Raw genomic sequence first — 72,089 nt, 5'->3', positions numbered from 1 at the left:
GCCCAAATCCAGTTGGGTGATTAGGTTATAAATAGCACATTGTAACCTAGTATTTGTAAGCCTCTTAGAATGAAAATTTAGAGGTGTGTGTGAGGTAAACCTCCCAGTCTGTGGGAAGGTTACCATGTGTTTCTCAGTGGTAAAAGCTGAGAGTATTTGTAACTCAAAGCCTGTAGGCAAGAGTGATTTTGTTCTTGAATGAAGCTGTGAAGCAAGTTCAAGGTGTGGTAACATTACATTGTATTTGTAGTGATAGGAATGGAAACTGGAGGTTTCTATCTAGGAGTTCCTAGGTATAGATTGCATTGGGTAGGGATTAAGTGAAGAGTTGCAAACGGGTGAGTTTAACTCTGAATTAATACTGCTAATAGTGGATCTTCTTCCTGGCTTGGTAGCCCCCAGATGTAGGTCATGTTGGACTGAACTGGGTTCACAATTTCCTGTGCTTGTTTTCCTTCTGCATGTGTTTTTGTTACTGTCATAACTCAGCTGGTATTCCAGTCAGCTTACCAAGATGATAACAGACCTGGTATATAGCCTTCTGTTTGAATGTCAATCAGAATGTTGTAACATTCATCAGTGACAGTGTATACTGAACAATAAGCATGTTAGGTTCTGTTCAGTATTTATTTAAGTCTGTTCTCTTCCAGGATAACAGACCTGGCCGAAGGATCATTGCGAAACTGTTAAACTGGATGTTTGGACAGTTGTTACTGATGGTTGATACTGAAGTAGAGACTAGTTGGTCTCTTACAGTACTGCAAACTTAGCCCAGCATGGTTCCAGGAACATAACAGAATCAACATATGTTCTGACTGTCGAACTGAATGTTGTGACATTCATTCTCAACAGCATGTGCTAAAGTGTAGGATGATTGGTTTTTCTATTTAGGTATTTTTCTCAGGCTATTCTTCAGGGATTCAAAAGCTGAGCTAAAATCCAGGAAACCAACTGCTACCCTACAATTAATAAACCTAGCAAATAACCTAGTTGTTAGCAATCTAATAAGTGGAAATTAGATTAAAGTGCTCAACCATTAATTCAGGAAATACAAGTAAAATACAAACACACAGGAACAGTGTAACAGATGATGTCCAAAATCAACAGTATGACATCATGCTGATAACAGTGTAAGAAAACAACTGAAGTGAGTGCTAGGATTAATCTCTGTTGAGTCCTTCTCCCTGATGCACAAAATCAGGTGTTTATCCATTCTAGGGTGACATAGAATGAGATGTCGTGACATCTGTGAACGTGTGCATATCAGTACAGTGGTTAATAACTATCTTGCTGTATTAGTTACAATGTTGGATCAGATGTCATGACTTGGAGTAGAACATCTGAATTCTGACTACACCAGAATTTCATACCCTCTTTAGCTGGGGAAAACAATACCCGTTGCTTTGATAATCTGTTGGGGAAGCACTGGCACAATGTTCTCAAAAATACCTTGAATGTATAATTCAAAACTGGTAATCAAATGCTGGGGAGTTACTAACTCATTGAGTACTCATTCCACATGATAAGCGACTGTGAGGGGACCAAAGTTCAATCCAGAAACGAGCTGGAGAGAAGGGGTCAAACAAGACTTTGGCTGAGGGAACAAGCTCAACTGGGGAATATTCCTTCCTTATTTTTGGAGAGGAATGAAACAAGACTCAATTAGGGATTAGCCTGGACAGGAGGTTTGACAGAGCATGACTTAGCTGCAGATAAACGAACTCTGTGGGGATGAAAGATTCTACCGAGACTCTTTACGAGACAGACTCCATTGGGGAAATCAAATACTGTGTATGTGAAGATCTACCAGAGTATGACTCGGTGGGGGATGGTTTATTCCTCACTATGAATATGAATATGAGAATGATTTAATTATACAATGATTTCACTGATGCATTATGATTGTTTAATGCATGCAAATGTTATGTAAATGCTTACAAAACTAACACAATAAACAAACAACGATAACTAGAGACAGTAAGGAGTATATTTCGACACGGGAACTTTTCCACTTCAAATATCCATGAAAACCGACTCCAGGGAATTCAATATACCATGCTCTGTATTGGAAGATGAGCTGTAACACTTTCCAATCTGCTCAGTGTAAGACCCCAATTTTGACCCTAAGATCCCTCATGGCATCATAACATTGCATTTGCATTGCCTCAAGGATCTTTAACATCTTGGTTCCCTTTGCCTTTGGGTGGGACTCATTGTGATTGGTTTGAGATCACCAAGCATGCTTGAATTATACATCATTGTTTCTCTTACTTTTGTTTACTAACCAAAAGCACAAAAATGTGTCACTAACATCTTTTGTTTGAAGCTTGAGTATCATCCAAGACACTTTGTGGGTTCTATTTAGATGATCAGTCAACACAAGGGAATGGCTTGAGATATTTCCAACAGGTTCAAATGGGGTCTATTCGTCAGTCAAAACGTTAATCTTGAAGGAGCAAAAGTTTGTTCATGAGCGGTCATGCTCGCTAGGTGAGCAGAATGGGTCGCCTAGCGAGTCCCAAGAAAAGCCACCAGAATCACCTACACTCAAAGGAATTTCTTGAACTGTCATGCTCGCTAGGCGAAGCCCACGTGTTAAAAAAAAAAAAAAGAAGAACGAAAAAAAATAAAATAAATAAATAAATAAATAAATAAATAAATAAATAAATAAATAAATAAATAAATAAATAAATAAATAAATAAATAAATAAATAAATAAATAAATAAATAAATAAATAAATAAATAAATAAATAAATAAATAAATAAATAAATAAATAAATAAATAAATAAATAAATAAATAAATAAATAAATAAATAAATAAATAAATAAATAAATAAATAAATAAATAAATAAATAAATAAATAAAATATAATAGAAATTTTTTGGACTTGGGCCTCTCTCATTTGAGCCCACAGGTCCACAAAAATCAGGTTATAAATTCAGAGTTTCAGTGAAATAAAAGGCCATTCTATTCTTATTACCCTAGCAGGGAAAAAGATAGTGAGAGAAGAGCTAACAGAGTTCAGAGTAACCTCCAGAGACTGAAGGGAACTCATCGGCAAAGAACCAATTCCCTCTCATATAAACCCTAAGAGTGCTTTGCAAACTCAACCGTGCCATTCAATTTCATCGGTCTCTCCAATCAGGTTTGCCCTTATCCCCATTACTCTATGCTTTTAATTTGAATGCTCTGAATGTATTAGGTATTATGGGTGAATTTGATACCCTTTTGATGCATGTGTTTGACAAGAGGTTTAGGCCTCCTACCCTTGGTTGCTTTTTGCGAGCTTTTTGTGAATTTTAATGGCATGATTCATGTGGTTACATTTTTATTTGGGGGCAACTCTTGATTACCCTATCCTGTTTGCTCTAACCTGTTTTGTGTTTGTTATGGCATTGTTTTCTCCTAATTCCGTCATATTACTCTAACCTGTTTGTTGGGTTTTTGTGAGGGCTCACATACTCTTGCAGGGATAGCTTGCTTGGTGTTCCACTTTATTTGTGGGGTACCACCTGGAGGTCTATTCCGATTACCTGTACTGACTCGCTTTCTTTGATGGTGTTTAGCTTGGAAGAGTCTTTGGGTTTCTTATTTATCTAATTGCTGTTATTTCGGATCTTTATCCGTACGGTAGATCTCTCGATCCCTTTACTTTTCCCGCATGTTACCGATTTCTTAGGTTTCGTATAGCCTCTCGTGGCCTGTCATTTAAGGTAGCGCGGTTCCTTCATCTAGGACTTCCCTTTTGCATGAGCATCCCTAAACACCCCAAACTCATTGATTTTTCTTCTCCTATGAACACGTTATCTCCTTCTACTATAGGCGAGTAAGTCTCCAAAGGTCGAGCATCCGGTAGATTGCGTAGTAACGTCGTTCACCCCAAAACACAACCCTTACCCCATAGGTGGTCGAACTACGTTTTGCTCTGATTTTCATCCCAGATGAGATACGTAGGCATAAGACGCGATGTCTTAGCGAGCACACTCCTCTTTATCCCATAGGTATCCGAGCTACGAAGACTCTGATTCTCAGATTCAGATGAGATACGTATGCAGTGGATGCGACGTCCGTGCGAGACATTTTCTTTTGACCCTTCTTTTAGTAAGTAGTACATTAGATAAACATACACGCTTTCCTCATCCTTCAATCATGTTTGCACAAATAAATATTTAAAAAAAAACAACAACCTTTGCAACAAATGTGAAAAGGGCTCCCTAGGAGTACCTAGGATGCTTTGGGTGCCTAATACTTTCCCATTACATAACCAACCCCCTTACCTAGATCTCTGACATTTTTACTAGTTTTTAATTCGATAAAACTCTTAGGTTTTTGTTCGCTTTCTAACCATTCCTTTGGATATATAGAAGTGCGGTGGCGACTCGACTTGTATGATTTACCTTGGATTTAGTCAATATCTCTAATGGTAACGAATACCCCGCTACAGAAAAGTGGCGACTCTGCTAGGGAAAACAATTTGCCTAGTGGGTTTTGCCTACTTTTCATATTTGTTGTATTGTATATTTTTCTTTGTGTGACATATTTTTGTGCAATTTGGGATTACTGTATTGTATGTAATGATTGAATTGTTTGAATATTAATTCCTTGTATGCTTGGTGATCTTTGTGAGATGAGTTCTATTCCCGAACTCGAGTGCACTTAGGATAGGAGAATGGCATAGTCTTGTCGACTTGTGTGGAATTATTCCTTAGCAAGTTGACTTGCAAGCCCATTCACTTGGTGGAGGTCATGTTGGGATCAATAATGTCACACAAGTAAGTTGTGGTTATGTATCTGACTGAGCCTCCGATTCTATCTCCGCCTGTAGAGGGAAGACCTTTGATCATGTATCTGACTGTTCTTGAAGACTCGATGGGTTGTGTCCTTGGTCAGCAAGACGAATCAGGGAAGAAGGAGTATGCTATTTACTACCTGAGTAAGAAGTTCACTGATTGTGAGTCCCGATACTCAATGCTTGAAAAGACATGTTGTGCTTTGGCTTGGGCTGCTAAGCGCTTACGCCAGTATATGATAAATCATATGATTTGGTTGATATCCAGAATGGATCCAATCAAGTACATCTTCGAGAAGCCTGCTTTAACAGGGAGAATTGCCCGTTGGCAGATGTTGTTATCTGAGTATGATATTGAGTATCGAGCTCAGAAGGCTATTAAAGGTAGTATCTTGGTTGACCATTTGGCACATCAGCCTATTGAAGATTATCAGTCAGTTCAGTATGACTTCCCGGATGAGGAGATTCTGTATTTAAAAATGAAAGATTGTGATGAACCCACACTTGATGAAGGGCCAGAGCCTGGTTCCAGATGGAGTATGGTATTTGATGGTGCTGTAAATCAATATGGAAATGGTATTGGGGCGGTAATCATTACGCCTCAGGGCACACATATTCCTTTTACAGCAAGGCTAACTTTCAAATGCACGAATAATATGGCTGAGTATGAGGCCTGTATTATGGGATTGGAGGAATGTATTGATCTAAGGGTCAAGCATCTCGTTGTTAATCAGATTAAGGGTGAATGGGAAACGAATCAGCCTGGCCTCATTCCATACAGAGATTATGCGAGGAGGATTTCAACGTTCTTTACTGAGGTTGATTTCCATCATATTTCTCGAGATGAGAATCGGATGGCAGATGCTCTTGCTACACTTGCTTCAATGATTATGGTCAAACTTTGGAATGAAGTTCCCAATATTACCGTGATGTGCTTGGATAGGCTAGCTCATGTATTTGCAGTAGAAGAAGTAAAAGATGATAAGCCGTGGTATTATGATATCAAGTGTTTCCTTCAGAGCCAGATTTACCCGCCTGGGGCATCTGTAAAAGATAGGAAGACTTTGAGGAGATTGTCAGGCAGTTTCTACCTCAATGGCGAAGTGCTTTACAAAAGAAATTTTGACATGGTTCTGCTCAGATGCGTGGATAGACACGAAGCAGACCTGTTGATGACTGAGGTCCATGAGGGTTCATTTGGTACTCATTCCAATGGACATGCCATGGCTAGAAAGATGTTGAGAGCAGGCTACTATTGGCTGACAATGGAGTCTGACTGCTGCAAATTTGTGAAGAAATGCCACAAGTGTCAGATTTATGCTGATAAGATTCATATTCCCCCGACACTTTTGAATGTGATCTCATCACCATGGCCTTTCTCCATGTGGGGAATTGACATGATTGGCATGATAGAGCCGAAAGCGTCCAATGGACACAGATTTATTCTCGTAGCAATTGATTACTTCACCAAGTGGGTTGAAGCGGCGTCGTATGCAAATGTGACCAAGCAGGTGGTCGTGAAGTTTATCAAGAATCAACTCATATGCCGATATAGTGTGCCAGATAAGATCATTACTGATAATGGATCTAACTTGAACAACAAAATGATGAAAGAGCTATGTAGCGAGTTCAAGATTGCACATCATAATTCTTCTCCTTACAGACTCAAGATGAATGGGGCTGTTGAAGCTGCTAATAAGAACATTAAGAAAATTATCCAAAAGATGGTTGTTACGTACAGAGATTGGCATGAGATGCTACCATTCGCTTTGCATGGCTATCGTACATTTGTCCGCACTTCAACAGGGGCAACCCCTTTCTCTCTTGTTTATGGCATGGAGGCTGTACTCCCAGTAGAGGTGGAGTTCCCATCAATGAGAGTCTTGATAGAGGCCAAGTTGACTGATGCTGAATGGGTTCAGATTCGTTATGACCAGCTAAACTTGATTGAAGAGAAGAGATTGACTGCCATGTGCCATGGTCAGTTATATCAGCAGAGAATGAAGAAAGCTTTTGATAAGAAGGTCAAGCCTCGTGTGTTCCGAGAAGGTGACCTTGTACTCAAGAAAGTCTTGTCTTTCACGCCCGATTCCAGGGGCAAGTGGACTCCAAACTATGAAGGTCCATATGTTGTTAAGAGAGCCTTTTCAGGCGGTGCTTTGATACTTACAACTATGGATGGGGAGGATTTCACTCGTCCTATGAATTCAGATGCAGTCAAGAAATACTTCGCCTAAAAATAAAAACAGAATAGCTCGCTAAGTTGAAAACCCGAAAGGACGGCTTAGGCAAAAATGAGCGTCTCGGTGGATTGAAAACCCGAAAGGGCGATCCAGGCAAAAGTTAGAGACAAAAAAAATATAATAATGATATATGTATCCCGCTAGATTGAGTACCTCATCCTGGGGCAATCTAGGCAAAAATTAGGGATTTGGCAAGTAACTGCATCCTGACAAGACTTTATTCTACAACTGTCATCCGTCAGAGATCCTTGCTCATTATCAGCCAAAGCTTCAAATACATCGGATTCAGAATTGGTGTAGAAATGGTCATTATGTTCAATGTATCCCTTTTCCAATATATATCACTAATTTCAAATTTTTAAAGATCTATGGAGTCTTGCCATTCGTAGACTACCATTCTATCAAATAAATTTGAGCCTTTTATCCAATTATTGGCACTCTTATCTGTTTCTATTCAACAAATGTTTTGCATGTTTTGATTAAGAAAATATCATTGTTTTAAACGATCAAATTTTTTATAATTTTTTTTTAAACAAAGTGAACATTCACAATGACGGAAGGATACTTAGGAGATCCTCAGTGCTCTCCCAAGGGTGGTACGATCCCCAACAGGGTAAGATTTTTGTCCATATTCCTGGCATGACTGTATCTCCTCCCTCCGGAACCCCTTGTGGTTTATCCTACCAAGTGGATTGCTTGTTAAGAGTCACCTCTCTTCCCTTCAGCAGAGTAGCAATATTTCTTCCTCAGCAGCTTGGATCTCTTTGGGCAAGAGCGGTATTTGGTGGTTGATCCCGATAAATCCTTTATCTCCTCGGATAGATTCCCCAGTAGAGTTGTTGGTGTGGTGGACCTTGTCTGTGAGAACTCTCGTCCCCAGCTGGAATGATTGATGATTCATCCCTTGCAGAGTTCTTTGCTTCCTGGTATCTCTGATCCCCAGCAGATTGGATACTTCCCGATGAACTTGGCTTTCTCTCTTGAGATGTAGTACCGGGTGGTTGATTCCTGGACCTGGTTGTGTTAGATATGTCTGTTTGTCAGCATACATCATACATAAACCACGCATATACATGCATAATTATAACATTCAGGTATTCATGTTGCATTCTTTGCCATATATCGTTGTTTGTTGTCTCCTGCTATTTGGTGATATATTTCCCCAAGCAGATGTGTGTGTCTGATCTCTCCATATAGAGTCAGCTCCATAGGCAGAAAGTGTCTATCCTTTCTTCCATATTCCCCACCGGGTTATATCCTCGTGGATGTCGATTGTTTTTGTTCCTTCCCAACACATATACTGGGATGGTTTTCCCCATTGAGTTATATCCTCACCGGGATAAGTCTTGATTTGGTGTGCCTATCTAGTTTGATCCTAGATCGATCTCTTGAGACTCTTTTCCTGTTTCCCCGTGGTAAATGAATAATTTCTCAATAATTAGTAATTATTATCCCCGGCGGAGTCTGTGTTTCTCTACCCTCATACCGGTAGTTGTAAACCCTATTTCTTCTCTTTTTGCAGAGTAACTATTTTTGCTCATCTTTAATTGGTGACAGTTATCTTCATCCAATATTCGGTGATGATATCCCCTCATCTGCTTGGATAATTGCCCTGATTACGCAATTTATCCCCAGCGGTTCATCTCTCGTCTACCTTGTTGTTGTTGGTAACGATTGTTTCTCCCCTGAATTGGTCATCATTATATACCTAGTTTCGGTATCCCAATGCCTTTTCTTTTCGGTCGATTTATCCTTTATTAACCCAGTAACCGGTTGTGGATAATCGCCCATGCGAGTATATTATCTATGTTCTGACGGTAATAGAGAATATATTTCATGCACTCTCGGGTCTGAAGCCTTTTGTCCTTCCCCAGTTGAGTAAGATTCGTATCCCCTTTGTGGAGTCGAATATCCATCCTGTAATCGAGTTTGCTTTTAGCCCTCTTTTGGATGATGAGTGCTTTGGGAATATTCCCCAATTCACGCCTTGGTTGGTCACCTATTATATGCCCAGTAACCGGTATCCCTGGTGTTCCTTCCTCTCTGCTCCATATTATGACTTTTTGACCCCTGTGGAGTCAGAATCCCTGAGTTGAAATATACCTTTTTAGGTTTTCCTTAGACGTTTTGAAGTTTTGATATCTCTCACCCTTATACCGGTCTTGGATATTCATCTCTTCCTGAGCATGTTGTATCTCTCACCCTCATACCTGGCGTTCAGATCACATGTCTCCTTGAGCTTATTACCCAGTAACCGGTAATACCTCGTCCCGCTGCTTCCCCAGGAGTGTCCTTGTGGACATCCCCAGCGAAGTCCCTTAGTGGATTGTTTTCATCCGGATTTTATCCGAAGTATCCGCTGTGGATAGTTTTTTGCTGTATTGGCATATTCCCTAATACATGCATCTTCGAGTCAGCTCGAGTCTTTCCATTGGATCTTTTCCCTTTGGAATTATGTTCCCCACGCTTTGAGTCGTGACCTGCTCGCACATTTTTATCCCTTTTCTATCCCCAGGAGAGTCCCCAGGGTCTTGGTCCCATGGAGTGAATTGCTCATATGGATTATCAGTGGCTTCTAATTTCTTTGCTTTTGTGGACACATATCTCCACAAAGTGCTACCATTTTTCATACCTACATTTGCATCATGAGGTATCTTAGGGACCAAAATTCGTCTCTTTGTTATTATTTAAGCCCATTCTACCCCGTCGAGACGAAGATTTTAACCTTCACTTCTCCGGCTAGAATGACCTTAATAAGGGGCATCTGTAAGACCCCAATTTTGACCCTAAGATCCCTCATGGCATCATAACATTGCATTTGCATTTCCTCAAGGATCTTTAGCATCTTGGTTCCCTTTGCCTTTGGGTGGGACTCCTTGTGATTGGTTTGAGATCACCAAGCATGCTTGAATTATACATCATTGTTTCTCTTACTTTTGTTTACTAATCAAAAGCACAAAAATGTGTCACTAACATCTTTTGTTTGAAGCTTGAGTATCATCCAAGACACTTTGTGGGTTCTATTTAGATGATCAGTCAACACAAGGGAATGGCTTGAGATACTTCCAATAGGTTCAAATGGGGTCTATTCGTCAGTCAAAACGTTAATCTTGAAGGAGCAAAAGTTTGTTCACGAGCGGTCATGCTCGCTAGGCGAGCAGAATGGATCGCCTAGCGAGTCCCAAGAAAAGCCACCAGAATCACCTACGCTCAGAGGAATTTCTTGAGCTGTCATGCTCGCTAGGCGAAGTCCACGTGTTAAAAAAAACGAAGAATGAGAAGAAAAAGAAAAGAAGAACGAAAAAAAATAAAAATAAAAATAAATAAAAAAAATATAACAGAATTTTTTTGGACTTGGGCCTCTCTCATTTGAGCCCACAGGTCCATAAAAATCAGGTTATAAATTCAGAGTTTCAGTGAAATAAAAGGCCATTCTATTCCTATTACCCTGGAAGGGAAAAATATAGTGAGAGAAGAGCTAACACAGTTCAGAGCAACCTCCAGAGACTGAAGGGAACTCATCGGCAAAGAACCAATTTCCTCTCATATAAACCCTAAGAGTGCTTTGCAAACCCAACCGTGCCATTCAATTTCATCGGTCTCTCCAATCAGGTTTGCCCTTATCCCCATTACTCTATGCTTTTAATTTGAATGCTCTGAATGTATGAGGTATTATGGGTGAATTTGATACCCTTTTGATGCATGTGTTTGACAAGAGGTTTAGGCCTCCTACCCTTGGTTGCTTTTTGTGAATTTTAATGGCATGATTCATGTGGTTACATTTTGATTTGGGGGCAACTCTTGATTACCCTATCCTGTTTGCTCTAACCTGTTTTGTGTTTGTTATGGCATTGTTTTCTCCTAATTCCGTCATATTACTCGAACCTGTTTGTTGAGTTTTTGTGAGGGCTCACATACTCTTGCAGGGATAGCTTGCTTGGTGTTCCACTTTATTTATGGGGTACCACCTGGAGGTCTATTCCGATTACCTGTACTGACTCGCTTTCTTTGATGGTGTTTAGCTTGGAAGAGTCTTTGGGTTTCTTATTTATCTAATTGATGTTACTTCGGATCTTTATCCATACGATAGATCTCTCGATCCCTTTATTTTTCCCGCATGTTACCGATTTCTTAGGTTTCGTATATACTCTCGTGGCATATCATTTAAGGTAGCGCGGTTCCTTCATCTAGGACTTCCTTTTTGCATGAGCATCCCTAAACACCCCAAACTCATTGATTTTTCTTCTCATATGAACACGTTATCTCCTTCTACTACAGGCGAGTAAGTCTTCAAAGGTCGAGCATCCGGTAGATTGCGTAGTAACGTCGTTCACCCCAAAACACAACCCTTACCCCATAGGTGGTCGAACTATGTTTTGCTCTGATTTTCATCCCAGATGAGATACATAGGCATAAGACGTGATGTCTTAGCGAGCACACTCCTCTTTAACCCATAGGTAGCCGAGCTACGAAGACTTTGATTCTCAGATTCAGATGAGATACGTATGCAGTGGATGCGACGTCCGTGCGAGACATTTGCTTTTGACCCTTCTTTTAGTAAGTAGTACATTAGATAAACATACATGCTTTTCTCATCCCTTCAATCATGTTTGCACAAATAAATTTTCAAAAAAAAAAACAACAACCTTTGCAACAAATGTGAAAAGGGCTCCCTAGGAGTACCTAGGATGCTTTGGGTGCCTAATACCTTCCCATTGCATAACCAACCCCCTTACCCAGATCTCTGACATTTTTACTAGTTTTTGATTCGATAAAACTCTTAGGTTTTTGTTCTCTTTCTAACCATTCCTTTGGATAAATAGAAGTGCGGTGGCGACTCGACTTGTATGATTTACCTTGGATTTAGTCAATATCTCTAATGGTAACGAATACCCCGCTACACTCAGGAAAACAGTGTGACAAATTCTGCTATGCTTAGGGAAGTAAAGAGAATACACCCCTTTTATTCGGGAATAATGATGGGATATCCTCTACTATGCTTGGGGAAAACATAGATCCAAATTCTAGCCACATGGTTCAAAGGATTTTACGAATTAACTTCCAAGACTACCGCGGATACATCAAAACTAGATCTGATGAGGATTTGGAGACTCTACTGAGGAGTATCTTGAGAGATTTATCAGTGTTGACAAACGTAGAAATATATTAAGTTTGCTGGAGATTCTTTATCAAAAGGTTTCTCTTTACATGCGGGTATTTCTTCTGAGGAAAAAATCCTTTAACATTGGTTCCTTTACAGGGTTATGCAAAACCTGACCACTGTAGGGGGGGGGGGAGATATATCTTATTCCCACTGGGTGATTCCCACTATCATCATCTGCTCTGGGGGAAAGGAAATGATCAAACTTTGAGCAATGAAGCTTGAAGAATTTTTACAGATCAATTTCTATGCTCAAACAATGTAGCTGCTGGGGGAAGAGAGGATAGAACCCTCTGGCGACCTGATAACGAGAAATCGTATCGTATTTTTAGGCTCAGTTCACATGATATCCGTTTATGTTTTGATGCATTTTATCATCTTTTACTTCTGTTTTATTTGTTTTGCAGTTATTATCCGATATCATTGAAGTTTTGGAAGCCTCACGCAAAAAGGAGCAAAATAGGAGCTAAAAGGGAGAAAAAGAGCAAGTTTTATGCATTCTGTCCAGACGGCGCTCGCCATTTACTCCGCTGCCACGTCATTTAAAATATGGAAGAAATATCGTTCTCAATTATCGTGCAGTAACAGAACTGCGTTAGTGGGTAGCTCTGAATTGTTTTTTATCCACTATTTTCCCTCCACTTCCCATGCATGATCCAAGGAAGTTACCATGTCTCAAAACCTCTATAAATAGGATTGTGGGGGACTTTAGAAAATATCTAAGTTGTGCGGAAGATCTGCCAAATCGAGTTTTTAGATTTAAGCATAAATTACCTGTAAAAGTGACAATAACTCACATCGAGGGATTGTCACACTTGTTCTAGTTTCATTTTATTTTCATCTCCATTGTACTCTTGGATCGAAGAACAAGCCAGTCATTATTTTATTTTCAAGTCAATTCAAATTCAAGTTCAAGTTAATTCCAGTTTTATTTTAAGCAATTTCAGGTTCTTTTTACTGCTTTTGATATTTGCATGTTTTACTGCTTCAATTACTTGTATGCCATGTTGTTCTTAATTTTGAATGTGTTAATTATGTTGTTCACAAATAATACCATGTCTTGCTAATTTATTCTGAGTCTGGCGTATGAGGATTGTCGTTACCAATGAGACTCGGTAGTAATAATAGGTGAGAATTTATGATTTAACTATATTATGGCTTTAGTTTCCAATTGTATATTTTACTATATTCGCACGAGAGTGTGAGACAACTTAAGGTTCAACCCAATAGCGCGAGAGTGTGAGAAAGGAACCAAATAGTGATAACCAGGCATCGATCCTAAAAATAGCGAGAGCGCTTTAGGCATCCTTTAGGATCTCATTAACATTCAAAATGCAGTTTATTATTAAAACGGGAGAGCGAGAGCAAAATCCTGTGGTTAGGAGGTGTGATCTTTGTCAATAGAGCGAGAGTGTGAGACGAGATCTTTAAATCGGTATTTTCTACTTAATGCAATATAATCATATTTAGTGCCCAATTCTACCTAATCCCTTAGGTACACGGAATCCATATTTTGGACTCATTTGTCATTATAACTTTTAAATCATTAGGAATTAGTATTTTCGTTCTCGTTCGTAACCTTATACCTTTTAGCCTTAGCTTTGCACTATAACAATAGATAACATTAGTTTGACCATTAGTCCATTTGATTTTGATTATCTTTTAAAACTACACGATAGGCTATGCACTTGCAGTCATAATCCGACAGACACGTGAGTCGCTCGACAAGTTTTTGGCGCCGTTGCCGGGGACTATTTAGTCAACATTGTGATTACTTTGTTGCACAATATAGACTAAGGCAACAAATTTTCTTTCTTTTTCTTTGTCGATTGTATGCCAGACACTCGCTCTCATAACAAGGAGTTAGAGCAACCAATTGACAATATCGAGCGTTACCTTAATCTAAAACGTCGAATCAACAATTTACGTATTAAATACGATCTTCTGGATTCTAACACCCCTATTTTAGAACCAGAACCAATTTTGGCCGACATACCACAAAACCGTTCGTTGAAGTATTATGTTGTTCCATCGCAAGCAAAACCACATAACAACATTACTGCCCCTACCATCAATCGAAACGATCCTAACTTACATTTGTCAGTGTTTGTGTAGTACGCAAACATTGCAAAAACAAATGGTATCTGTAGCAGTAAAGTCATGATCATCAAGCTATGGATAAGCTAGACGTCAAATAACAAGAGTCTCCACTATGCTTTTATTGTTTCCAAGGAAAAGGGAAAAAGTACGAACAAAACCCAAAAGTAAGAAGTTTTCAAATCAAAACTAATAAAATATCAGAGATTATAGGTAAGGGGGTTGATTACACAGAGGGAAGGTGTTAGCACCCAAAGTGTCCTAGGTACTCCTAGGGAGCCCTTTTTTGTGTGCATATGTATTTTGTATAAAATGATGTTTTCAAACAAATAGAATGGGGGGATGAGAAAAGAATTCATCAATTATAATTTTGTATTTGACAAGACCTTAGGACTTGTGCCTACGTACCAACATAAAAATGAGGGATCAAAACCTCGTAGTCCGTGATACAAATTTCAAAGTGGATGCATTGCTTTTAACAAAAATTAAGTTTGAAAGGCACAAAGGCCTAAAAATGATTTGAATGAGTTAGTTCTTTTTGGCTTTTTGAAAGTTTAAGTCAAGTATAATTAAGTATATCTACAAGTTTGATTAAGAAAAGAAGTTTAAAAAAACAATGGCATAAGGCCAAAGTTTCTAGTTTGCAAAGTGGTCAAAGTTTAGAATAAAACTAGTTCAAGTAAAGAAGAATTTTGAAAAGAGGGAGAGACTTTGAAATTAAAGAAGTGGGGAGGAGATGAAGAGACTAATCCTATGCATAAAATTAAAAGTTAATAGTTGAAAAGATCTGACCGATGGGTAGCAATCCAATAGACAAAAATGTCTTATAGAAATCCCAAATTCCCTTGGACATTAGAATCAAGCCACAAACAATGCATACAATATTATCTTGAAGAGCAAGACATCAAATAAAGATAGCCCCATCCAAGCCTTAGCCACTCCATGATCTTCTTCAAATTTGCCTATGTAGCAGATGAGTTCCACAAGTCACAGGTTCAAAATAACAGCTTCACAATGATCATGTTGCAGATGAACTCAAAGGGATCTTCAACGATGTATCAGATGAAGTTTCAAATTGCAAGCACTTGGTTACATGAAGGTTGGCATTGGCCAAGTCCTTTAGCATAGGAATTTTGCCTAAATTCTAAGTCCAATTGTTCAAGATCACACCAACAGTCCACACAATAGTCTTTTAGGGTTTTTTGTATCTTATCATGTACATTAATGGTCAAAGACCACACAGGCAAACAAAATATACACAAGCAAGATATATCACACAATATGGTCCAAATGCACAAAGTGAAAATGGCACTAACATAAAAAATTAGAATGGTATGAATAATGGCAAATGAATAGAACTTGAAATTAAATTGCATTAAAGTAAAGGGCTTGAAAATTGCATTAAAGTAAAGGGCTTGAAAATGGCACTAACATAAACAATTAGTATTGTTTTGCTTTTGCTTTTGTTTTAAGTCATTCTTTGGAGAACACTCAACTCACTTATCACAAGCATCAATCCTTTAACCAAGACATCTTCCAAAGGAAGGAAAAAAGGCCAAGTTTCCATACAATACCATGAAAGAGGGGAGACTTACAATCTTACTAACTAGAATGCTATGCCTTTTGTGTCAAAAATTTAGCGCTATGTTAAGCAATCGTAATTGGACTTATGTAGAAGTCACAACTATTTGAGGCCGGCAATAGAATTTTGGTGTTAATGCATGTTAGAGACATAATATAATGGACTATGCTCATGAAACATACCACACACAAAAATAATATTAAAAAAAGGTGGCCTAATCTCATCCATACTTATGTTGATTTTGCAATCAACTAGCCTTAGGATTTAGAGCCATCATAGGCCAAATGAAATGGATGCATAAAGAAGGGGAATTAGATGAAGAGGGAGGGGAATGAATCATAACTCAAATTGGTCAAAGGAGGACTTTTACCAAATTAATATCATTCATTCATTTTGGGAGATGGAATGTACAATCCATCAATCCCCTAAATCCAATGATATTAACCTAGCAAAGTCAAATCAACCTTGACCAAGGCCCAACAACACAAGTCAAACTTACACAAATCATCACAAGAGGTCAACAAAATTATTTGGCATTTATTCAATTTAAAAATACTAAAATAATGCATTTAAATTAAATATGGTTTGTCAAGTTCCTAAAACCTCATCAAAACACCGAAGAAATGGCCATGAGATTTATCATAGGTCAAACAAGGTCAAAGGACCTTGGAGAAAAAATTTCAGAAGTTTTAAAGACTTAAAAGTATTTTTAAACAATTAAAAATAAACACAAAATCAATTAAATCATGAAAAATATTAATAATGATCCAAAAAATAATTTTAATTCAAAATATGAAAGAGGAAATTATTTGAATTTTTTTGGTGAAACTCTCATATTTTTTGGATCAATATTAAAATTAATATGAATTTATGAAAATCAAATGAATTAAAACAAAAATCAAAAAATCAAAAAAACGTGAGCCACTTGATCTTCCTCATTAATTTAGGTGGCAGATCAAGTGAGCACAAACGCGCGTTCCATGATAGAACCTGGTCAGCGTGCCATACGCGTGGTAATAAAAACCAACGCCTAAGATTAAAACAAAGTGAATGGATCATATGGCTGGGAGACGTACCAAGACACCACCGGAGCCAGAGCTCCGGTCTTCTTCTACGGTGGACCTCATCGGACTGGTCCACCCTCAACCATCACCAAAATAAAAAAAAAAGAGGACATGATCTGAAAGAAAAAATGGCGTAGAGCAAAAATCTGACCTCAATTTCAACTAACCCCAAATATATAAAAAGATATGAGGAGTTGAATTTTGAGGTGTGACAACTGAGTTGCTTCGATTTGATCTCAAAGCAACTCAATCTTCTTGCCTACATTGGTAGGACTTCAGACAACCAAAGATCCAAGAGAATTGATGAGAATTGAGTGAGAATTGAAGAGAAGATGTTTTCTGAAATTTACCTTCAATGTTGGGCAGAAATAGATCTTGTTTGCTTTAACCTTGATCCGATCACACTTGAGAAGCTTGCAGGAGAGGTTTAGCAATGATACAAAGCTTTGGATCATGGAGTTTCTGAATCTCCAAATAGTGAGATTCAAACTCAATTTTCAAGTTGAAAATTCTCAGGTTTTCCTTTGAATGGTGAGGGTTTCAATTGGGGGGCAAAGCTGGCGCGCAGGGTGTGTATGAATTGAGCTCCAAGGGCCTGTATTTACAACAATTGTGATTGCTATTTGCACACTTGAAAAATTGCTAAATTTGGACATTTCATGCACAAGCTTTCATGGGCGTGTACAGGCCCATGAAGCAATCCAACTTGGTCCACTTGCATCTATTTTGAAGTTCAAATCATGCTTGGATGTCAAGGCAAAGTGAAGTGTGATTTTTGGCATTTGATTTCTTTCAATTATGCAACTCTGTTAAAGCCATGCGTAGACCTAGCAAACCTTGTCCAAAATGGATGAAATAGGACTCTTTGGAAACCTGAGATCCAAGGGAACAACTCTTATGTTGAACACTTTTCCATTTCGAATATGGATCAAGGTGAATTTTGAGGTGGAAGTTACGAAATTTCAACATGTTGAAATTTTTTCTAATTGTCAAGTCGTATACCTCAATGTTCCACCTTGCTTATCTTTTCATGTGAGCTCCAAATGAGAAAAGTGTCTTCATCAAAGTTGTATCTCTTTCAAATAAATTCAAAATGGGCACCAATATCATGTCATTTGGATTTAGAATGATAGAGTTATGTATTTTTGAAGTTTGGAAAAATTACTTGTTCAATGGTATAGGTAAAAAATGACCTATAATGTATCCTCATATCACATGCTCATAAAAGTTGAATTAGCTCTTACTCAAAACATAAAAGTTCAATTAGAAATCTTGAATTTTGATTTTGAAACTTCTAAATCTTTCATATCATAAAAATTGAGCAAGTTATGGCCTTGGGAAGTTGATTTTTAAATTAGGGTTTAGACAAAATGACATATAATGTTTCAACATAGAAAATGATTTTCCAAGAAAGACTAGCTCTAGGTCTCAACATGAAAGTTGTTTGGAATGTCATTTAGAGTAATATTTATCTTGGAATAATTTTCATATGGTGAAAATTGTAGGAGATAGGGTCTAGCGAGACCCAATTTTGATCAGATGAATTCATTTGGCCAACCACCATCAACCAACTTGCTAACCTTCAATTATCTTGACTTTCTAGGATCATGGTAGATCATATATGCATAAGATGAGGAGTTTTGAAGTATCCCTTTAGAAATTTGATCAATTGGTAATATAGCTTGTTGGAGAAGTTACTCAAGATACCCAGTAAAACTAGGGTTTCCAAGGCAAATCACCTTCAAACTCTTGAAGAAAACTTGATCAATATAACATGTAGAGATCATTGGGATTCACATATGATGATTTGAAACATTTGTGGATCAATCCTTGGTTGTGCTTTTTTCCATGAGGGTCTCAAACCCTAGGTGTGGACTTGATAGATCAATGAGGATCATGCCCTACCTACAAAAAGTTAGGCAAATACAAAGACATATTTTTGGTATTTGGTTAATAAAATGATAATATAAAAGTATGATACAATCACATGGTGCTTGGTGATCTCTCCTAAAACAAACCTAATGAAAGAGGGGTAAGGAGGATGCCAAGGTATGATCCCAATGCTAATGCTTATGATGAAATTGCATGAGGGATCTTAGGGTCAAAATTGGGGTCTTACAGTGTCAGTCAAGAAGCGATTAGACTACGTCTTTTCCCTTTTTCCTCAAGAGATAGAGATAGAGCTTGGCTCCAGTCTCTACCTTCAAACTCAGTAACCACATGGGACGAGTTGAAGAAAGTCTTCTTAGCCAGATATTTTCCACCAAGCAAAACAGCTATGCTAAGAGCTCAAATCAACGGATTTAAGCAAAAAGATAATGAATCTCTTTTCGATGCTTGTGAAAGATACAAGGACATGATGTGACTCTGTACATACCATGGACTTGAATAATGGCTGATTATACATACTTTCTATAATGGTCTGTTGTATAACACCAAGATGAATTTAAGCATTGCCGCTGGCGGTGCTCTAATGGACAAACCTTATGACGAAGCTTATGAACTCATAGAGAACATGGCTCAAAATCATTTCCAACGGGGAGGAGAACGTGTTGCTGTAGAAAAACCAACTCAGAAAAGCGGAATGTATGAAGTCAATGGCATAGACCACATAAATGCTAAAGTAGATGCGCTTACTCAAAAGATTGAAAGCTTAGCCCTAACACCAACAACTACCGTAGTTGTTATAACACCAAACTGTGAATTATGTGAACCCCTGGGCACACTAATGCTGATTGTCAATTATTTGCTGGTGTACCCACCGACCAAGTAAATTATGCCCAAGGAAACCCATATTCAAACACTTACAATCCTGGTTGGAGGAACCATCCGGACGTTTCCTATAAAAATAACAATGCTTTGTTTCCACCAAACCCAACACCTGCTATTCCACCTGGCTATCAGAAAGGAGCCCCTGTTGCTCCACAAGCACCTAGAAAGTCAAATATGGAGATCATGATGGAAAACTTTATAAATACCCAAGCTCAATAAAATAAAGAATTTGCAAATCAAAACGCTCATACGAGTGAACTGATGAAATAATTGTCAAACGAGTTTGATGCTATGGCTACCCATAACAAGATGTTAGAAACCCAGATCTCCCAAGTAACTCAACAACAAGCCGCAATAGCAGCCCCAACTGGAGCATTCCCTGGTCAACCTCAACCAAACCCAAAAGGCGATGCTAATGCTATCACACTTTGGAGTGGGACATAACTAGATGAACCAACAGACCCAAGAATTCAAAGTCCAACCATGTATCAAAATTCTGGCAAAGGATCCAAGAAAGTAAATGAACCGACCAAGGACGGAAAGAAAGACGAAAGCGGAGAGGAAATAGATAAAGACACACCTTATGTGCCTCCGCCACCATACAAACCACCTGTACCTTATCCCTAAAGGCTTTCCGAATCCAAAAATGAAGGACAATTCAAGAAATTCGTGGAACTTCTGAAGCAACTGAACATAACCATACCGTTCACAGAAGCCATTACTCAAATGCCTTCATATGCTAAATTCATTAAAGAGATTCTATCCAACAAGAAAAAGCTTAAGTATGAAGAAACCGTCATTCTTACTGCAGAGTGCATCACTATCATTCAACACAACATGCCTCCTAAACTGAAAGACCCTGGTAGTTTTTCCATACCATGCGTAATCGGAAAGTTTATCATAGACAAAGCTCTATGCAATTTAGGAGCCACTGTTAGTTTAATGCCCTTATCCACATGCGAAAAACTCAATTTGGGAGAATTAAGACCAACAAAGATGTCTCTACAACTAGCTGACCGTTCCGTTAAATTTCCCATAGGTATGCTAGAGAACGTTCCCGTTCAAATAAGACAATTCTATATTCCTACCGACTTTGTGATAATGGATATAAAGGAGGATTCCCACATCCCTATTATCTTAGGAAAACTCTTTTCAGCCACAGCTAGAGCCATCATAGATGTGAAGAAAGAAGGCTAACATTCGAAGTCGGAGAAGAAAAAGTTGAATTTCTCTTAGCTAAATTCCTACAAGCACCAGCTAGAGACGACGCATGTTGTCTCTTAGACGTCATAGATAAGTGTGTGAAAGAAATGGAGAAGGAACCAATTAGGTATACTGAAGTATTGAAAATTCCAACACCTCCTATATTCGAAGATGATAATCGGCATGAGCCATACGTGGATGACAGTCTGAGAGAGTGTCTATCACTAACCCCAAATCCAATGCCATGCCTCGAGAAACCTTCATTAGAACTTAAAACACTACCCAAAGGTCTAAGGTGTGAATTCCTAGATACCGAGCTTGAAAGACCAGTTATAGTCAACGCTGATTTAGGACAGATAGAAACCGAAAAATTACTCCATGTCTTAAGAAAATATCCAACAACTCTAGGCTATAACATCTCCGACTTAAAAGGAATAAGCCCCTCTATATGTATGCATCACATTATGCTAGAGGAGGACTGTAAAACCTCTAGAGAGCATCAGAGAAGAATAAATCCCATCTTGAGTGATGTAGTAAAAAAGGAGGTACAAAAGCTATTAGAAGCAGGAATCATATACCAGATATCCGATAGTAACTAGGTCAGCCCGATACATGTCGTTCCGAAGAAGGGAGGTGTTACCGTTGTTAATAATAAGAAGGGATAATTCGTTGCTAAAAGAACTCAAACTGGATGGAGAATATTCATAGACTATAGGAAACTAAATAAAGCCACTCGTAAAGATAACTTTCCATTACCTTTCATTGATCAAATTCTTGAATGACTGGCTAAGCATTCTCACTTATGCTATTTAGACGGATACTCAGGATTTTTTAAGATTCCTATCCATCCTGATGACCAAGAAAAGACTACTTTCACATGCCCTTATGGTACATTTGCCTATCGACGAATTCCATTTGGATTGTACAATGCCCCTGCAACATTTCAGAGATGCATAATATCAATCTTTGCTGATTTTATAGACGACATGATGGAAGTGTTTATGGATGACTTATCTGTTTGTGGGCAAAGCTTTGAAGGATGTCTTTCGAACCTAGAAATGGTACTTGAGAGATGCGTTAAGGTAAATCTCGTGTTAAATTGGAAAAAAATGCCATTTCATGGTCCGATAAGGAATTGTACTTGGGCATGTCATATCCAATCGAGGGATTGAGGTGGATAAAGAGAAAATCAAAATTATAGAACATATTCAACCTCCAAAAACCGTTAGAGAAATTCACAGTTTCTTAGGACACGCTAGTTTTTATCGACGATTCATGAAGGATTTCTCTAAGATAACAAAACCACTGACGAGCTTATTAATGAAAGACGCTGAATTCGTATTCGATGAAAAGTGCTTACAAGAATTCGAACATCTAAAAGTTGCCCTTATTACAGCGCCCATTATGAAACCACCTGATTGGAGTAAGCCATTTGAAATAATGTGTGATGCTAGTGATTACGCTGTTGGCGCAATCTTAGGACAAAGAGAAGATAAAAAGCTCCATGCTATTTATTACGCAAGTAGAACCTTAGACGACACGCGGATGAACTATGCCACAACAGAAAAAGAACTCCTAGCCGTTGTGTTCGCTTTAGATAAGTTTCGTTCCTACTTAGTGGGAGAAAAGATAATTGTCTATACCGTCCACGCCGCAATTAGGTACCTGTTAAGTAAGAAGGACACTAAGTCGAGGCTTTTAAGATGGATCCTACTCTAATAATTCGATCTAGAAATCAAAGATAAGAAAGGCACCGAGAACATAGTAGAAGATCACCTATCTAGGATTGAGGATCTAGAACCTAAACGAGTTCCCATTAATGATAATTTCCCCTACGATCGACTTGTAGCCCAATTAGAAGTCGAAAGCGAAACGATCGAAAGCTCTTTAATGTATAATGACATAGAAACCAACGAAGTTGTGGAATCTATTTGAGCAAAGACCACATTGCCATGGTATGCTGACTTTGTCAACTACCTAGCCGCTAAAGCGCTTCCACCATACCTAATACCAACAAAAGAAGAAAATTTTCCACGATCTTAAACACTATTATCGGGACGAACCACTATTTTTCAAAAGTGGAGCCGACGGTATCTTCCAACAATGTGTCCCTGAATCAGAAGTAGGTGACATCATATCCCACTACCACTCTGCATCCTATGGAGGGCACACAAGCACCTCAAAGACTTGTGCGAAAATCTTATAATATGACCTCTTTTGGCCTAATCTATGGAAAGATATTCACATCGCGATTAAAAATTGCGACCGGTGCCAATGCACTGGAAACATCTCTAGATGCGATGAGATGCCACTGAAAGGTATCTTAGAATTAGAAGTCTTTGATGTCTGGGGTATAGATTTCATGGGTCCTTTCCCATCTTCTTTTGGTAATAAATATATACTCGTTGCTATTGATTACATATCAAAATGGATCGAGGCAGTAGTGTCTCCCAGTAACGATGCACGAGTAGTGTATAGCTTTTCAAAAATCAAATTTTCCCTATATTCGGTGTACCAAGACTCGTGATTAGAGACAGAGGCTCTCACTTTATTTCCAAAATCTTTGAGAGATTGCTGTTGAAATATGGAGTCCAACACCAGGTAGCAACACCATATCACCCTCAAACAAGTGGGCAAGTTGACGTTTCCAATAGAGAGATAAAACAAAGTTTAGAGAAAACCGTTGCAAACTCTAGGAAAGATTGGTCTGCCAAACTTCATGAAGCTCCGTGGGCTTATATAACAGCTTACAAAACCCCGATAGGAACAACACCATTCAAGCTGGTTTATGGTAAATCATATCACCTACCTGTCAAACTCGAGCATAAAGCTTATTGGGCCATTAAGACCCTTAACATGAATTACACAGCAGCAGGCGCGAAACGAATTTTGGACATCCATGAACTAGAAGAACTTGGACTAGATGCCTACGAGAATGTCCGCATTTATAAGGAGAGAACCAAAAAGTGGCATGACAAACGAATTACAAGGCGAGAATTCAAGGAGGGTGACACATTACTTCTCTTTAATTCTCGACTTAAACTATTCTCAGGAAAACTTCGTTCTAGATGGTCAAGCCCTTTTGAGGTCACATGAGCTTTCCAGAGTGGAGTTGTGGAAATAAGAGGTAAAACCAATGAACCATTCATTGTAAATGGGAAGCGATTTAAGCACTACGACAATGTAAAAAGAATAAGGATTTTAGCATGAGCTATAAACTAGAAGAGCTACCCGCTCTTTCGAAAGGTTATCACCGTTTAGATCGATGTTGAGCTTCTGACATTAAATGAAGCGCTTCGTGGAAGGAAATCCACGCCCTTTAATCCTTTTCTTTTCTTTTTAGTTTGTTTTCATTTTTATTTTTATCCCATGTTTGTTTTTAGTTTTTCCTTTTTCTATTATTATTATTACTATTACTATTATTATTACTACCTATTCTAATACTAACATGTGATACCTTTTTACTAATAGTATATCCATTTCTACTTTCAGGCTAACATGGCTTAGGATAGCTTATCACTAACTTAGGAATATGGAGTATGTTGATGATATGGAGGTTGTATTTAGGAACGAAAATCAGAGGCACCGTTTTGACATGTTAGCACGGAAATCAGAGGCACCGTTTTAACATGTTAGCACGGATGGACTGACCCTGACCACCTTAAGACTGAGAGACATTGTTATGTACCTTCTGAGCCAAGTAGGCTGGGAAAATTTTACTGTGAGGAAGAGGTATAACCAATACCGTAGACTCACCCTTGAATTTATGAGTTTCCTCTATTATGACCCTAACAGAGGAATATGATTTGGTAGAGGTTTGACTACATTTAGGATGTTCGGAACCAAGTACCATTTCACCCATCATGAGATGGCCGAGTTATTAGGATTTTCTAGTGGCCCAGATGCTTCTACCATTACCTTGATGATGCCTTCACAGACCTAGACCTTGATTATTTCTGGGGGAACATAACCGAGAATTATCACCCTGAACCTCACACCATGTTTTCTGAGAATAACCACAACCCAACTATCTGATACTTTCACAAGATCCTGGCTCACACCCTATTCGGTAAGGAAGAGAACATCACCGCTGTTTCTAAGGACAAATGTTTTATCCTGTATTGTGCCTCCCAAGGGAGACCACTAAATGCAGCTACCTTTATGTTAGCAAACCTAGCCAAGATTGCCCAAGAAACACACGGTCCTATTATCATTGGTGGTTTAATAACCATGATTGCTGACGCTATAGGGTCGAGATACCTACTTAACCGTTTACATGCTTTTGGTGGTATCTTCCCTATGTACTTGCTCTTCTGTTTCAACCGTGGAATCATCGCCAATTTAGGACTGACAGAGTTTGAGTTGCTAATTGACAACGAGGTAGTCAGAAATTTTACACTGCCGAACCATGAGAAAACCAAAGTCCACAACTGAGCTAATTGGTTCTACAACTTAGAGGGCCAAAGTGAATCTCCTACACCACCTTACAACCCTCAGAATTATGAGAATCCAGAAGCCATCTTTCTTGATGCTGATTCACACGCTTCTGGTGCACATCCTGTTGTTCCTCCTATTGATTTCGGCACTGCTATACATGCTCCGTAGTCTGAAGTCGATTTCATCAGAGGAGAGAGTAGATTCTCTTTGAGTGGACCTCCTAGGATTTATGGATGTCGTTAACGAGCAGTCCGACCAGGTCTTCTAGCATATTCATTCTTTGGAGCATTCACGTGGACCGAAGTGATACCTAGTGTTAATTTATTTTACTAGAGTTTTAGTATTTTTGTTTGTTTAGTATTTTATTTTTGAAATTTGTTTCCCTTGTTGTTATTTCTCAGGGTTTGCTTACCTTACAGTCGATATATCGACATGAACTTATGTTACTCCTACGTTTAATTAATATACTTTGCATTTCAGTTATTTTATTCTATCGCTTATTACATACATCCTTACAAATTTTATGCCTTATAATTATAAGTATTAATTTTACTTCACTTCTTTATAGCCTCAATATGATTTCCCTGCTTTAATATTGCTAAAATCGTGAATTTTAGGTTAATGGCATTCGCCATTAAGCTAATGGCGTTCTCCATTCGCTTTGAATTTGAAAATCCCAGTATTTTAGGGAGATGGCATTCGCCATATGAATAATGGAGATCGCCATATTAGGAAAACATAGCGTTTTCCCCCTTTTTTCTTCTCCCTCCTACGCATTTTTCAAACTCGTTTCAATTAAAACCCTTCAACTTCCTATTCTATACACTATTAACTTAAAATTTCCAACTTCCAACCATTCCACTTCCTCCCATTCATTATAAATTCACAATCACTCATTTTCTTATTTCACTATCCCTTCCATTCACTCTTTTCTTCTCAAATTCATAACCTTCTCTCCCTATTCCTTTTTCATTCATTCAAAATGCCTTAAAGAGCTGTTTGACCAAGAGGAGATATGGATTACATGGGGATTGTTTTCGGCGAGCGAATTGATGGCGAGAATCAGAGGAACAATTACCACAAGCTCTTTAAGAGAGATGCCTTAGCAACACGGTACCCCGAGAATGCTGCTCTTCGCGATTTGGGCTTATTCGATAGTGTCCCTTGGATGCTTAACAAATTAGGTATGTCTCATTTTCTTACTTTAACTAGTTCTACATTTATCCGACTTACCTACGAGTTTTTGAGATCCTTTCGATACACCACTCTAATCGGAGGTTCCCGAACCACCGACACTGCATATTTTAGAATGTTCAACAGAACATACGCTATTAACCAAGACCAATTGGCCGACTTACTTTCATTCCCTCATGGGGACGATTTTGCATGCCAACACCCTCTAAAGAGCGATTGGGAATCCAGTGCTCTCGACTCTTGGCAGTAGCTAACGGGAAAAACCACCACTGATTGGGAAGGACTAAAAGCTATAGCTATTCAAAACCCGACCATTCGGCATTTGCATTGTATTCTAACCAGTACTATTTTTGGTCGAGAGAATACCGGCAAAGTGAATTCTAAATACCTTTTTCTTATTTATTGTGCATTGTCAGGAACAAAAGTTAACCCAATACCATTCCTACTTGCACACTTCCAGTCCACCTGTGCTCAGACTGGAGGTCCTATTTGTATCTGAGGGCTAATCACATCCATATCCCTTGCTTTAATCCTGGGCATGGAGTTGGCTATGCTTGAGTCGTTAGAGACTCCATTTTCAGACCTTGATTACTGCCGTAGCATGCGCCTCATTAAAAATAAATCTGACGACAAGTATTTCTTAATGATTAGTAACTGGGATGTTAGGGGAGTTACTTTACCTTGCGCCCTGCATATCAACATGCGAATGAGCGCTAACTAGACTTTTGATATCACCGCCCCCGAGCCCGATCACATGGAGCAGGATGCTCCACACACTGGCACCCATGCACATACCACACCTTCTTTTCCTGACTCTTTTGCAGGTACCTCATCCGGAAATCATCCCCATGAGGAGTATGAATATACCTCCATGAGGACAACTCTTGATGATGTCCTAAGTGAGCTTAGACACTAGAATGATGCTGAGGCGGACTGCAATGTCCTACTTAGGAATATTCAGATGCAGCAGGCATATATGAGAGTCTTCATTGACCAGATCCGACAGACTCAACTTGAATTTGTCAAGCGGATGAATCTCCACATAGCTGACCTCATCGACAATATAAACGAAGTGCATATGGAGGTGGCAAGTATGCGGGAGTACATGCAGCATGTGCCCAACCCTGAATTCGGTAGAGGAGGTTATGCGTGACACAGAGGCCGCAGCCGACATCACTGAGCCACCCTATTAGGTTTCACTACTCCTTTCTTCGCCTTGCACTAAAACATTGAGGACAATGTTTGGTTCAAGTGTGGGGGACAAGCTTTACCGCTTTTCTATTATTTACTATTTTATTTCCATTCTTAGTTTATTTTCATTCTTAGTTATTTTTAGCTTTTGGTCGAGTCATACATGTGCTGTCGAGTCCTATTGTGTGATAATTTTTTCTTTTGTTTGAACATTCCCTTAGATTTGACCCCCAATGATGATTTTTTTTGTTCTGATTCAATGGCATGACACACCTTTAGTATAGTCTATTTCTACCTTTTAGGCTTTGTTAGATAGACTTGGGAAATTGTCGATAATATCGGTACCGTCCTAACACCCTAAATTCCCTAAGTATGCAATATTGATTTGAATAACCATTATGTCAAGACCTTAATGCTAAGTTTCTTTAAGTAACCCCTTGAGTAGTTTATACTAGCAGTCAACACCATCCTAAAACACACATGAGTAAGGAAGCCGATGCAAATAAGTGTATGATCTCAAGCAAAAACACAAAAATGAAAAGTATAATGAATAAAATCTGTGATAAGATTTGACCCTTCTAAGTTAGGTGATCCTTACCCGATCATTTAGCCCAACTGTATGAACTCTTAAAAATTCAGTTGATACTTAAGCAAAATTTTCTAAGCGTGAAAAAGTTGAAAGCGAGATCATAGTCACTAACAGGTTCACCTACCTTGAATGTGTATGGATAACGGGCTTAATGTGATTGCGCTAGAATGAAAAAGAGGTTTAAAAAGACGAAGAATGTAGGTCGAGTTATAATGACATGACTCGAATTGGTTTTGCATAGGGGGGAGTTTTTGTCCGTGAAATGCTGATGTCTGTCACTACGATATCCTTATTTTTGGTATCTAGTACCTATTTATCTAACATTAGCCTAGCAATCTCGTACTACTTAGAGTGTCACCGTGCCTATGTTTCAGACATTACGTTTAAATGTTTATATTGTATGTTGGGTGATTACTCGAGGACAAGTAACGGTCTAAGTGTAGGGGAATTTGATAATGGGCAATCATATCGTGTTTTTAGGCCCAATTCACATGAAATCCGTTTATTTTTTTATGCATTTTATCGTCTTTTACTTCCATTTTATTTGTTTTATAGTTATTATCCGATATCATTGATGTTTTGGAAGCCTCGCGCAAAAAGGAGCAAAATAGGAGCTAAAAAGGAGAAAAAGAGCAAGTTCTATGCATTCTGTCCAGACGGCGTTCGGCATATAGGATATGGCATTAACCATTTACTTCACTGCCATGTCACTTAAAATATGGAAGGAATGGCGTTCGCTATTCCCCTAATGGCGTTCGCCATTATCCACAGTAATAGAACTGCATTAATGGGCAATTTTGAACCATTTTTTTATCCACTATTTTCCCTCCACTTCCCACGCACGATCCAAGGAAGTTACCAGGTCTCAAAACCTCTATAAATAGGATTGTAAGGGACTTTGGAAAATATCCAAGTTGTGCATAAGCTCTGCTGAATCGAGTTTTTCGATTTAAGCATAAATTACCTATAAAAGGGACAATAACTCACATCGAGGGATTGTCACACCTGTTCTAGTTTCATTTTATTTTCATCTTCATTGTACTCTTGGATTGAAGAACAAGTCAGCCGTTATTTTATTTTCAAGTCAATTCAAATTCAAGTTCAAGTTAATTCCAGTTTTATTTTAAGCAATTTCAGGTTCTTTTTACTGCTTTTGATATTTGCATGTTTTACTGCTTCAATTACTTGTATGCCATGTTGCTCTTAATTTTGAATGTGTTAATTAAGCTGTTCCGAAATAATACCATATCTTGCTAATTTATTTTGAGTCTGGTTATGAGGACCGTCGTTACCGACGAGACTCGGTAGTAATAATAGGTGCGAATTTATGATTTAACTATGTTATGGCTTTAGTTTCCCATTGCATGTTTGATTGTTTTGGCACGAGAGTGTGAGACAAGTTAAGGTTCAATCCGATATCGCGAGAGTGCGAGGAAGGAACCAGATAGTGGAAACTAGGCATCGATCCTAAAAACAGCGAGAACGTTTTAGGCATCGTTTAGGATCTGATTTACTTTCAAAATGCGCTTTCTAATTAAAACGGGCGAGCGAGAGCAAAATATCGTGGTTAGGAGGTGTGATCTTTCTCAATAGCGCGAGAGTGTGAGATGGGATCTTTAAGTTGGTATTTTCTACTTAACGCAATAGAATCATATTTAGTGCCCAATTCTATCTAATCCCTTAGGTATGCAGAATCCATATTCCGAACTCATTTGTCATTATAACTTTTAAATCATTAGAAATTAGTATTTTCGTTCTCGTTTGTAACCTTATACCTTTTAGCCTTAGCTTTGCACTGCAACAATAGAGAACATTAGTTTGACCATTAGTCCCTGTGGGTGCGATAATCTTTTAAAACTACACGATAGGTTGTGCGCTTGCAGTTATAATCCGACAGACATGCCCGTCGCTCATCACGATCCTTGAGACCTCACTGGGGCGAAAGTGTAAGAACAAATTTAGTTCTACAATGTATCTATAAGATTTTGATGATAACAAAGGATGAAACAAAAATGGTATCCTAACGAAAGTTTTCTAAGTATGCAGGACTCTAATCAAAATAGTCAGATAGACACTCATCAGATACATAATCAAATTCTAAGATACTAATTAGAAGATACGCAAGCAGAAGCTCTGACTCTGATCAACGCAAGCGCAAGCTAAACAAAATACATCAGACACTCTGAAGTGGAAGAATGACTCTAGAATTAGAAGACTTACACTCTGATGAAATTAAGTGAAAGGAAGCTCTGAAGACAATCAACAACAAGCATCCATCTGATGATACCCGTATGAATAGAGACTCTGAAGTTCGATCTATCTAATTCAGAATACTTAGCTATGAAGGAACCCACTTATAGAAAGAATCTGATTTAGGAAGAAGTTTATGGCGCCCCAAAATTGTTTTGGAAAGAACACAGAGATTAATGACATTAATCATCCATTATTGCCCAAGATTCTGACATTAACATCCTTCAACGGTCCTCTCATCACTCCTATATAAAGGATGGAACGCTTTTCAAAGAACTAACCTGAAACACACGAGAATATAATACTTCCACTATATTCATTATTCATTCTCTCACACGAGTTGCTGCTCTAACGTGTGAAATAATTCTTTGCTCTTACTTGTGTAATTTCTGCTTATTTTAGAAGCACCAATCATTACTGTAATCATATTATATTGCTAAGAAATTTCCTCAAGTGACTTGTGAAGCCTGTAAACTTGAGAGGGCTAAGAGATCTTTATTCTCTTAGATGATTTTTAGTGTAATCTTTCAAGATTAGTGGATTAAGTCCTTTATGAAGGCGAAATCACCTTGGCCCGATGAACTGGAGTAGCTTTGAATTTCAAGCGAACCAGTATAAAATTCTGTGTTGACTTTATTTGTTTCTGCGTGTGTCTAAATTCCAAAAAGTTTTATTTTCTCAAAACAATTCAAACCCCCCTTTCTTTTTTTTCTCTACCTTCAATTGGTATCAGAGCTTGGTTCTGTTATTGATTTTCTAATCAAACACTTAACAGTGTAGAGAGATCCAACCTGAGAAAAACACTATGGCCAACACCAATGAAAGGGATAGTTACAATGTTAAACCTCCATCTTTGATGGAGAAAAATTTGATTACTGGAAAGATAGAATCGGAAGTTTCTTTCTGGGCTACGATGTTGATCTATGGGACATAGTTACTATTGGCTACATACCTCCTGTATCTGACGCTGGCGTTGCCATTGCCAGAAACAAGATGACAGATGATCAGAAGCGCGAATTCAAAAACCATCACAAAGCCAGAAAATATTGCTGAATTCCATTTCCTACAATAAATATGAAAAGATCACCAACAGAGAAACAACTAAAGAAATACTTGACTCCCTTTGGATGACTCATGAAGGAAATTCACAAGTCAAATAGACAAAGACTCTGGCCCTAATTCAGAAGTACAAAGCTTTCAAGATGGAGGACGATGAAGCTATAGAGGTAATGTTTTCTTGATTTCAAACTTTAATTGCAGGACTCAAGGTTTTGGACAAAGGCTACACAACTGCAGATCACGTCAAAATGATCGTCATAAGCTTACCAAATAAGTGGAGACCCATGGTCACCGCATTAAAACTGTCAAAGGATCTGAATAACATCAGCCTTGAAGAACTAATTAGCTCCCTCAGAAGTCACGAGATATAGCTTGAGGAAGATGAGCCTCAAAGGAAGAACAAATCTGTAGCACTAAAGTCCAGATCTGAGAGACGCAAACCAGAAAGGAACAAAGCCTTCCAAGCTGAAGAGGAAGACAATGAAGAATCTGAAAAAGAAGACTCTGACGATGAAGAAGAGTTATCCCTTTTAATCAGAAGAGTGAAACAACTATGGAGAAAAAGGAATAATAACTTCAGAAGACCAAGACCCAAGGGAGATTGCTCAGAATCAACTTCCAGAGGCAAATCAAACAAAGAGGTAACATGCTATGAATGTAAGGAAACAGGTCATTACAGAAACAGATGCCCAAAGCTGAAGAAAGAAAGCTTCAGAAGAGACAGTTTCAAGAAAAGCTCCTTTAAAGCCAAGAAGGGACTCATGGCCACCTGGGACGATAGTGGATCTGAAGAACAGGCAAATGTTGCATTCATGGCTACCACTTCCGGAAACACATCAGATGGAGAGTATGATCCTGAAGAGGTATTTTCTGATCTTTCTCGCTCTGACCTTGAATCATGCCTTTCTGAATCTTTGAACTCATATCAGAAACTTAAACAAAAATTTAAAGCACTAAAAAGGGTTCTTGAAGGAACCATCGAAGGAATAATAAGCTTGAAGGAACTCATATCAGAATTAAAAGATGAAAATCTAACTCTGATAAAAGAAAGAGACTCCACAAATAAACAATGTTTAAAACTTGAAGAAGCTTTATCTCAAGCCCCACAAACTTCTAACACAATGATATATAAATATGAAAAATCTTTTCAAAAGTTTCTGAAAAATGGGATAGAAAGAAGCAGAATGACATCCATGATTTATGGAGTTAGTTAGAACAATAAAAGAGGAATAGGGTATGATCCTAGTGAAGATAAATATTCTACAGATGACAAACCCAAATCTCCTTTCTCTTATCACTACACGCATGCACATACACAACGTTTTACTAATGCTAGAAAACCCAAAGTTCTAAGAAACTCTGGGAAAACTAATCACAAAGGATCCAAAAGATTCTGGGTACCAAAGGATAAGATTATTTATGTTGCAGATATCTTATGCAGCAGAGTTAAGACACCAGTCATGGTACCTGGACTCTGGATGCTCGCGACACATGATGGGAAGAAAGCATATGTTCCAAAGCCTGGAACTTAAAGATGCTGGCTTCGTAGGTTTTGGAGGAAATCAGAAAGGTAGAATCAGAGGCTCCAGAACTATTGGTAATGGATCTCTTCCCTCTATATTTGATGTTCTATACGTAGAAGGATTAATGCATACCCTGTTATCAATAAGCCAATTAAGTGATAACAGTTATGATATAAGCTTCAATCAAAAAACATGTAAAGCAATTAATCAGAATAATGGAACAATTCTATTCACTGGCAAGAGGAAAAACAACATTTACAAAATAAATCTTTCAGATCTAAAAGATCAAAATATAAAATGTTCGATGTCTGTTCACGAAGAGCAATGGGTATGACATAGACGCTTGGGCCACATTAGCATGAGAAAACTCTCTCAGCTAAATAAACTCGAGTTAGTCAGAGGTCTACCTAAGATGGATTTTTCTTCAGATGCTCTGTGTGAGGCATGTTAGAAAGGAAAATTTTCTAAAACATCTTTTAAAAAAAATGTTGTTTCCACCTCTAAGCCTCTGGAACTTCTTCACATTGACCTTTTTGGGTCTGTTAAGACAACGCCAGTCAATGGAAAGAAGTATGGACTGGTCATTGTTGATGATTTTAGTTGTTGGACATGGGTAAAATTCCTAAAGAACAAGAGTGAGTCTCACTTTGAATTCACTATCTTCTGTTCTAAAGTGCAAAACAAATTTGACTCTAAAATTATCAGAGTCAGAAGTGATCATGATGGCGAATTTGAAAATATGTTCTTTGAAGAAATGTTTGATTCTAATGGAATATACCATGATTTATCCTGCCCTAGAACTCCACAACAAAATGGAGTTGTAGAAAGGAAGAATAGGACACTCCAAGAAATGGCCAGAACCATGATCAATGAAATAAATGTGGCTAAGCACTTTTGGGCTGAAGCAGAAAATACATCATGTTATATTCAGAATAGAATCTCTATAAGACCTATTCTGGAGAAGACTACATATGAACTGTGTAAGGGAAGAAAATCCAACATTTCTTACTTCCATCCTTTTGGATGCTCATGTTTTATTCTTAATACTAAAGAACATATGAACAAGTTTGACTCAAAATCGCAAAAATGTATTATGTTAGGATACTCAGGACGCTCTAAAGGCTACAGAGTATACAACACAGAAACCAAAATTATGGAAAAATAAATACATGTTAGATTTGATGATAAGCTTGACCCTGAAAAGTCAAAGCTAGTTGAAAAACTTGCCGATTTGGAGATAACTCTTGTAGGCTTTAACGAAAAGACTAAAGCATGAGAAGAAACTGAGAAACAAAGTCCAGATGCAACTGAAATCTCAACTATCTAGAAAAGATAAAGAAATCTCCCTAACATCTCTGAAGATTTGATTATGGGAAACAAGGATGAACTTGTCAGAACCAAGTCAACATTCAAAGTATTTGAAGAAACTCCTCTGGGATTAGTATCTCTAATCAAGCCTACTTCATGTGATGAGGCACTTCAAGACAATGACTGGGTTCTGGAAATGAAAGAAGAACTAGACCAATTCTCAAAGAATGACGTCTGGGATCTTGTCCCAAAGCCTAAAGGAACTCATATTATTGGAACAAGATGGGTATTCAGAAATAAACTAAACAAAAAAGGAGAAGTAGTCAGAAACAAAGCACGACTGGTGGCACAAGGTTACAGTCAACAAGAAGGCATTGACTACAATGAAACCTTTTCTCCAGTCACCAGGTTAGAATCCATTCGTTTACTTGTTTCCTTCGCTGTAAATCATTCCATCAAATTATATCAGATGGATGTCAAGAACACATTTCTTAATGGTTATATATCAGAAGAAGTGTATGTTCATCAACCTCCAGGTTTTGAAAATTCTAAATGTCTAGAACACATTTTTAAACTGAAAAAATCATTGTATGGTCTAAGACAAGCTCCTAGAGCTTGGTATGAAAGACTAAGCAACTTTCTCATGGAACATGACTTTATTAGAGGAAAGGTTGAGTCTACACTCTTCTGTAAAAACATTATAAATGAACTCATGATATGCCTGATATATGTTGATGACATTATTTTTGGTTCAACTAAACCCTCTGTGTGTCAAGAATTCTCTGAGCTGATGCAGGCAGAATTTGATATGAGCTTAATGCAAGAACTAAAGTTATTTCTGGGAATTCAAATCAATCAAGCTTCAGAAGCTACTTATGTATATCAAAGTAAATACATGAAAGACATTCTGAAGAAATTCGAAATGGTAGAATGCAAACCTGCCAAGACACCCATGCATCCAACCTGCATTCTGGAGAAAGAAGAAGTTAGCCTGAAGGTTTGTTAGAAGCTCTATCGTGGTATGATAGGCTCTTTATTTATTTCGATGTAGATTATGCAGGGGACATAATGGAATGTAAAAGTACATCTGGGAACTGTCAGTTCTCGGGATATAATCTCATATCGTGGGTCAACAAAAGACGGTCAACCATCGCCCTGTCTACTGCAGAAGCAAAATATATATCAGCTTCACTTTGCACAACTCAGATGCTCTGGATGAAAAATCAACTAGAAGACCTTCAGATCTTTGAGAGTAACGTTCCTATCTTCTGTGATAATACTGCTGCCAATGTTTAAGTAAGAACCATATCTTGCATTCTAGAGCTAAGCACATAGAAATAAAACATCATTTTATCAGAGACTATGTTCAAAAAGGGGTAATATCCTTACAATTTATTGATACAGACCATCAATGGGCTGATATTTTCACTAAATCCCTTGCTGAAGACAGATTCTCATTTATTCTAAAACATTTAAAAAATCAAAATTTACCCAGAATAACCAAATGTGCTTCTCTGAAATAGTAAAATAAGGCTCTGAAATAAACATCTGGTATCTGGATCTGACACTGATACTTCTACCAGTTAGGAGTCATCTGAATTAGAAATCCTCATGATCCAATCCCTTGGTATTCCTGAAGACTATATAGATCAACACGTGGGGCATCATGCGTCTGACTTTGGATCTTCTAGACAGTTGTCTAGCAGAAATCAAGAGACAGACCCTTGAGATCTCCTCGAGCAGTGTGTTGATTTGGGGATTAGACTTCCATCATGGGTTGTAATCATGTCTCCCCTAGGCGTGTAAACTTGGTTAATATGCACCATTAATTTCATAACTTCTCAACTGCCTCTAACGCTGTCGTTTTTCATGCATCTCTTTGTGTATTTATATTTTTCACTTATCACAATCTCACACTTTTACACTCACGCCCTACACAAACCCCCTTCTCTCTCTCAAGTTCACCATCTTCATTAGTTCTTCATCAAAGTTTTTCATCCTTCAAACAAGTTCATTAAATTTCTTCATGGATGCTCAACAACAATCTGCCTACAACTATTCTCAGCAGATGGAATCAACTAATCAAACGCCCATTTCTTCTCAACAAACAACTTCTACAACCGGTGTTGTCTCCACCCCAATCTACAAAGAACCACACATTCTAGACCGTGAACCTCACATTCATCTTGTCACGCCCTTTGATATGCTTGAAGTATTGTGCGAATCACTGGTAGATTTTGATAAAATTAAGTGCAATGGCATAGACCTCACTGAGGAACTAAGAATGCAAGGATGGGAAACCTACTTCCAGAGACTCTATGACCCTGTGCACACTTATCTGGTAAAGGAGTTCTGGTGCTTCGTAGACTCAGATGATCACTACATCGTCTCTCATGTTCTGGGAGTCAAAATACTCATCATTGAGAAATCAATAGCCTCCCTTCTGAACATGGAGAAGACAGGGGGAAGAAGAACCTACAACATCAACCTTATGGCAAAGTACTTGTCCCAGGAAATCTCCCTTACCATCTTTCAACAGAACGCTGAAGGCAAAAACTCTAAAAACAAAGAACTTCATCAGAATCTCCATGTATGGTTGAAGATCATTCTGGGCACCATCCATCACCGCCCTGCATCAAACTCTTATGACTACATCAACATGGATCAGAAGTGCATCCTCTACTGCATTCACAAAACGCTAAAACATGTAGGATCATGGATTCATCATTTAACATGTGAAATTGCATCAAGATAAAAGCGCCATTTGAACATTTCTCCAACATGAAAGTTGTTCCTCTTGTTCCAAGCTTTCTAGAGATATAAAGTTTTCTCTATTTGGATTAGAATTGAGAAAGTTATGCTTAGTCAAAGTGAGACATTTTTTAGGACACTTAGCCAGTTTTCTTGCACTTCAAGGCATTATTTGTCAATACTCTTTGAAAATACTTTCTTGGCCAGTTTTCTTGCACTTCAAGGCATTATTTGAAAATACTTTCTTCACAAAAATTGTGCCTTGCCATATCCTCTTTCAAATACTTTTGGAATCATCTCATTTGGATCCATGGTTTAACAGATACATTCATTTAAAGTGGGCACCATGACTTGATTTTCTAGCCAGATTTTGGGCCTGGCTGGCCCAATCAGATTTTCTAAGCATGCTGCACAAACCAGTCACGTTTTTTTTTACCTCTTTTGTCCATGCATTGAACATCCATTCACTTAAGTTTGGCCCAAAATAACAACATTTTACACCTCACTTCACACTTTTATTCTTATGGATAAATCACTTATTAAAAAGCCCATGAGAACACCTAATCCACCCTATTTAAGAAGCTGAAACCCTAACCCTAAAGGAGCATTGGAATTTCGTGATAAGGAGGAAAAGCTTCATCACATCTCATATTCCATTTTACTTCTATTTTCCATTAGGTAATCATCTCTTCCATGACCATGTTTTGATATATCTACGCTTGCTTACCATGTTCATCACCATTAATCCTTCCATTTTCATATTTCTTTTTCTTATTTAAAATATTTTCTTCATCCATAAAATTACCCAAAAATATTTTTCACTTTTCTTAACATTTTATTTAATTTTATATAATTTTTATTTTCGTATTTTTTCAATATTAAAATTTTATTTTAATTGTTTATTCTAAATGGTCCATTTTAACACACTTTTTTTATTGATTTTAATTTTATGACTTAAAATTATTGTTAGCATTTCATTTTTGGGATGAAGGTTGACCACTGTCTCATGGTCAATCTGACATTTTCTTGAAATTTTATTTCACATTTTCAATTTATTTTGGATCTATTTTTGACCTAGTTTGGTTGGTTGACTTTTAATTTGACTTCTGTTTTATTTTAATTAATTCACGTACCAATTTTCATTATTTTTAAAATATTTTTGGGGAATGATGATGTTCTGACCCCATATTATTTATTTTAATTTTTCATAATTTTCTTGATTAATTTACTATTTATTCTTGATTTATTTCTAACCTAGTCTTATTAATTGACTTTTGGTTTGACCTATGTTTTACTTTAATTAAGTCACGTACCAATTTTAATTATTTTTAAAATATTTTTAGGGGATGATGATGTCCTGACCCCACCTTACTTAGTTTAATTTTTCATAATTTTCTTGATTAATTTTCTATTTATTTGTTATTTTTTAAGTTGACTTGAATTTTCAATTGACTTCTTTATGATCGATGTTTGACTTAGGGATTGCTTATGGCAATTGAAGAGATCTTTTGATCCTCCCTTGTTCATATCATATGCCATGTATTAGAGGCCTTTTACCTTGATTTTATTTGGTCCTTACCTCATTTCCTGATTAAATTATTCAGTGGACCCTTCGTGTGTATATTTTCATCTGTTTGATTCATCTGTTATCTTTTATACTTGTTTCTCTCATTCATGCTTTCTATTGCTTGATTATTTAACATGTTCATACTCCCATGCGTTGTTTAAATGATCCATTATTTGATTCTTTGGTTTGATTATATATTATTTATTTATTCGATCTGATTGATAACTATTGCCTACTTGAATGATGTATGAGGCATATATTCTTATTGTTTGTTTGCCATGAACAATCCCCATTCATAACAAATGTACCCCTCTCCCATAAAGTGTATAATATTTATTTCTTTATTTCTTTATTCACCTGTTAATACAAGAATTAAAACGAACATCCGATAACCATTTCAAAATAAGATCAAAAGCTCGATCCGACGTCGAGTAATCATTTTCAAAACTTAACAGAACCAACCCACATTCATCCATCCTCTTGTAGGTCGATTTCCTCAGGCATCGCCATCTACCCGTGAGTCGATTGCCTCCGGCATTGCCATCTACCCTTATCCGTAACTCCTTTCCGCGCTCCATCCGTCGACTCTTGTTCCGTTTAGGTAGCACCCATTAGGTAGAACCCTTTGTATGATAACATAGGTAGAATTCCCTTATTCTTTGCATGCTAACATTAGGTAGATGTTCCCCTTTGTAAATCCTAACACATAGGTCCATATTGCATGACAACTATAGAGCAGAGCTTCCCCACTTTTAGACCTTCCGTGCGTCTCCAATCTTGTGGCATGTCAATCCGTTCTATTGCAAAGAGGTAACTGCCTAAGACTCGATTCAGCGAGCTGCGACACCTACTGCTAGGACGTGAACGCATTGCCCACTTTCCTTTGACACAACTGGTGTCCCCTTTTGTAAGTCCATGTTCAGATGGAAATCCTTAAACCCTAGTATAGTCGAACTATGACAACTCTGATTCTCATATTCAGATGAGATACGTAGGCACGATATGCGATGTCTTGCCGAGTTTGACTGACGACTAACAACTAATCCTTGTTTACTTTCGCCCTTGCTGCGATTCTTTTCTCTCGCCCTCGCTGCGATCGAGACCTTCCCTTTCTCTTGCCCTAGTTGCAATCGAGACCCTTGTTCCCGTAGTTAGCCGAACTACGTTTTTCTTTGATTCTCATTCCAGATGATATACGTAGGCATAAGACTCGACGTCTTACCAAGAACACTTCTCTTTAACCCATAGGTAGCCGAGTTACGAAGACTCTGATTCTCATACTCAGATGAGATACGTAGGCAGTGGATGCGACATCCTTGTGAGTCATTTTCTTTTAACCTACCTTTTAGTAAATAGTACTTTAGATATACCTACACCCTTTAGACTATAACAACACTTATGAAAAGGGCTCCCTAGGAGTACTTAGGATCTTTTGGGTGCTTAAAACCTTCCCATTGCATAACCAACCCCCTTACCCAGATCTCTGACATTTTTACTAGTTTTTTATTCGATAAAAATTTTAGGTTTTTGTTCGCTTTCTTTCCTTTGGATAAATAGAAGTGCGGTGGCGACTCGACTTGTATGGTTTACCTTGGATTTAGTCAATATCTCTAATGGTAACGAATACCCCGCTACAGAAAAGTGGCGACTCTGCTGGGGACTATCATTTGCCTAGTGGGTTTTGCCTACTTTTCATATTTGTTGTATTTTATGGTATATTGCTTTGTGACATATTTTTGTGCAATTTGGGATTACTGTATTGTATGTAATGATTGAATTGTTTGAATATTAATTCCTTGTATGCTTGGTGATCTTCGTGATATGAGTTCTATACCCGAACTCGAGTGCACTTAGGATAGGAGAATGGCATAGTCTTGTTGACTTGTGTGGAGTTATTCCTTAGCAAGTTGACTTGCAAGCCCATTCACTTGGTGGAGGTTATGTTGGGATCAATAATGTCAAACGAGTAGTCGTGGTTAGGCATTACTCTTTCCAATATATGCCTTAGAAGCCAAGGACCTTAGTTTACCACGCCCATCTTGGCCTATTTTTAGGACGTAGTGCGAAGATCGTTCAAGTGTAAGATTTGATACGATTGTTACGCGATACTACACTTATAAGAGTCTCTCTTGAGAATATTTTTGGAATACGAGTAGTCGTTTATCCGATAATATCCGAAAGATGGGATGATAACTATGGGAACCTCTTGTAGAACATGATTGTCATGTTTAACCATAGTACACTCCATTTGGGTGGTTCTTAACCAAGACTCCATGCTCGTGACTCGCAACAAACCCTTGATTCGTGGTTGATCTGTTCTTGTGTATCCTTAATATCAACGGAACTTGGGTGTTGATAAGGTGTAAACCATAATCCACCAAAATGGACAATTGATATTAAGGATGACTTGATCCATCCCATGACCTTTGTGTGGTGTAATTTGCTTGATCCTTGAGTGTGATTGTTGCATCCATGCATTCATGCATTCATACACATCCATATCATCAACAATGAGAAAAATTTCAAGAAACTTAAGAGTTCTATTTGCAAATTTTCAGACATGGATAAGCAAAGAAGGAATACGAAGAAGTACAGTTTCAGAGAACCCGACTTGAAAGAGTTAAGGAGTTTGACATCCTATGTATTAGATCCTTGGAATTCAAGGCTCGTCATGGGAAGCTTCTGTCTATTCTGGCTACTCAAGTGGATGAAGGTCTAATGAGTGTGTTGGTGCAGTTCTATGATCCCTTGTACCGTTGCTTCACTTTTCTGGATTTCCAACTTTTGCCCACGCTTGAGGAGTATGCCTATCTTGTGGGCATACCTATCCTAGACCAGTTGCCGTTCAGTGGCTTGGAGAGAGTTCCTTCTTCTCAAGAGATTGCTGGTCTGTTGCGTATAGATGAATCTATTATTGGTGCTCATATGACTACCAAAGGTGGAATTCAAGGTCTCCCTTCTGATTTCCTCATTGATCAAGCTACTATGTTTGGTAAGGCCATGAGTGAGGATGCCTTTGAGGCCATATTTGTACTTCTCATCTATGGGCTAGTGTTATTCCCCAACATCGACAAGTTTGTGGATGTGAACGCCATTAGGATTTTCTCTACTCTTAATCCCATTCCTACTCTGTTGGGTGACACTTATTTCTCTTTGCATATGAGGAATGCAAAGGGCGGTGGTACCATTGTGTATTGTTTGCCTCTGTTGTACAAGTGGTTTATTTTGCACTAGCCTCAGACGCTCGCCTTCAAGGAGAACAAAGGATGTCTACGGTGGTCCTCGAGACTTATGTCTCTCACTAATGATGATATCTTTTGGTACAACCGTGTATATGATGGTGTGCAAAATTATCGACTCTTGTGGTGAATTCTCCAATGTACCTCTTCTTGGTACATGCGGTGGAATTAACTACAACCTTATTTTGGCACGTCGTCAGCTTGGGTTCCCCCTAAAGGATAAACCCAATAAAATTCTGTTAGAGGGGGTGTTCTTTCAGGAGGGTAAATATCCCCAAGGCTTGAAGGGCAGGATGGTCCGCGCTTGGCGCAAGATCCATAAGAAAGGAAGGAAGGAGCTAGGTCCGAAGAACTGTATCGCTTTGGAACCCTATACCTCTTGGGTTAGGAGGAGAGCTTTCGAGTACCTCATGCCTTATGAGTATCCAAGACCCACACCTTTGGTTGTGGCTGGGCCTTTAACCCTCCCTAGCCAAGGAGTAGAGGAGTTGAGAGACGAAGACTGTTCGCGTGCTTGGATCCGTGAACGAGAGGAGTTGCTTCAGCAGATCAGAGAGAAGGATACTTTGATAGAGTTCCTTAGGCACCAGATTATTGATGATCCTGATGACGCATTGACTTCTCTACTTCCTTAGTCTTCCAAGTTTTGGAAGAGGAAGTATGATCGACTCGCCAAAGAGAAGGCAGATATGGAGGCAGCCTATGAGAGGGAGGTGAAGAGGCTTCGTGCAACTTATCTTCCGGTCTCGAAGGCTTTGGACGATTGCTTCTAGGGATCCATAGGATGTTCATTTTCCTTCTCTTTTGTATTGTATTTGGTTACCAAGACTGTACTTCTTTGGCGTAAAAACATTTCCAAATATTAATTGATGTGATATTTCCGTATGTGATAAACGTTTAATATTTCCAAAATAAGGTTGCACCTGTGCACGGACAAGGGGTAGTGCGAACGTGTGGACCACTAGATGAGTTTCATTGATAGCTGGTAGAGGAACCGTCTGTTGAGTGGATTGTACAAAACCAGGGGCGCCTTCAACTGGAGGTGTGAAACCGGGAGGTAAACCATAGGTTGGCCAAGTGGTTTGTACTGTCCTTGTAGGTTGGGGTTCAATGGTAGGACCGACGATTTCTGAAACAAACGTCGTTTGTGTGTCCAACTTGGCCCTAATGACCTGTAGTATCTCCATGACTTGACCCATGCTTCCTCGTAAGTCTTCGAGTTTTGAGCTTACTCTCTCTAATTCTTGTTCTTGATTTGCCATTCTTTGACAAGCACTGGCTCTGGTGTAGTAGTGGTGTTGAGGACTCAGTGTGGAACTGAAGAAGACACATAAATGAGTTTTTTGTTTGAAGAATGACATGAGTGCATGTTTTGGGTGAATTTTGTGCATAGCTCTTAGTTATCTTTATTATTTATTCCAGCAATGTTAGAATATATTAAATAAGAACAACACGTAATAATTGAGACCCAAAATAACAACTTCCATTAATTAAAATTAAATTCGAATACAAAAGGATTTAACTTCAAGTACACATGATTCGAATACAAAAAGATTTAAACACCAACAATTTAAATTCAAGTACAAGTAAACTTAAGCTCTATCTCAGCTCTTATGATCGTAGCCAGATCTATGGTGAGCTCCTTCATCATTTTCTTGATAAACTTGACGAAGTTGAAAACTTGAGGAGGCGTGTTTTTTGGACACATACACCAATCCGCTTCCTGGAGTTTTTCTGGGAGTTCCAACATATTGAGGTTAACAAACCTAGCTAAGTTGCGGAACTTGCCATTCCATTCAACATAGAGCTCTTGGAGTTTCTTGATGACTTGTTGATCCTCATCTAAGGTTGCTCTAGCCTCTCTATACAACCTTTTCCAGTACACACAATCATTCTTTAGGAGCAAGTAGGCTGCATCACCTTTTTGGCTCTCCAAAACTGCAAACCTCCTAGTAGCTTCTTCCAACTGGTACCTGAGATGGTGACAGTTTCTTTCAGCTTCTTCCTTTTGGAGTATCTCGCGAGACAACTTTTCCTTGCATTTCTTCAGAGTGTCCCTCAGTTCACGGATCTGTGCCTCAAAGTCGAGCTTAATTTCTTTCTTATCCATAAGGGATTTATCCAACATCCTCCCTAACTCATAGATCATATACTCAGCTTTCTTGAGTTCTTCCTTCCTGGTTCGGATCACTGATGTGGAACCTATAAGGATATGATCAAGATCATCCTTCTGGTCTTCCAACAGCCTGGCTCTTTTGTTACTATCCTCAAGTTCTTGGGCTTTCCCTTTACGTTCCTCCTTCAAATTCTGATTTTCCAAGATAACTCGGTTCATCTGAATCCGTAATTCAGTATTCTCCAATTCGAGCTCCTTAACCTTAGTAGTGAGTTTCTCCATGTCCTCAGGGAGTATGGGTTTGGGCTCAGGAGCTTTGGGAAAGGATGAAGCCTTTAAGATAAATGGCAAATGGATTTCCCCAACTCTTTCTTTCACCCATCGAGTGTAAGGTTCTCTGGCGAGAATGTTTCTTTTTCCAAACTCTTTACCCTTCCTAACAACCTTTAACCAAGCCTTTCGTACTGCTCTTACATTAGGATTGCTTGCTTGGATGTCAAAGAGCACAAATGGTTGTAGGTCCTTTGCGTCAGGAGGACCATCCATGGAGTAACCGTGTTGTATTCGAGATAACATAGGGTTATAGTTGATGCAACCCTTGGTACCTAACAACGGTACATTAGTAAATTCTCCACAGCTGACTATAATGTCTGGGGTTTTCCACTCTCGGATATACCATCTGATGGAACTTGGAGTGAGAGAAGCTAATTTTTTAGGAGACTTAAGTTCTTTTGCCACAAAAGGGCCTTCTTCAGGCATGTGTTGCATGAACCAAGTATAAAGCAAAGGAGCACAGCACAACAAAGTTCCACCCCTCTTTTCATGTCGAGTGTGAAGGGCATGGTAAATGTCAGCTAAGAGAAATGGTACTGGATTGCCAGAGAGAAAGACTTCTATGGCTACCCGACCCACAAATTTTTCAACATTTGGAAAGAGCACAATCCCATGGATCAATAAATCCAACACAACATAGAATGCATTCCAATTTCCACTTTTCTTGAACTTCAGAGCTAAATCTTCCAAAAACGTCGCGGAAAAACCTTCGCAACCCCCTTTTTCAACCCAATTATCTCGAACAGTCGGGACATTGATACTTAGGGCTGAAGTTATCTTCTTTGGGCCGACCTCTTCTTCGAGCTTTGGAAATGAATCGAAATCCTTCAATTTGAGACCCACGATTCTCTCAACTTCTTCCAAAGTAGGAGCTAGTTGGAAATCAACGAATGTGAAACAGCGCAGGGGTGGATCATAATATTGTGCCAAAGAGCCGATAATTCCATAATCAACTTTCTTAGTTAGAAGGCTCAAAATTTTCCCATAGTTTTCTCCGAACTCATCACGTCTGCTGAGAGTCAAATCAGAGATCAAACCCTTCAGAGTGTCCAACTTAGGTTCCTTGTACTTAAGCGTGAAAGTGTGTCTCCTTGGAGTTGTCATTTTCAAGTTCTCAATTCCTGAAACAAATAAGAGACAACTAAGAGCTTTCTTTTTATGATGTTGATGCAATGTATGTGGATGTGATGCATATTTTTGTGTAAGTTCAATAGGCTTAAGGCGTAGATAAGCCTGATTGCTTCGTTTAGAACATGGTTCTCACCAGGTATGATCTAAGGTTTCAAAAAAAGTTCCTAGAGTCATGGATCCATTAGACTGTTTGCTACCTGCGGCAACTTACTTGCTGGGCATCAACTCCATCTAAAGAATCTACTCTAAGTGAGGTTCTCGCATCGATCCAATGAGAAATTCAACTCGCAGACCCATGCTACGCAACCATCCTTCCTAGTTGGACAAAGAACTAAGGTTCTACAAATGGCTCTCAGAGTCATGGATCCTAAAGAAAATATCGAAGCTTACGACAACTTACTTGCCGAGCGACAACATCCTCTCAAGAATCAACTCTAAGTAAGGTTCTCGCACCGACCCAACAAGAAATTCATCTCACGGACCCGCACTACTCAACCTCGTCCTATCTTATGTTTTTACTCGAGACTCGGGTAAAAAGTCTTTCCCACAAGGTTTGCAATCAGAGTATCTCTAAGTCCCAAAGCAAATCGAACCAATACAACAGATTTATATCAACATGACAATAAATATAGAAAAACAATAAAGAAAAAGCCACACAGGTAAACAAACAAAGGCACACAAACGTCCTAACTAGGCTTGACTCACTTAGGGAGTTAAATTGTCCCCAGCAGAGTCGCCATCTGTCGCACCTCAAAAAAATGAGAACACGACTTAAGCGAAGCGCGATCGCACGCTCGTATGATGGACTAAACAGATTCGCCACCAAACTTTATTTATTCCTAAAAAGGAAAGGGGAAATATCGATAAAACCCACAACAAAACGACAATGATTATGGTCGTCGCAACCAAATCAGGGTTCGGGAGTCGATTACGCAAGGGGAAGGTATTAGCACCCCTCACGTCCATTGTACTCAACGGGAACCATTAGGTTAGTTGTGTGCGTTAATGTTAGTTTGAAATGTTAGGCTTTTCAAGTTATTAAGTGGGAAAGAAAGAATAGAAGAGAGGAGAATGTTTTTGGATTTTTTACGAAGGACTAAACCTAAGTTTTTTATTAGTGGGCCTGACAAGATTTATAAATCCTGCTCCTACGTCTCTCAACAGAGAAATCAAGGCTTACGTAGTTCTGGATAGAAAATGTTTGTTTGTTGGTCGATTTTAGCGAAAGCTACATTGTATTAATCGAAGAAAACATTGTTTTACCCAAAACAGATGAGGAGCGGACGTATACCACACATCGAATGGATTTACAAATCAACATTCGGAAAAACGTCACTTATCTCGACTCAATAATCGTGGCCGAAACATTGTTTTGCATCACCTTAAGACAATATGTCTTTCGTTTATGAAAAAAGATTTTTTGATTAATCGCACGGCGGCGAAAAAAAGTTTGATTGGTTGGATGTATTTTTGAGTAATGACGAGAACTTGGATGAGCGAGATATCCATATCGAATCCTAGTCTTAGGAGTGTGTTGTATCCACCACGTTCCATTTCCATCTTATTTGAAAAAATGTTTAATAAGAATTAAGTGTTTTGAGGTTTGATTGAAAAAGGATTTGAAGAAACCGCATTGACAATTTTAAACGATGGCGAGAGCTAAGATAGGCGAGGCATCCGCCTCGAATCTTAATCTCAGGAGTGCACGGTATACACCATGTTCCATTTCCATCTTTATTGAAAAAGTGTTAAGGTAGGAATTAAGTATTTTGAAGTTTGAAAGACGAGTACTTGTGACTTGCAAGCTCTTACAGCTTGGGCCTAATACTCGGGACTACGTCTGGATATTCCACCCAGGCTGTCTGTTTCTTTCCAATATTGCTAAGAAAATGGTTCGAATATTTACGAATGTTTTGGAGGGAAGACGAATATTTATGGCTTGCAAGCTCTTACAGCTTGAACCTAATATTCAGGATTATAACTAGATACTCCAGCCAAAATAATCTTTTTCTTCAAATTTTATTAAGAAGATGGTTTGAGATATTTACATGTGTTTTGGAGAGAAGACGAATATTTATGGCTTGCAGGCTCTTACAGCTTGAGCCTAATATTCGGGATTATAACTGGATATTCCATCCAGAATAATGTTTTTCTTCAAATTTTAATAAAGAAATACGTTTGAATAGAAGGATTAATGTGAGTGTTTGAGGTGTTGGTCAAAAGCAATCGACTTACAAGGGTATGGGGACTCGACGTCGAATCGAGAATTAGGTGATGTTTAACGTCATCTTTTGAATGGTTTTTTTTCAATGAAATTGATATGATTTGTCATGATTGGAACATACCCCATACATAAAAAAAATAATTTACACAAACGAAGTAATAAGCATATGTATAATAATTCACATAAATCCCCAAGAAAGAATAATCACCTAAGTTATATTTAAAAAATAACAATAAAAAATAGATAAATAGAAACACGTTAGTTAAGTAGTAAGACAATATAATTAAGTGTGAGAATTAAAGAAAATATGAGAAAATCAAAATGTTGAAGAACCAACATAACACACCCAGGTATCGAACCCAGGACTAAAGAGGAGGTGAACTATCTCCCTCTCCACCCGGCCATGAGTTGCCTTGTACTAGGCTTTGGCCAACGAAACCTAAATACTCAGAGAGGGAAAAACAATAAACAAATAAATAAAACAAATAAACCGCTGGATTTGGGCGGTGGAATAGGGAAACACGCTGATGGCTAGCTATCAGTCACCTTGGGAAGAAGCTAGGTGGGACAACCGAAGGGACTGAGTAAATGGTGACGGCACACACGTCATCTTCCCAAGGAAAAATGAAGAATACAAAAATGCTAGGAGTGGAAAGATAAAAGCTGTAAAATTGAATGACTCTTCTTCCTCTCTCAAACCAAATAAAACTTCTCTCAATACAAAATGCAATCCGTTCTTCCCAACAGGAACAAAATCCATTTGGAAAAGGCGAAGAACAACATAAAGATTTGGCAACAAACGAAACCCATACATTCGATTGGCCCTGAAGGGAGGTGCATCACGAAATAAGAATGCAATAGAGGTCAGAGATGAAGACTCACCTCTTGCAATGGGATTGATCAACAAACTTTGACGACCAGGTAATACGTCCTCTTCAACTCCTCCGAGCGCTCCTTTTTTATGTTTCGTTAGGGTTTTTATCGTCGCCGCTATCTCACCTCCCCCTTTTTTCTACAGTATCCGCCCCCTTTTATACTCACCCTGTTAGGGTTTTGGATTTGGCTATGGAGATCAAAAGGGTATCCTTTGGAAGTCCTTTAGGGTGCTCACAACTTGTCTGTCTCAATTGGTATTTGATCTGGAAAAGGTAATACGATCCATGCACTTTCTTACCTTGAATTCGTCTTGATCCCTTTTTGGGTTATTTGTTAATTTTTACCGTCTTACCGAGTTGTTATGATTTTACTGCAGTGAATTTTCTTGCAACTTTGAGGCTTCTGTTGCAACTTTCCTTGTAGCTATGAGATTAATCAAATTCCTGGTGATTAAATCATGGACAATGGCCATTGCTTTTGTACTGTCTTTGTCTAAGTCATGCAGTTCAGCTCACATATCGATGAGGACGGTAACAGGAATCCTCTGGTCTTCAGGAAAAAGTCCCATATCCATGAAGCACTCCTTCTGATTGATATCCTCCAATATATCCAAACTTTGTTGAAGGAAAGCAAGTTAGTAGTAGTACTATTAAATTCCAGAATGGACTGACTCTGTAAAAACTCCTTCATGTTTTGCCACTTCTCGAAAGGCTGCTGACAAAGTGATCCAGCGATGACCTGAAATGCTAGCGGCGAACCCTTACAACCTCTCACTATCTCGTGAACAAGATTTTTTATCAAGCATGTATAAGTTTTTGTGATTCAATTGTGCAAAATGATGGAAAAGGGCCACTGCAGGACCATGATCGAGCGGATTCAACTGGCATGGGGTGCCAAATCTTCTGAGTTAGGCCAAACATCATTCAAGATTAACAATAATGGTTTTGTTAAATTTGCTGACTATAATTAGTACTGCTACGCCTGAGAAAGCTACTGCTTATCCACTGAATCCTTGTGCTGTTGTTATAATTGGTTGCTGAATGTGGAAAAGCAATGGAGTTAGATTCAAGCTCACTCAATGGATTTCTTCTGTATGGTGATTCATCTTTTTTCCTCGAGGAATTGCGACTAAGCAATAGTTGTTGCTGCTGAATTGTTGCACTCCCATTAGCTTTTGCAGGAGATTGAGAATGCGGTGAAGCCGCACCAACATTTCTCCTAACTGTAGTCCTCTTTGTCCCAGTTGTTGCTGCTGCAGATTCTCCACAATCACTATTATTACTTTTATCCATTACAAGTGATGTAACAGTAGCAGGAACAAACACCATTTTTGCAGGCTTAGAGCTAGTACTGATGTTGTTTCTTGCGTTGTGTAATGTGGAGGTATCTGAAGATCTTCTTACAGGCGATATACTAAATCTCCTCTCTATGCTGCTTGAACATTGTTCCTGCTCTCTATTTTCATCTTTTTATCACAGCTTTTCTAGTTCTTTATACAAAACTTCTCTGATTTTTGCACTTTAATGCCAATGATATTAGCAGGACTCGTGGAATCAAAAGTTCTATATGCCGCATTACCGGAGACTTCCATGGCCGTAAGTTTTTTCTCTGGGTAAGTCCCTTTCCGGAATGGTTATAAACTAATGTCGTTTGCACGTTACTTGTGTAGGAGTTGGAGGAAGATAGTAGAAGAGACTATGACAACCACACGCTTTCACACAATTTCCTACTGAGTGTGTCACAGGGGACACTTTCTCTAATATCCCATATGAAACCTGCTGGTATGCATGGAAGCAGAATGCAGCCAAAACTGATCTTATGCATAACTCTCTAACATTCAATCCTTGGCTTGCCGCATATTTCAGGTACGAAGGAGTAAACTTGAAACCATCTAAAAATATAGCACATGGTACCAAAAAGAAAAAGGAAATGATGGTTATAACTGAATAGAGATTGATATTGTCCAAAGCTTCCTCTTCATTAGTCAAAACCTTGCCAAGACTGATGTTGGTCAACAGGTTTCCCAATGTATGAGCCATAACCAGTGCAAGAATTGCTGCAAACTGTGATCTTCTAATGTTTGGCCTTGGATGTAGATTCAAAATCCAGATCAAATTAATCACCAATGAAGCAAAGCCAAATTGAAATGTTGTAACTGTTGCCGGAAATGGATAGACTTTTAGAACCTGTTTATTGTAAATGTCGAAGTAAATATTCAAGAGATACCAAGTAGCAAAGACGAAACCAAGTTGTAAAGATTGAACAAAACCAGAAGGTTGAGTTGGTTCAGTGTTAATGACCAACAACTAATTTATTGTATCATTTGTAATGCTCGTCTCTTGTATAGGAGTTGTCGCATTGTTATTGCAGGAGGATGTGTCTAAGTCCACATACTAGTTGACTTGGTCATCTACGTCAACTGCTTCAGCAGGGTTAACACCCTTGTTTGGTTCCTTTCCTTCAAAGAAATCCTTCACAAGTTGTTGTACTTTTGGAATCCTAGTGCTTCCACCAACAAGAACAATCTCATCAATTTGATTCTTCTGTAATCCAGCGTCTTCCATTGATTCTGAACAAATCATTGTTCAACTCTACAAATCGAGCATGGGTAGGTGGCTCAGAGAAATCAACTCCATCAAAAAAGTGATTCAACTTCCACATGGATCTGGTGCTGGCTACTAAGAGCTTTCTTGGCACGCTCACTCTCCCTTCTCAGCTTTCCAAGGTTTATTATGATCGAAGTTGGCAATTTCCTCCTTGTAATTAAAACTTGAGTGCCATTTTTGTAAATCATGTATGTTTTGGACCACTATTGATTTGTAATGAATATGACATTGATATAAATGAAAAATTGGTGTTTCTTGTAGCAATTTAAAAAATCTTTCTTTGCATTTTAGAGACCTTGTGTATGATGAATTAGTCATATGCTATGTAAATGGTGGACCATGATTGAATAAATGAATGAAATAAACAAAATATGAATGAGGATGTGGAAATTCTTGGACATGAATGAAAAATTTCCAATGTAATGAAGAAATATGAATGAAAATTATGAATATGAAATGTTGAATCTCGAATGTGAAAATGGAGAATATAAATGTGAATGAAGAAATACGTATAGAATTTCTTTGAATTATGAATGAATGAGAAAACGAATATGGATGATGACCTAATGTAATGTTTTGTACTTTACATGGGAATTCATTAAAAGAGTGGGTGAGAACAAAAAAATATGCCAAGGAAAAATGAATGGTCACATGGATGAATAATTGTAATAAAAGACGAATAATGTTTTATGAGGGAGACAAAATATGGATCGAAATTGGACATGAGAATGAAAGTCATGACATTCCAACTGATTCTGTCAAAATATAACAAACATCTAAAGCCCAAATAGAGAGGTAAAACTCTAATAGTCATGGAATGGCAAGTAGCGGCATTGTCTAAACAATCAGTGTAGGTGGATAGATTCGTGATCAGATGAAATGGTCATGAGGAGGAGAGAAAGTGAATGATTGATGGAAAAAATTTAGGACCAAAATCAGGGTATGACATAGGGGTTTATATCTTCTTCTTGATTCTAGTCGGGGTTTTCTTACACTGTTTATCTAATGTCGACGAACTTTTGAGAATTATAAAGAAAAGCGATTACAAGGTAGTCAATCAGTTGATTCAGATGCCATCCAAGACATCTATTCTCTCACTCCTGCTGTGTTCGGAGGCACACAGGGAGGCACTTCTGAAGGTCCTTAATGCTGCATATGTGCCTCAGGAGATCTCAGTGAACCAACTAGAAGGGATCGTTGCAAATGTTCATACAAGCAACGGGTTGGGTTTTACTGATTCTGACTTGACGCCAGCTGGACGCGATCATAACAAGGCTTTGCACATCTCGATGGAGTGGAAAGACATTGTGCTATCCCATGTTCTGGTGGATACAGGTTCCTCTCTCAATGTGCTATCCAAGAGAGTCGTGTCAAGGTTAGATGTAGAAGGTGTGATCTTGAAGCCTTCCGATCTTGTGGTAATAGCCTTCGATGGTTCGAAGAGGTCGGTGTTCGAAGAGGTAGAATTGCCAATTCAGATTGGATCATAAAATTTCAACACCGTCTTCTATGTGATGGATATCAGTCCTTCGTATAGCTGCTTGTTGGCTCGTCCTTGGATCCACAATGCTGGGGCAGTCTCCTCGACCTTGCATCAGAAGATCAAGTTCCCGGTCTACGGAAGAATTATCACTGTCTGTGGTGAGGAGGATATTCTGGTCAGTAACCTGTCTACATTCAAGTATGTAGAGGTAGAAGGTGAGATTCATGAGACCCTGTGTCAGGCCTTTGAGGCAGTTCAAGTCAAGGATGCAGCTCCAGTGGAAGAGGTTGAAGCAGGTGCATCTTTGTCGTCCTTCAAGCAGGCACAGGCCTTGGTAAATTCAGGTGTTGCTCCCGGTTGGGGACGTCTGGTGGATTTACCTGTAAAGGAAGACAAGTTTGGATTTGGGTATCAGCCGACATTGGCTTCTACAACTTCAACGCCTCAGACTCGTCAGGGGATGATTACTTTCTCCAGTGATGGCATCATTCAGTACGGCCAGGTCTTTGCAATCAACAAATAAGATGGGGATAGTGATTGCGACATTGACAACTGGGTGCGTCCAAGGGTCCCGGGTGAAGTTCTCCGCAACTGGTCTTCTGAAGAGATTATCCAAGTCACTATTCTTAAAGAGTAATTTTCTTTGTTTATTCATGCATATCCAAGTCTTACGTTTCGCCCAGGGCGTGATGACTCATTGTAGGGCTCATCTATGTGGATACCTGCATTTTTTATCATAAATAAAGGACGTCTTTTTGCATTCAAAAATTTTGTTCAGAGTCTTTCTATTTTTGCAGTTTTCAAAAAAAAAAAAAAAAAAATATATATATATATATATATATATATATATATATATATATACATTTGGCAATATTTTGTTTAGTTTCCATTTCTTGTTCACACTCATAAGCACATACCATCACTCATGCAGATGTACGTCACCGAATCGTATTGATAACAGTTTTGCTATGGCTCGCTTCGACTTTGAAAATCCAATCTTTCAAGCTGAAAAAGAGGGTGATGAAGACTGTGAACTCTCTGAAGAACTTGCCAGGTTATTAAAACAGGAGGAAAGGGTCATTCAACCGCATCAAGAGTCTGTTGAAGTGATTAATCTCGGCACCGAGGACGCCAAGAGAGAAATCAAGATAGGGGCTGCTTTGGAAGTTAATGTAAAGAAGGGGCTGATTGAATTGCTGCAAGAGTATGTTGACATCTTCGCTTGGTCCTATCAGGACATGCCAGGGCTTGACACAGACATTGTGGTACACCGTTTGCCTCTCAAAGAGGATTGTCCTCCGGTCAAGCAGAAGCTCAGAAGAACAAGACCAGAGATGGTTGTTAAGATAAAGGAAGAAGTGCAAAAACAGTTAGATGCAGGGTTTCTAGCGGTTACAAATTATCCGCCATGGGTTGCAAATATCGTTTCGGTACCTAAGAAGGATGGAAAGGTATGGATGTGTGTCGACTACCGGGATCTGAACAGAGCTAGCCCTAAAGATGATTTCTTGTTACCTCACATCGACGTGATAATTCCATGGAGACCGCTGATTATGTATTTGACAGTACTTGATAATTCCATGGGTTGTGTTCTCGGTCAACACAACGAGACAGGTAGGAAAGAGCATTCCATCTACTACCTGAGTAAAAAATTCACAGATTGCGAGTCAAGATACTCAATACTTGAAAAGACATGTTGTGCACTTGCATGGGCTGCTAAGCGATTGAGACAATACATGCTGACTCACACGACCTTACTGATCTCCAAAATGGATCCAGTCAAGTATATATTTGAGAAGTCAGGTCTCACCGGAAGGGTTTCTCGTTGGCAAATGGTACTGACAGAGTACGACATCCAGTATACATCCCAGAAAACCATCAAAGGGGGTATTCTGTCAGACTATCTTGCTCAGCAGCCGATTGATGATTATGAGCCGATGAAGTTTGATTTTCCGGATGAAGACATCATGTTCCTCAAGATGAAAGACTGTGAAGAGCCAGTTGTTGAGGAGGAACCTGATCCAGATGAAAAGTGGACTTTAATGTTTGATGGGGCCGTAAATGCCAAAGGAAGTGGAATTGGTGTTGTCATTACCACTCCGAAAGGTGCCCACATGCCTTTCACCGCTCATCTGACTTTTGAGTGCACCAATAATGAAGCTGAGTATGAAGCCTGTATCTTGGGTATCGAGCAAGCCATTGATTTGAGAATCAAGACTCTGGACATCTTCGGGGATTCAGCTCTAGTGATCAATCAAGTGAATGGTGATTGGAATACTCTCCAGCCTAATCTGGTCCCCTACAGATATTACACGAGAAGACTGTTGACTTTCTTCACAACAGTAAGGCTGTGTCATATACCTCGTGATTCGGTGGAACTATGCTCCCAGGATCGATGTTATGCGCCTTGATATGGCCGCGTATGTGTTTGCTGCTGAACTGGTAGTTGATGACAAGCCCTGGTACCACGACATCAAGTGCTTTCTGAAGAATCAAGAGTACCTTGCAGAGGCATCCAACAATGATAGAAAGACTTTGAGAAGATTGGCAGGCAGTTTCTTCTTGAACAAAGACGATGTGCTGTATAAGAGGAACTTCGACATGGTTTTGCTCAGATGCGTGGATAGACACGAAGCAGACATGTTAATGCAGGAAGTTCATGAAGGCTCCTTCGGTACTCATGCCGGCGGATATGCAATGGCTAAGAAATTGTTGAGAGCGGGTTATTACTGGATGACCATAGAATCTGATTGTTTCAAATATGCTCGGAAGTGTCATAAATGCCAGATTTATGCTGATAAGGTGCATGTGCCGCCAAATCCTCTGAATGTGATGTCTTCGCCGTGGCCGTTTGCTATGTGGGGCATTGATATGATTGGAAAGATTGAGCCGACTGCTTCCAATGGCCATCGCTTCATCCTTGTTGCCATAGACTATTTCACCAAATGGGCCGAAGCAACGTCATTTGCGAAGGTCACCAGACATGTGGTTGCCCGATTCATTAAGAAAGAAATCATTTGTCGTTATGGGATTCCCGAAATAATCATTATTGATAATGGTTCTAATCTCAATAACAAAATGATGAAAGAGTTGTGCAAGAACTTTAAAATTCAACATCCCAACTCTTCCCCTTATCGTCCTAAGATGAACGGTGTTGTTGAGGCAGCAAATAAGAACATAAAGAAGATTGTGTAGAAGATGGTCGTTACGTACAGAGATTGGCATTAGATGCTACCCTTCACCTTGCATGGGTACCGTACTTCAGTACGTACATCGACCGGGGCAACCCCTTATTCCCTTGTGTATGGTATGGAAGCAGTCCTACCTGTTGAAGTAGAGATTCCTTCTCTAAGAGTCATGTTGGATGTCAAGTTAGACGAAGCTGAATGGATTTAGACAAGGTTCAATGAGTTGAGTCTTATGAAAGAGAAGCGAATGGCAGCCATTTGTCATGGGCAATTGTATCAGAGTCAGATGAAGAGAGCCTTTGATCAGAAAGTGCGTCCTCGATGCTTCCAAGTCGGAGATTTGGTGTTGAAAAGGATCCTTCCTCCTCAGACAGATCACAGGGGCAAGTGGACTCCTAACTATGATGGACCGTATATTGTCACCAAGGTTTTTGATGGTGGAGCCTTAATGCTTGCAACTATGGATGGTGAAAACTTCACTTCCCCTGTGAACTCAAACGCAGTTAAAAAATACTTCGCATAAAATAGACCCGCTGGACGATAAAAAGAATAGTCCAGGCAAAAAGATGGGCATCCCGGCGAACCAAGAAAATGAAAAAGGTTCTGGAAAAAGTTAGGGATTAAAAAATGAAAAGATTGTACACCCGGTAAGTTGAAAACCTGAAAGGGAAACTTAGGCTAAAATGGGTATCCCGGTGGATTGAAAACCCGAAAGGGCGATCCAGGCAAACGTTAGGGATTAAGCGAATGGATGCGTTCCGAGTAGTTCTGAATATCATCTCGCGTCGATAACCGGAAACTTCCGAAGGATAGGAAACAGTCCAATCACCTTTTTCGGAAAGCTGATCATCTGGAGGATCTTGAAGACGAGCGAATTATAGCAGAATTGGAACCCGATAGAAATCCATTTCACATTGGCATTAGATTAATTTTTGTTTTTTATCTGTTGTGCAATTACCTCTTTCCAGGGATTGCTTCCTGATGTAAATACCTATTCAGAGGCCACTCAATCAATAAAATCATGTTATTCAGTACATCTCTGTGTTCATTTTCATTTTTCTGTTTTGTTTGCAAAAATTACGTCCGAATTTTTGATAAACATTGCATCATGAAACATAAGAGCTTTACAGGTACGTGCTTAATAAACATTGAAAATTACTGTAAATTTTAAGTGCTTTGGATCGTCTATTCAGAACAGGTACACTCGAGGCATTTCCTTAAGGTCCCCATCAAAAATGATCGCGGATGTTTTTCCTCAACAGTTGGAATTTGGTATCTTATCCCTGCAGAGCTGGTCCGAGCGTTGGATTCTTCAATCCCCAACAGGCTCTCACTGCTGTACTTCCCCATGCATTTGTTTCAAATTATACATTCACCTGTAGAGTCGACAGTGTCTGACTGTATATCCCTAGCGGAGTTGACAGTGTCTGATTGTATATCCCCAGCGGAGTTGACAGTGCCAGACTGTATCTTCCCAGCAGAAGCGGATGCTCCTCAGAGTTCGATGCCAGATCGATGATCTCGACGCTAGACCCATGGTCTCTTTCCCTGAAGTAGAATCTCGGTACCGTATCGGTGTTTGCTTCCCCTTATGAGTCGTCTCTCTCGCAGATTATGGTTGCCAGAACCACTATCGCTTTCCTCAGCAGCAAGTTTTCATTGCCATTCTCTCCCAAGTCAGAGCCTCGGTATTTTGTTATTTGCCAGAACACCGTGTGGCGGGTCATTTCCCCACAGAGTTCTTTGTGCTGTGCATCTCCAACAGCCTTGCCAGGGTCCAGAAGATGGTGATCATTTCCCCAGCAGAATTCCTTGCCTCAGCTTGGCGTTCTCTCTAATCAAGCATTTCGCATCCCTGCATGTAGAATCATATTGCATTGCATCCTCCCAAATAGCGTAGCATTTCCATTTTCATGGAGCATTACGCCATTGAAAAATTCAAACATACGCATGTAAAGCATAAGGCATTCTCGGTATCCCAAGTGATAAGCCATAAGTTGTTTCTAGTACTAAGACTGAAGATTGTTCATGACTTATCTTTATTATTCCCAGCAGGGGTCGTCGGCCCACGCGCCGCCTCAATTATCATTTTCCCTATTTCTGTCGATGCTGACAGGCATGAAAGTTTCCGGTATTCAGACCAAAGTGGCATTCAGGCCAGTTTTCCGATGTTCAGATCGAAGAAGTTTCCTACGTTCAGGTCGACGCAACTTGTGGCATTCAGGCCAAGTTTCCGATATTCAGACCGAAGTGGCATTCAGGCCAGTTTTCCGATGATCAGATCGAAGAAGTTTCCGACATTCACGTCGATACAACTTGTGGCATTCAGGCCAGTTTTTCGGTATTCAGACCGAAGTGGAATTCAGGCCAGTTTTTCGGTATTCAGACCGAAGTGGAATTCAGGCCAGTTTTCCGATGTTCAGATCGAAGAAGTTTCCGACATTCAGGTCGATGCAACTTGTGGCATTCAGGCCAAGTTTCCGGTATTCAGACCGAAGTGGCATTTAGGCCAGTTTCCCGGTGTTCAGACCGATGTTTGATAATCAAGTATCGTCTGATGCTCAGATCGAAGTCATTTCCAGTATTCAGATTGATGAGCGGCATTCAGGCCATGGTTATTTCTGTGTTACCATTTATTTTGGTATTCAGGCTAACATTCCTTGTTTCGGTGTTCAGACCGACTCTCACCGTACCAGACAGATTCTTTTTTCAAGACCACCTCTTGGCCGATTCTTACAGGCATTATCACTTTATTTTTTCACTTTCCTACTTCAGTGTAAATTTTCGGGCTTTTATCGTATTCAATCACTTGATACCTCGAAAGTGAGAAAGCCGTTGCTATCTTCCTTTCGGGTTTCTAGTTGATTGAATAGGGGCAGCTGTAATACCCCAAAATTTATCCTTCATTTTTCCTGGAAGCATAGGATTATGTTTTACACTTCATTAACATCATATTAGGTCATAATCATTGCATACTGCATTAGTGACATAAAGATCAGGTTTTGATCGACCACTCCTTAACAGAAGGAGCCCACACAAAGCAAGATTGAGAATTGGACTTCATTTTCTAAGTATACAAGTCTCAAGGGTCTCAGGGGGGTCCAAGTATTTTATTATGGTCCTTAGTTCATCAGTGAAGGATTCAAAGCTATCAAAGTGTTCATCTGGATTTAATCAGAAAGTAGGGTTTCATGGCTACCTACAACAGGCAATGTTTGGTTGGAAGTAGAGGAGCTCATCCATGTTATTATTATAGAGGCATCTTGGCCTAGGAAGATTCACAATTATCTCAGAAAGATCCATTGGCAATCAGTGCAATCAGTTCCTGATCATTTTGCCCTAAAACTAGGGTTTGATATAAAATCAGTTTATTTCTGATTCTTTTGGTGAAACTCTTTTCCATGGCTCTCCATATGTCCACAAGGGTCTACATACAAAAAAATCAGCTCTTTATTTGAGCTAGAAGTGCTTCAATTGATCAATGGAATCAGGAATCAGACAGTTTGGGAAAAGTCAACTATGGAGCCAAAAAAGTCAACTCCTGACATTTTGAGAGTGGAATCTCAAAATCCATGCCTAGGGGATCCTACATGTGAAATTTTGTCAAGGTTGGATTATGGATTCATCATTTAATCAGGAATTGGAAAAGTTACTTAATTTGGAAATGGTTGACTTTCCATTTAGGGCAAGTTTTCATGATCGTTGCACTCACTTTAAGCCCATTTTCCATCAAGATAAAAGCTCCATTTGAAAATTTCGCCAACATGAAAGTTGTTCCTCTTGTTCCAAGATTTCTAGAGATATAAAGTTTGCTCCATTTGGATTAGAATTGAGAAAGTTATGCTTAGTCAAAGTGAGACATTTTTTCTAGGACACTTAGAAAAATTTCGAAGGCATTATTTGAAAATACTTTCTTCATAACAATTGTACCTTTCCATGTCCTCTTTCACATCCTTTTGGAATCATCTTATTTGGATCCATGGTTTGAGAGATACATTAATTTAAATTGGGCATCATGACTTGATTTTCTAGGCAGATTTTGGGTCTGGCTGGCCCAATCAGATTTTCTAAGCATGCTGCACAAACCAGTCATGTTTTTTTTACCTCTTTTGGCCATGCATTGGACATCCATTCACTTAAGTTTGGCCCAAAATAACAACATTTTACACCTCACTTCACACTTTTATTCTTATGGATAAATCACTTATTAAAAAGTCCATGAGAACACCTAATCCACCCTATTTAAGAAGCTGAAACCCTAACCCTAAAGGAGCATTGGAATTTCGTGGCAAGGAGGCAAAGCTTCATCACATATCAGATTCGATTCCACTTCTATTTTCCATTAGGTAATCATCTCTTCCATGGCCATGTTTTGATATATCTACGCTTGCTTACCATGTTCATCACCATTAATCCTTCCATTTTCATATTTCTTTTTCTTATTTAAAATATTTTCTTCTTCCATAAAATTACCCAAAAATATTTTTCACTTTTCATAACGTTTTATTTAATTTTATATAACTTTTATTTTCGTATTTTTTTTAAAATTAATATTTTATTTTAATTATTTATTCTAAATGGTCCATTTGAACACACTTTTTTTATTGATTTTATTTTTATGACTTAAAATTACTGTTAGCATTTGATTTTTGGGATGAAGGTTGACCACTGCGTCATGGTCAACCTGACCTTTTCTTGGAATTTTATTTCACATTTTCAATTTATTTTGGATCTATTTTTGACCTAGTTTGGTTGGTTGACTTTTAATTTGACTTCTGTTTTATTTTAATTCATTCACGTGCGGACTTTCATTATTTTTAAAATCTTTTTGGTAGATGATGATGTCATGACCCCATCTTATTTAGTTTAATTTTTCATAATTTTCTTGATTAATTTACTATTTATTCTTGATTTATTTCTAACCTAGTCTTATTAATTGACTTTTGGTTTGACCTATGTTTTATTTTAATTAATTCACGTACCAATTTTAATTATTTTTAAAATATTTTTGGGGGATGATGATGTCCTGACCCCACCTTACTTAGTTTAATTTTTCATAGTGGTCTTGATTAATTTTCTTTTTATTTGTTATTTTTTAAGTTGACTTGAATTTTCAGTTGACTTCTTTATGATCGATGTTTGACTTAGGGATTGCTTATGGAAATTGAAGAGATCTTTTGATCCTCCCTTGTTCATCTCATATGCCATGTATTAGAGGCCTTTTACCTTGATTTTATTTGGTCCTTACTTCATTTCCTGATTAAATTATTCAGTGGACCCTTCGTGTGTATATTTTCATCTGTTTGATTCATCTGTTATCTTTTATACTTGTTTATCTCATTCATGCTTTCTATTGCTTGATTATTTAACATGTTCATACTCCCATGCGTTGTTTAAATGCTCCATTATTTGATTCTTTGGTTTGATTATATATTGTTTATTTATCCGATCTGATTGATAATTGTTGCCTACTTGCATGATGTATGAGGCATATATTCTTATTGTTTGTTTGCCATGAACAATCCCCATTCATAACAAATGTACCCCTCTCCCATAAAGTGTATAATATTTATTTCTTTATTTCTTTATTCACCTGTTAATACAAGAATTAAAACGAACATCCAATAACCATTTCAAAATAAGATCAAAAGCTCGATCCAACGTCGAGTAATCATTTTCAAAACTTAACAGAACCAGCACGCATTCATCCATCCTCTTGTAAGTCGATTGCCTCAGGCACCGCCATCTACCTATAAGTCGATTGCCTCTGGCATCGCCATCTACCGTTATCCGTAACTCCTCTTCGCGCTCCATCCGTCGACTCTTGTTCCGTTTAGGTAGCACCCATTAGGTAGAACCCTTTGTATGATAACATAGGTAGAATTCCCTTATTCTTTGCATGCTAACATTAGGTAGATGTTCCCCTTTGTAAATCCTAACACATAGGTCCATATTGCATGACAACTCTAGAGCAGAGTTTCCCCACTTTTAGACCTTCCGTGCGTCTCCGATCTTGTGGCATGTCTGTCTGTTCTATTGCAAAGAGGTAACTGCCTAAGACTTGATTCAACGAGTTGCGACACCTACTGCTAGGACGTGAACGCATTTCCCACTTTCCTTTGACACAGCTGGTGTCCCCTTTTGTAAGTCCATATTCAGATGGCAATCCTTAACCTCTAGTTTAATCGAACTACGACAACTCTGATTCTCATGTTCATATGAGATACGTAGGCACGAGATGCGATGTCTTGCCGAGTTTGATTGACGACTAACAACTAATCCTTGTTGACTTTCGCCCTTGCTGCGATTCTTTTCTCTCGCCCTCGTTGCGATCAAGACCTTCCCTTTCTCTTGCCCTAGTTGCAATCGAGACCCTTGTTCCCGTAATTAGCCGAACTACGTTTTGCTCTGATTCTCATTCCATATGAGATACGTAGGCATAAGACGCGGCGTCTTACCAAGCACACTTCTCTTTAACCCATAGGTAGCCGAGTTACGAAGATTCTGATTCTCATACTCAGATGAGATACGTAGGCAGTGGATGCGACATCCTTGCGAGTCATTTTCTTTTAACCTTCCTTTTAGTAAATAGTACTTTAGATATACCTACACCCTTTAGACTAGAACAACACTTATGAAAAGGGCTCCCTAGGAGTATCTAGGATATTTTGGGTGCTTAAAACCTTCCCATTGCATAACCAACCCCCTTACCCAGATCTCTGACATTTTTACTAGTTTTTGATTCGATAAAACTTTTAGGTTTTTGTTCGCTTTCTAACCATTCCTTTGGATAAATAGGAGTGCGGTGGCGACTTGACTTGTATGGTTTACCTTGGATTTAGTCAATATCTCTAATGGTAACGAATACCCCGCTACATCGAGTTGCATAAAGAGTTGAAGACTTTGAGAGGAAAAGATTTATTTGGGAAGAGTACTGCCGAACTTTGCCTAGTCCCCAATGTTAAAATCCCGATGAAGTTCAAGGTCCCCGAATTTGAAAACTATAAAGGGAATACTTGTCCGTTGAGCCATCTTGTGATGTACGCCAGAAAAATGTCTACTCAGACTGATAATGATCAGTTTCTAATTCACTATTTCCAAGATAATTTGACTGGAGCTGCTTTAAGATGGTGTATGGGTTTGGATAGTGCAAGCATCCGTACTTTCAACGAATTAGGCGAGGCCTTTGTCAAGCAATGCAAGTACAACGTTAACATGGCGCCTGATAGAGAACAATTAAGGTCTATGTCTCAGAAGGATAAGGAGACATTCAAAGAGTATGCCCAGAGATGGAGAGAGCTGGCGGCCCATATTAGTCCATCCTTGGAAGAGAAAGAGATGACGAAGATCTTCCTGAAGATGCTGAGTTCGTTTTATTACGAACATATGATTGTGAGCGCCCCTAATGATTTTACCAAAATGGTAAACATGGGGATGAGGCTAGAGGAAGGAGTCCGTGAAGGACTTCTGTCTAAGGAAGAAGCAACATCCTGAAGGAGAATAGCCATCCAAGGCGCAGCGTAATTTAAAAATTTCTCCATTTAGTGATCCTTACGAATGGGCATGATCAGTGATAGAATCGTTACCTCTTGTGGCGATTCAAACCTTTGGTGCAGATCTCTGATAATGATCAAAACCTTTGATACAGATCCACGGGGTGATCACGAACGTTGAACGATGACAACGTCTCTACTCAGTCCACACGAACGGATTCCTTCAATCGCAGTGCTAGCTGTTATGAATGAAGGCTTTGAGTGAGAGAAAGAGGGAAACAAAATTCCAAGTCTCTACTTGAATTTCAGTCTGAGTGGAGTGACCATGCTTCTACCCAAGGGGTTCTATTTATAGAACCACTTGTGTGGGCTTCAAGCTAAAAAGCCCACTTAACTGTATTTTGCCCATATCTCATAATATGCGAAAATCACTTAAGTATTTGGTACCTTACCATATTTCGTTTCCACTTAAGTGCACCGTACCTTACGGTGTTCCTTAGTTACTCTATTTCTCATCAATCCGTCCTTTGTGTGTGACCCTATAGGTTTTCGCGGCATTGACAATTATATTAAATCACGCATTTAACATAACAAACAGTGAGCGGTATCTAGCAACACATCACTGCTACCCAAGTCACGAAAATGTCATGTGATCTGACAAAACCTCCTGTGATAATAATTATGTGTATAATTACCCCTTTGCCCTTATGTCTATATTGAACACAAGGTATAGACCGTGTCACCCTTGTCCAGTTCAATATTGGGCCCATAGACATTTATCCTGTTACGCAGGATTGGCAAATTCCATCTAGGACACTCATGTCCCTCAGCATGCTTCATGGAGTACCCATCAACTGTCTTTATGGTTATCCAGTTACGGACAATGTTGGATCAGCAATAAAGCACTCGACTCTACATATAGGATCCATAGTGGTTTCAGGTCGAAGAGTGGTATACACTATTATCACCATGAGAATAACTTATGACACTTTGCCTAACTTTCTATATAGTATTCTCATAGCGGGTCAATCCGGTATAAATATTACTTCTAATATTCATACTATGTTTAAGACTTGATAACTCTTTATCCATGATCCATGAGATGTGATCATCAGTCTACAAACATAATAGTCTTAATGCTTTAATGTTATCCCACTTCACACTAAAGCTCGACTACGGATACTTTAAGAATAGTGTCCTTATGTTTAATGTGTTCTCATGATTAAGTCACACTTAATACATTAAACGGATTATCTATTCCAGGAACTTTATTAATCAACCATAATAAAGAAAATGCCTTTAAATAATTCGATACAAGTACCAAAAGTATTAGCCTCTAGGGCTTACACCAACACATCCAACAAGAAGTATGGTGGGAGTTTCTCCAAGAGGAATGAGGGAGAAACTAATTCAGTATCAATGGGGAGGCAGAGGAAGCCTCATGTCAGGAAGAGTTATCAACCTCGTCAACATCAACACCAATTTTCATCAGTAATTCCTCTATTTTCCAATAATTCCAACTATCAATCAGTTCCAATTCAGCAACAACAACATCAATAATAACTGCAGCAAAGAACTGACTACAACAACAACAACAATAATCGTCATCAACAAAATTTTAAGAGGAAGAAGGTATCCTTTGACCCTATTCATATGACTTATGCAGAGTTATATCCATCATTCGTTCTCAAGAACCTCATTCAACCAAGAAATCCTCTGCAAATTCCCGAGCCACTTCCATGGTGGTTCAATCCTGATTTACACCGTGCTTTTCACTAGGGAGCCCGTGTCCATGACATAGAGAACTTCTATCCATTTAAATATGAGGTCCAGAAACTTGTGAAGAGTGGTATGGTGTCCTTTGAGGATAGAGCGCCAAATGTGAAAGCTAATACATTGCCTGCTCCTGGTAATGCTACTGTCAACATGGTGGACGGCTGTCCAGTGAATTTCCGAGTATTTGATGTATGACGTATTCGTAGGTCGTTGGTGGAAATGCATAGAACCTTGTGCTCAATCAATTATTGTGAACATGACCATGATGGTTGTGCAATCTGTAGCGCGAACCCCCATGGGTGTGTGATTGTCAAGAGAGATATCCAGAAGTTGATGGATGAGAATCTAATCTAGATTCAACAGTCGAGGGATATAGATGATGTGAATGTGATTGTGCCTGTAATCAAAACCCCTGAGCGGGTAGTTATCCAGTTTGATAGCAACAACAACAACAATGTCAATAGATTGGTATCGTCGTTTGTAATACAGTTAGCGGGCCTTATCCCTTATGCATCCGATAAAGTTGTACCTTATCAATACAATGCCACTATGATAGGGAACATTCAAGAAATTCCTCTACCAATTGCAAATTCAGTGGTTAATATTGCATATATAGCAAAGGTGACCCGTAGTGGTTGTGTGTTTGGTCCAGTTTTTCCAAGAGGGGTAGAAGATGTTTCCGCAAGTAAGAAGGCAGAGATTCCAGTAGTGAATCCGGTTAGTGCTTCAATTTGTCAGTCTGGTGAATCCAGCAAACTGAAGCCTAACGACGATGATGAAGTTTTAAAGCTTATCAAAAGAAGTTGATTCAATGTTGCGGAGCAGTTGCTCCAGACTCCGTCAAAGATCTTCGTGTTGTCACCACTGGTGAATTCTGAAGCACATACGGAGGTACTGCAGGAAGTTCTAGATCAGGCTTATGTTGAGCATGATGTGATCGTGGATCAGTTTGACCACATAGTTGAAAACATTACTTCTTGTAATAATTTGAGCTTTTGTGATGAAAAGCTTCCTAAGGAAGGCAGAAATCACAATTTGGCATTGCACATTTCAATGAACTGTAAGGAGGATGCTTTGTCCAATATATTGGTTGAAACTGGTTTGTCTTTGAATGTGCTGCCAAAATCAACTTTATCAAGACTCTCTTACCAAGGCGTCCCAATGAGGTACAACGGTGTAGTTGTCAAAGCGTTCGACGGTTCTCGTAAAACTGTCATAGGTGAAGTGGAACTTCCAGTAAAGATAGGACCGAGTGATTTCCAGATTACTTTCCAAGTAATGGATATCCACCCGACCTACAATTGCTTGTTGGGAAGGCCATGGATTCATGAAGTTGGAGCAGTGACACTACTCTACACCAAAAGCTGAAATTTGTGAAGAACGACAAGCTTGTCATTGTTAGTGGAGAGAAAGCATTATTGGTGAGCTATCGGTCATCTTTCACTTATGTTGATGCCGAGGAGGAGGTTGGAACACCCATCCAAGCCTTATCTATTGCTAATGAAATGAAGAAAACTGAGGCACCCATATCTTCTTTGAAAGATGCACAAGAGGCAATTCAGACTGGCAGCGTTGATCAATGGGGTCGTATGGTAGAGATTGCTGAGAATAAGAATAGAGTTGGACCGGGATTTCAACCAGGGCCATTCAACATCAGAACTGAAGTTATGAAACCAAGTTTCTGCAGTGGAGGGTTCATTCATGGGAATGATCAACACTCATCTGCCGTAATTGAAGACGATGGTGATGAAGACGAAGCTTGCGCCAACTATGTGAGCATGGCCAGTGTTGCAACAATTGGGTTGTTGATGATGTTCTTGTTGTCATTCATCGCTCTAATTAATTTGTTTCCTATTATTTTAAGAAAAATCCTTCTCCTATGCCTAAGGGAGAAGTGAACATTGGTGGGCATTTTCTGATTAACATAAATAAAAGACAATTTTATTCATCCACATCTATGATGTTTTATTTTTACTTTTGGCTTTTTCTGAAAATGGTAATCACAAAAAACATAAATAAGTAATAATCTTCCATCTTCATAATATTTGGTCGCAATCCATTTCTCTAAAATCAAAATATCAAATCATTATGCAGGTTGGTTCTCAAACCCATTGAATACAATGATCCTACTCCCTATCCAAATTTTGATTTCCCTGTGTTTGAAGTTGAGGAAGAGACTGATGATGAAGAAGTATCTGATGAGTTATCTCGTTTACTTGAGCACGACGAAAAATCCATTCAGCCGTTTGAAGAGCATATTGAACTAGTCAAGTTGCGTTCTGAAGATAATGTGAAGGAAGTCAAGATTGGGTCTTAACTGTGTCCAAAAGCTAAGAAGGGGTTGATTGATCTTCTTCGAGATTATTCTGATGTGTTTGCTTGGTCCTATAAAGACATGCCTGGGTTGGATTCTCAGATTGTAAAGCATAGATTGTCGTTGAAGCCAGAATGCCCGCCGATCAAGTAGAAGTTGAGAAGAACGTATCCCGATATGGCAATAAAGATCAAAGAAGAAGTGCAGAAGCATATTGATGTTGGTTTTCTTGTTACCTCTGAGTATCCGCAGTGGGTGGCCAATATTGTGCCTGTTCCGAAGAAAGATGGAAAAGTCCTCATGTGTGTTGATTATAGAGATTTAAATAAAGCCAGTCCAAAAGATAATTTTCCTCTGCCACACATTGATATGTTGGTAGACAATACAACTAAATTCAAAGTATTTTTGTTTATGGATAGATTTTACGGTTATAATCAAATCAAAATGGCACCTAAAGATATGGAGAAGACCATATTCATTACTCCCTGGGGAACATTCTGTTATAGAGTGATGCCTTTCGGTTTAAAGAATGCTGGTGCAACATACCAGAGAGCTATTACTACTCTTTTTCATGACATGATGCGTAAAGAGATTGAAGTCTATGTTGATGATATGATTGCCAAATTAAGTGATAAAGAAGAACATGTTGAGCATTTATTAAAGCTCTTCCAACGTTTGAGGAAGTAAAAACTCCGCTTGAATCCTAATAAGTGTACTTTTGGTGTTCGTTCTGGTAAGTTGTTGGGCTTTATTGTTAGCGAGAAAGGTATTGAGGTTGATCCTGCCAAGGTAAAAGCAATACAAGAGATGCTTGCGCCCAAAACTGAGAAGCAAGTCAGAGGTTTTCTTGGCCGCTTGAATTATATATCAAGATTTATATCGCATATGACTGCCACATATGCACCTATTTTCAAGCTTCTTCGAAAAGATCAATCTTGTGATTGACATAAAGATTTTGACAGTATCAAAGAATATTTGCTTGAGCCTCCAATTTTGTCTTCGCCTGTTGAAAGAAGACCATTGATCATGTATCTGACTGTGCTTGATGAGAGTATGGGTTTTGTTCTTGGTCAACAAGTTGAATCTGGGAAGAAGGAGTATGCAATTTACTACTTAGTAAGAAGTTCACCAATTGTGAGACTCGGTATTCAGTGCTTGAGAAGACATGTTGCGCATTGGCTTGGGCTACTAAGCGTCTGTGCTAGTATATGTTGAATCATACTACTTGGTAGATATCCAAAATGGATCCAATCAAGTACATTTTTGAGAAGCCTTCTTTAACTGGGAGAATTGCCCATTGGCAGATGTTGTTATCTGAGTATGATATTGAATAACGATCTCAAAAAGCAATTAAGGGTAGTGTCTTGGTTGACCATTTGGCTCACCAACCAATTGAAGATTATCAGTCGGTACAATATGATTTTCCTAACAAAGAGATTTTGTACCTAAAGATGAAAGATTATGATGAACCATTGCTTGAAGAAGGGCCGAAACCTGGTTCTCGTTGGGGCATGGTATTTGATGGAGCTGTTAATTCATATGGTAATGGCATTGGGACAATGATTATTACTCCTCAAGGCACTCATTTTCTATTTATAGCTAGATTGACCTTTAAATGTACAAACAATATGGCTGAGAATGAAGCTTGTATTATGGAGCTTGAAGAGGCCATTGATCTCAGAATAAAATATCTCGACGTCTATCGAGATTCAGCTTTGGTTATAAATCAGATCAAAGGTGAATGGGAGACGAATCAACCCGGTTTGATACCGTATAGAGACTATGCGAGAAGGATTTCAACTTTATTTACAAAGGTTGAGTTTCATCATATCCCTCGAGATGAAAATCGGATGACAGATGCTCTTGCAACGTTTGCTTCCATGATTATGGTGAAATTTTGGAATGAAGTTCCTAATTTGACTGTGATGTGTCTTGATAGGCCAGCTCATGTGTTTACTGTTGAAGTATTCAAAGATGAAAATCCGTGGTATTTTGATATCAAGAGTTTCCTCCAAAGTCAGATTTACCCTCCTGGGGCATCTTTGAAAGATAAGAAGACTTTGAGGAGATTAGCTTGCAACTTCTACTTGAATGGTGATTTGCTTTATAAGAGAAACTTAGATATGGTTCTGCTCATATGCGTGGATAGAAAAAAACCAGACTTATTGATGACTGAAGTCCATGAAGGTTCCTTTGGCACTCATTCCAATGGACATGCTATGGTGAAGAATATGTTGAGAGCAGGTTACTACTGGCTGACAATGGAATCTGACTGTTTCAAGTTTGTGAAGAAGTTTCACAAGTGTCAAATTTATGCAGATAAGATTCATGTTCCTATGACACTATTGAATGTCATTTCCTCTCTGTGGCCCTTCTCCATGTGGGGAATTGATATGATTGGTATGATTGAGCCCAAAGCTTCGAACAAACATTGTTTCATTCTGGTGGCCATTGATTACTTCACCAAGTGGGTTGAAGCGGCATCGTATGCAAATGTGACCAAGCAAGTTATTGTGAGGTTTATCAAGAATCAGATTATATGCCGTTATGGTGTGCCAAGTAAGATCATTACTGATAATGGATCAAACTTGAATAATGATATGGTGGAAGCTCTTTGCAAATACTTCATGATTGCACATCATAATTCTTCTCCCTACAGACCAAAGATGAATGGTGTTGTTGAAGCTACAAATAAGAACATCAAGAAGATCATTCAGAAAATGGTTGTAATATATAAAGATTGGTATGAGATACTCCCATTTGCTTTACATGGTGTAAGACCCCAATTTTGTCCTTAAGATCCCTCATGGCATCATAGCATTGCATTGCATAGCCTCAAGGATCTTTGAGCATCTTGGATTCCTTTCCCTTTGGGTAGGGATCTCTTGTGAGTGGTTTGAGATCACCAGGTATGCTTGAATTGTATATCATTGCTTTTCTTGTTTTAATTCACTAACCAAAAGCACAAAAATATGTCATTTACATTTTTGTTTGTAGCTCAAGCAAGCACCAGGTCAAGAGCTTCAAGAAGATCCTTTGTGCAAGAGATAAGGTATTTTCTTGAGATGAGGACCACATTATCATTACAAAGAGCTTACATGAGCTAGAGTTCCATTTTGGAGCTATTTCATTAAGTGGTAAAGGCCCAAATTCTTTCAGACATTTCAAGGTCATCTGAGGACCAAAAAGTCAACTGTGCAGTCAACTAAGGGCTATGAGGTGGGGAAATGAGTTGATACACCTCAATCATGTTCAAATGAGGCTTATTCATCATTTTAAACTTCCATCTTGAAGATTCAAAGGTCATGGCAAAAGTTACTAAAAATGGAAAATGACTTGTAATTCAAAGTTTCCAAATTTGGCAAGTTTTTAGTCAACTTTCAATTTGACTTGTCAACATCAAATAAGTTTCAAATGGATTTTTGGTGAACACGAAAGTTGTAGAGCTTTGTCTCCCCTTTCCAAAAAGTCCTAATTCATGTCTATATGATCAATGGTTCATAAGTTATTGTCATTTGATCACAAGGTGTGCATGGAAATTCAAAAGGGCCTAACTTTTGATACAAAGCTCCAAATTGGTCCATTATTTTTGCAAAATGATCCTCTTGATCAAGACATTTCAAATGAACCATTGCCATGCATGGAAAAAGTGTGTATGCTCATCATTTCTCATGTGATCATTTTGGAGGGAATTTTCACAATTCAAATTTGGCTTATGATACAAGCAAATTAACCATTCCATCATGACCATGGGATAATTTTGAGTGAATTCCAAGGATTGCATGAGATTTGGTACGTGTAGCATGGCTTCATGAGCTTAATTTGCAATTTTGCAATTTACTTCACATCTCTCTAATCATGATTAGTACAAGGCTAAGTTGGTTTTCAGCATCATTAGCATGAGATATAAAAGCCAAACCCTAATCCATAACCACCATAACAAGCATTTTCAGATCCAAATTTAAAACTCCCTCCAAATTTTCTCTCTCTTCGATTCTTGATTTTCTTCACACAAACACCAATAATTCTTGTAGATTCATGATCCTGGTGCTTCACTGAGCAAGATCCATCCATTACTTGAAGCAATTCATCAAGATTTCGTGCAGATTCAAGAGCATCTTCATGTGGATCGGTTTTGAAAATTGAAGAGGAGTAAAGAGTTTTCAACTGTTGATTCTTGCTTGGAGCTTCAAAGGAAGTAAAGTAGAGTAGATCTGGAGCTTATGAACACTTGAGAGCACGAATTCAGCAACCTGCATTTCCAAGTGAGTTGAAATTTGATCTCTCATTTTGCTATTTTATGTATATAGATGTGTAGATCTTGCTTAGTAGAGCTTGTGCATATGTTTAGCTTTTGAAATGGTTGAGAAATGAGCATGTATGATGAAATGTAAGTTTGGATCTCAAAAATGTTTTCGCTCGATCTGGAAAATACATGAGGAATTAGGATGTTTTGATTTGATATTTGGAGTGTACATTGCAAGATGATTCGATTGGTATATGATTTGTTGAATCCTGCATTTTTGC

The 72,089-nt window shown here is 38.7% G+C and overlaps 1 protein-coding gene and 1 pseudogene across 1 annotated transcript; one reads left to right on the top strand and one right to left on the bottom strand.

Moving 5' to 3' along the window:
* The first annotated feature begins 20,437 nt into the window (after nucleotides 1-20,437).
* LOC127094505 (uncharacterized) lies at nucleotides 20,438-20,908 on the top strand. Its single transcript, XM_051033330.1, has one exon. It carries the CDS (start codon nucleotides 20,438-20,440, stop codon nucleotides 20,906-20,908), a length of 471 nt encoding a protein of 156 aa, XP_050889287.1.
* Nucleotides 20,909-50,359: 29,451 nt separating this feature from the next.
* LOC127094504 (phosphoenolpyruvate/phosphate translocator 2, chloroplastic-like) lies at nucleotides 50,360-51,266 on the bottom strand (annotated as a pseudogene).
* Between the last annotated feature and the right edge of the window lie 20,823 nt (nucleotides 51,267-72,089).

Source organism: Lathyrus oleraceus, chromosome 6 (genome assembly GCF_024323335.1).
Source record: "Lathyrus oleraceus cultivar Zhongwan6 chromosome 6, CAAS_Psat_ZW6_1.0, whole genome shotgun sequence".
NCBI lineage: Eukaryota > Viridiplantae > Streptophyta > Magnoliopsida > Fabales > Fabaceae > Lathyrus > Lathyrus oleraceus.
This window is presented reverse-complemented; position numbering and strand designations above follow the sequence as displayed.

What these genes read in the sequence shown, in the direction of transcription:
- LOC127094505 (XM_051033330.1), top strand. Translation starts at nt 20,438, where the DNA reads ATGCCTTCATATGCTAAATTCATTAAAGAGATTCTATCCAACAAGAAA.